Source organism: Girardinichthys multiradiatus, chromosome 18 (assembly GCF_021462225.1).
Source record: "Girardinichthys multiradiatus isolate DD_20200921_A chromosome 18, DD_fGirMul_XY1, whole genome shotgun sequence".
Classification (NCBI taxonomy): Eukaryota; Metazoa; Chordata; class Actinopteri; order Cyprinodontiformes; family Goodeidae; genus Girardinichthys; species Girardinichthys multiradiatus.
The window spans coordinates 46,571,116-46,643,204 of NC_061810.1; the positions used below are offsets into that span (position 1 = coordinate 46,571,116).

Below are 72,089 nucleotides of genomic sequence, written 5' to 3' on the forward strand. Positions count from 1 at the left end.
TGCAACAAAGGGAACCCAGTTTAGTTGGATGTTCTTGGATTAATGAGATGCATGAAATGTCCACCTTTAGTAGGCCAAGCAAGAACTTTGCATAAAAATGTATCATAATTTTCTCCTGGACCTGATTCCTCTGTACCCTGATTGTTATAATTTTCATTCAATCAATCAATTCATTTCAATCAAACACCAAATTACAGAAAAACTGATCCACAAACATGATAGGAAAATAAATACCTGGTTGGGAAGGATCTAAACTTCAGATCTGACCTAGAAAAAATATGACTTTGTCACATTTATCTAATTTGTATCTTATCATGAAGGAGGATTTGGAGAGAGTGAAGCAAGTCTGTTGTCACCTGAACTGAAACAGTGACTCTGTATGCTCTGTTAAACACACGATGACAGCTGCCCTGAGGCTGTTCTGTGGGTGACAGCAAAGCCAGCTTGGAGCTGCCAGCATGCACACCTGCACAGAGAACGTCCGAGCTGCAAAATAACCTGACTTCTGTGCAGAATAAAGGACAATATTCTGCTGCTGAGGGTCCAGTTTCTACTCTGTGATGAATTACTTTCATCAAAAAACAAGGAAGAAGACTGGAGAAGAGTAGGGAATCAAAAGTGCAAGAAAGAAAGGAGGAAAGACAAAGAGAAAGAGGGTGGCGTGTTTTAAGGAGTGCAATGCAAATGAGGCATCCAGCGCATCCTGGATCCTGTTAGGTGGAGGTACTGTTTATACTTGTTATTGCCTGGGGAGAGATAGAGTGAAGGGAGGGAGAGTAGGAAAGCCCTTACAGTTTAGGCCTCAGGACAAACTCTCTTTTTTTTTGTCAAAATAATTAGGTGTAATAAGAAACCGAAGGGTAAGTCAGTTATTGAGTCAGTTTGTTGAGCAGCAGGGCAGTCGATAATCTAAGCCTGATCTTACTAATGAATGTGAACTCATCTATGTGACCTATTCAAATTATTTACAGATAATCCTGAGAAACCTTGAAACTCATGCAAAACATTTCCTGTAGACTCTGGTAAAATAAGAAAATGTGCACCAATTATAGATATTTCAGCAAAAAAAGTCTTTATTGCTTGAAACACAAATTCTATTTCTACTCTGCAATGAGAGCTGTGAGAATCATAAGTAGAAATCAGTACCGAGATCTAATAAATCACCTAGTGCTGAATTTAAAATTGATAAAACTCTTTAATTTGGTGGACTACCATATTTGGCAAGTTATGTTTAAAATACATAACAACATATTATGAGCAAATTTGCAAAAATATTTATTTAAAGAAACTGTATTTATAATTTGGGAAACCTAAAGTCAGAACTAGTCTAATGGAACATTGTATTTCTGTTTATGAAAGTATTCTGTGGAATAATCTGTAGAGATAAACCAAAGACAGTCGAAAAAAAATATATATAGGTATATGTATGGTTGGTTGGCCCCTGTTTAGTTGATCATGTGTTAGTAAGTAGATTTTTTGAGACAAGGTGGTAGATTTGTAAGATTTTTCTTCTTTCTATTCCTTTGTATTCCTTTTTTGTCTTTATTGTTCATATTAAAATGTGTTATGTTTATTTGATTTGTTATTGAATGAAATAAATGTAATAATGAAGTAATTAAATTAATACATTTTAACATTAAATGACATGAATTTAATAATTTAACGAAATTAGGTACAATTATGTTATGTCTTGCAAAGTATTTATACCCCTGGAACTTTTTTTATGTATTTTCACTTTGCAACCACACCGTTTTAATAAATGTGGCGTCATGTGTATTCAAAACCCCTGAGTCAATACTTTGCAGAACCTCCTTTCACTGCAGTTTCTACCAGCTTTGCATATTTAGACACTGAAATACTGACTTGAGTTCAACAAAGAGAGCATCTATGAACAGTAGTTTATTGGATTTAGATCTGGACTTTGACTAGGCCACTATAACACATTAATATGTTTTGTCTGAAACATTTTATTGTAGCTCTGGCTGCATGTTTGGGGTCATTGTGATGCTGGAAGATAAACCTCTGCCCCAGCCTAAAGTTGTTTGGCTAATTCTGACCAGCTTCTCTGTCCCTGCTGAAAAAGAGCATCCACTCCGCATGATGCTGCCACCACCATGTTTAACAGTGGGATTGGTGTATTTAGGGTGATGTGCAGTATTGGTTTACTGCCACTCATAGCTTTTTGCATGCAGGCCTCCTCTGACCAGAGTACCTTCAACATTTTGCTGTGCCCCCACAGCGCACAAGTGATCTCTATTTACTAAATAAGAGACTTCTGAAGGCAGATGGTTGCACTGGATTCTAGGACTATAAGGGTACTGGGGGCAAATACAAAAGCACACCACACTTTTCAGATTTTATTTGTAAAAAAAAAAAAAGTTCCTTATCATTATAATTTTCCTTCCATTTCAAAGTTATGCCGCGCTTTGTGTTGGTCCATCACATTGTCAGGATCTGTGTTGTCTTGTTGTTGTTGCACTGTGCTTGGCCTCTAGGTGGCTCTGGGTTCATGAGGAGTGGTGGCAGGTGCCCCATATTCCCTAATCATCCCTGGAGGGTACTTAAGATGGAGGCCGCCAGCAATTCAGCGCCAGAGTGTTGCCCTCAGTGGTACCTTGCAGTTGTCTTCCGGTTCCGGTTCCAGCTCCACTTCCCTTTACCTGCTCACTGTAAAATAAAACCTCTTGTAAAACTTCATCGGCCTCCCGATTGCTTTCTGCATGTGGGTCAAAACAATCCATAAAACTATGAAAGAACACTCTGGCCAGTCTGACCCAACAGAAGCTTTCAGGAGGTCTATTTCACTCTTGTGACGTCACTTCCCCCAACCCCGAAAAATATTCTGGTGAGTCAGGAGATTGCAGAGGTTTTTTGTTACAATGTACACTTGCATTCAACCGATCTCCACAATCCTTCCCTCATGATCATGCTAAGATTTCTTTTATTTTGGGATTGTTATCGGGCAAGGCGTTAAAATGGGCAGAGGCCCTCTTTAACAATTGCTGCGATTTTGGCTGTACTTTCTCTGATTTTGAGAATGAATTTAATGAAGTAGATCAGACTGCAACAGCCTGAAGACTTTGGTCTTTAAAACAGAGAGGCCAATCTGTTTCTGAGTTCTCTATTGACTTTAGAACTTTATCCGCAGCTTCTGGGTGGGATGACTGTGCTCTCAAGACAGCGTTTTTTCAGGTTCTAAACAAACCTCTTAAGGATGAGTTAGCTGTAATTGATTAATCTAAGACTCTTAACGGGTTAATAAATTTAGCCACCAGACTTGATAACCACATGAGAGAGAGGAAGAGGTCCCGACAGGATTTTTGTGCCAGCAAAACACAAACCCTCAACCAGGTTCGCTTAGCTGTCCACTCACCTGTTCCAACCCAAAACATAGAGTCAGAGCCTATGCAGATTGGGCGAACTCACCTCTCGGCTGAGGAGAAACAGAGACGCTGCCAGTCTAATCTTTGTTTTTACTGCGGTTCTTCCGAGCATCTTCTTGCCAGCTGCCCTGTCTGTCCTACTGGACCAAAAGGGTGGGTCCGCCAGTAGACGAGGGGAAACTGGCGGACCGTTTAAACAATCCTACTGCCCCCAGACTTAGTTTGCCTGCGTCCTTAATTCTTGAACGTCATATTCAGAATCTCTCGGCTTTAATTGATTCCGGGAGTGAGCAGAATCTTATTGATCAGAGTTCGGTTTCGGAAGCTCAGATTGAGACAGAACCACTCCCTTCTGTCATGATGTAGGGTTGTTTGGTTTTTGGTTTCTGGTTTCTTCTTATGTTTTTCACAGTTAAGGTTTTGACTCGTTCTTTTGTTATTATTATTATTAGATTTTGAATCATGCTTCTGTTATTTTGCTGGTTATGCTTTAGCTTCATTTTTTTCTAGTTTGTTTATTAGAGTCTCTGTTTTTGCCGCAGCCACGTTTTGTTCTGTCTGTCAATTAAGTTTATTCGGCTCACCTGTTCAAGTTAATCTGTCTCCTTACTCCACCTGGTTTTCACGCCATATATTCACACCTGTTCTGTTAGTCTTGGCGGAAACATCTTTCACTCTCATGCTCATGTCTAGCTCTTATGTCTAGTTCTCTAACCAAGTCTTGTTTTTGTTTGATCATGCCATGCCTGTCTTGCCTGCCCGTTTGTTTTGTTCCTGCCTCCAGCTGAGTGTCAGTTCTTGTCATTAAACCATTTTTTTTCACTTACCTTCACGCTGTCTGCTCGTCTGCATTCTGGGGTCCAATTCCAAGTAAACCGTGACAGAACCGTGACACTTTCACCTCAGTTGGTATCAGCTTTGGATGGGCACAGATTACAACAGGTTACCCATCGTACCAAGCCATTAACCCTGTTGTTATCAGGAAACCATAGAGAAGAAATATCCTTCTTCGTTTTCCCTATCGCTCTGAACTCCATGGTTTTAGGTTCTCCATGGCTACAGAAACATAACCCTCATATAAATTGGTCTGAGTGCTGAGTAGAGTCCTGGTCTACAAGCTGTCTTTCTTCGTGACTTCAGTCAGCTGTACCCCCTCAACCTACCAACGTCATTTTTGATGAGAGTAAGATTACTGATCTTTCTCTTGTCCCCAATAAATACCATGACCTAAAAAAGGTATTTAGTAAAGTTAAAGAATTAACTTTGCCTCCACAAAGACCATATGACTGTTCCATTGAGTTACTTCCCGGAGCCCCCTTACTGACTAGTAGATTATACATCTCTGAACCAGAACGTAAGACTATGGAAAACTATATTAATGAGTCCTTTATGGCTGGAATCATTCGCCCATCTTCTTCTCCCCTAGGGGCCACGTTTTTCTTTGTGGGTAAGAAAGATGGTACCCTTCGCCCATGTATTGATTTTAAGGGATTAAATCAGATAACTGTAAAGAATAAATACCCACTTCCACTCCTTTCTTCAGCTTTTGAGCCAGTTCATGGTGCCAGAGTTTTCACTAAACTTGACCTAAGAAATGATTACGATTTAGTTAGGATCCGCCAGGGGACGAATGGAAAACTGCGTTTAAAACACCCCTGGGACACTTTGAGTATTTTGTGATGCCATTTGGACTTTGCAATGCACCTGCTGTTTTCCAGTCACTCATCAATGATGTGCTCAGAGATTTCTTTTACGTTTTTGTCTATCTTGACGACATTGTGATTTATTCGAAGGACATTGAGGAACAGCGTTTAGTTCTTCAGAGACTGTTGGAGAATCATTTATTTGTAAAGGCTGAGAAGTGTGGCTTTCATAAAGACTGTAACCTTTTTGGGGTTATTTTGGAGGGTGGACAGGTTCGCTCAGACCCAGAAAAGATTAAGGCAGTCCTCAAGTGGCCTGTCCCGGACTCCCACAAACAGCTCCAGCGCATCCAAGGGTTTGCGAACTTCTATCGCAGATTTATTAAGAACTTTAGCTTGTTGGCTGCCCCGCTCACTGCTCTCACCTCTACTAAGACTGTGTTCTCCTGGTCTCAGGAGGCATACAGAGCCTTTGCGGCATTAAAGGAGAGATTCTCACAGACTCCCATTTTGATTCATCCTGTACTAGTTTGGACAGATCATAAAAACTTGGCTTATTTACAGTCGGCAAAAAGACTGAATCCACGCCAGTCACGTTGGTCTCTTTTCTTTTCTCGGTTCGACCTTTCTATCTCCTATAGACCTGGTTCTAAGAACCTGAAGCCAGACGCCTTGTCCCATCAGTCTTCCCCGGAGAGCTTAGTTATGGAGGCTGAGCCAATTATTCCTTCCCACTGGACTGTTGGAGCCTTGTCTTGGGAGATAGAGAACCTTGTAAATCAGGTCAAGCATCATGAACCTGATCCTGGCACTGGTCCTCCTAATAGGGTTTATGTTCCTTCTTCTGTCCGGTTCCGGCTGATCCGTTGGTTTCACATTGCCAAATTCTCAGCACACCCTGGGGTCAGCCGGACCATTTCCCTCATTTCCAGAAGATTTTGGTGGCCGTCTCTACATAGTGACATTAAAGAGTATGTTCAAGCTTTTTCCGTCTGTGCTAAACAAAAGACTGGAAATCAACCACCTTCTGGTTTACTTCAACCACTCAGTGTCCCTAAATGCCCCTAGTCTCACATTGCCTTAGACTTTGTTACCAGTTTGCCCATCTCCAGAGGTATGTTAACTATTCTTACTATTGTAGATCGTTTTTCTAAGACTTGTCTTCTTATCCTTTCAAAGAAACTTCCGTCAGCTTTCCAAACAGCTCAGCCTTTAGTGCAGCATGTTTTTCGCCTTCATGGCATACCACAGGAGATCTTATCTGACAGAGGGCCTCAGTTCACCTCCCGAGTGTGGAAACAGTTCTGTTCAGCTCTGGGGGCCAAGCCTACTTTAACCTCGGGTTATCATCCACAATCCAACGGACAATCTGAGCGCATGAACCAACAGATGGAATTCGTTCTGAGGTGTTCATCTGCTTCAGATCACTTAGACTGGAGCACTTACCTGCCTTGGGCCGAGTACGCCATTAACTCTCATGTTTCTTCAGCTACTGGACTGTCACCTTTCGAGGCATCTGTTGGGTATCAGCCACCTTTGTTTCAGGCAGATGAAAAGGACATTGCAGTTGCCTCTGTTCGCCTCCATATCCGTCGTTGCAAAAGATTCTTGTCCACGGCTTCCCAGGCTCTCCTTTGTACAGTGGATCAGAACAAGAAGTATGCCGACCATAAACGGAGGCCGGCCCCAGCTTATCAGCCAGGCCAAAAGGTCAGGCTGTCTTCTAAGGACATGCCTTTAAAAGTGGTCTCCCCGGTCTCCCCGCTTTATTGGTCCTTATACCATTGAGTCCATCATCAGTCCTTCTGCCCTTCGCCTTCGTCTACCTCCTAGCCTGCGTGTGCACCCCGTTTTTCATGTCTCCCAGGTTAAACCTGTCTATTCCAGTGCTTCCTGCCCTCCGGCCGAGCCCACACCGCCCACCCTGGACCAGCTTGGTCATCCTGTCTGGACGGTCTGCGGGGTCGTGGATGGCAGTATCTAGTGGACTGGGAAGGGTATGGACCAGAGGACCGTTCTTGGGTTCCCTGTTCTTTTATTTGTGACCCTACATTGATATCTGATTATGTCTCCTCTCGACCTTCCACTTCTTCTCGGTCGCCGGTTGACAATTATTGAGGGGGGGTTGATGTCAGGATCTGTGTGTTGTCTTGTTGTTGTTGCACTGTGCTTGGCCTCTAGGTGGCTCTGGGTTTGTGAGCAGTGGTGGCAGGTGTCCCATATTCCCTAATCATCCCTGCAGGGTACTTAAGATGGAGGCCGCAGGCAGTTCAGCGCCAGAGTGTTGCCCTCAGTGGTATTGACTCAAGTCACAGTTTGCCTAAGCTTGTCTTTGTCCTTTTGGATAATTTTGTATTTGCTCTTTGCAGTCTGGATTCCTATGCCTGACCTTGTCTTTGAAGAACCCTCATAAACTTGGATGTTTTTGTCACTGGAGAAGGATTTCCTAGCCACGTGGATTATACCCGTTTTGCCAACACTTTGCTTCCTAAGTTACTGGCTGCCGGCTATTGCGACGGTGCCTTTCCTGGAACAACTACGGACCACCACAAGCGAACCCTGTCCACCCTCCCACACAATAACATCATTAGCCAAACCTTAGAGTTACCTCAAAGTGAGTCCAAGTACCTACCAGCTCCGTTCATCTCAGTGTGCAGTTCCATTGTTGTCTCACCCCCTCCTGGCGGATCAAACTCCACTCCCTAGTAAGACAGATTTTGTTATTTTGTTACATTCACCATCTTGGATTTTATATATTCTTACCGTGTCTACTTACCTTGCAGTTGTCTTCCGGTTCCAGCTCCACTTCCCTTTACCTGCTCACTGTAAAATAAAACCTCTTGTAAAACTTCATCGGCCTCCTGATTGCTTTCTGCAAGTGGGTCAAAACAATCCATAAAACTATGACACACATGAGGTTCTGGTTGGACTGTGAAAACTGTGAAGAACCTTAGTGGGAGTGAAGACTTCTGCAAAGCTGTGAATTTTATTTTCAAAAATAATCTAGCAATCCAGAACTTTTTTCAGGCAGGGTTTTGAAGGTATTAAGCCAGTACAGAGGAAGACTGAGTTGTTGGTAATGAAGAAAGCTAAGTGAAAAAAATGGTCACTATAGTGCAGGGTATGGAAGGTGCAAAATAACCATCAGACAGACAGACAGGCAAGGGTGCAGCAAGACTGAGATAAAGCTGCAGCTCATTAAGCTCTGAGAGAGACAGTTCATAAGACATAAAACCAGTCAAAAAGAGTCACTCAGACCTGTTAATACAGGGTGCATGCAAAGGTTATATTATAGCTTTCAAAATGCATCCCTAAGCATTTTATTTCTTTTATAATTATAACCTACAAAGGATTTGCTGTTTCAAACTCATACAATATGTTGTGTCAGTTCTGATCCTCTGGGTAAATCATCATATCATTAAAACACAATTAAACATAAACATTAAAGATGCACATGCATCAAAACATGTTAAAGCTGAAAGAGTTGTCCATTAAGCATGATCTATAAAATGTGATCTAGAATGTATCTAATGAAGATCAGGCTGCAGCTTATAAACTAAAAAAGATGAGCTGGATGTTCATTTGGATTCAGAGGAACATTCAGAGCAGAGCATTAGACGGCCTATGAGTACCTAATTCAGACAGAAAGACAGACAGACAGATGGAGGGACGGACCGAGCGCCACTGAGGCACAGATAAGCAGCTGGACTTTGCACCGTCACCCGTGGGTGTTGCAAAGAGGCCCGAGATAAACTGCTGGCCTGAGAGACGAACACAGAAAAGGAGGCTGATTATGTTTAACCTGCTGCTGTCCATGCTTGTGCATTTGTGTCAGTGTGTGTTTGCATGTGCGTGAGTGGAAGGATGGACTGTATCGATCCAAACTGCACCATTGGCTCAAAAAAAGAAAATAAGACAGGAGCCTCATCGAGGTTAAGCAAAGCAGCAGTTTAAACGTCAGGGAGGAGGGTTGGCTGCTGGTTCTAATCCTTGATTTCATCAGGGTCCTCGACAACTGACAGCTTGGGTGGAAATATACGCCAAACGATCACAGTGGAAATCATTCCTTCACTTATGAAAATTCATTATTTTTAATTATGCTTCCAACCAACACAATTTATTTTAATCTCGTCTTTTATTCTGAGTAACATTGTTTGTATCATAATAACACCTTGAGGCTTTCTCAAGTCAATTCTGCAACATGATTCTGAGTTTATCTGAAAATAAATATTTATGTCATCCAAAAAAATACACTTGTTGTCCCAAGGCTGCTGAGAATAAATGGAGATAAGAATCCAACTGTCATGTTGCAGATTAATATGCAACACCTGCGCCTCCTCCTGTTTCAAGATGACTGGATATGCACAGGAGGAAATGCAAGGTGTAATAGCCCGGAGACCTCAGGTGACTGTGTCCTTGCAGCACACCCGCTGATAACCTCGGGTTATATTTCTATGTATATGATGAGAAAAGGAACTGAAAGGGAAAACCCTGTGTCTGTGGCTGTTTGTTTCACCAAATAATCCATGAAATCGCCTCCTCTTCCTGGACTGGCTGGGTATCACACAAAGCATCACAATGGGAAATTCACTCAATCATTCAAAAGCAAACAACTGTCCTGTTTCGCCCTGAGGGAGTCTTTTTGGCACAGACAGTTTAGTGTAAATGATCAGTATTATCAACGACACAATCTTTAACTGCTCCACTACATTATAATGACAAAAAAAGCCAAATAAGAAGGAAACAAATGGTTTGGTTTACTTTGTTCAGCTGAATATGGATTTATAAAACAGTTGTCCAGTCAAATAATCCACTGTCTCTTAGATATTTGATGATAGCGCTCTAACTGTGGAAATGTTAAGTATAATATCATGCAGCTTTGGCTCTCCGACTGCAGTACAAGTACCACTGATGGTATTTAGTGTGTCTTTAATGGTGGGATGTCCACTTCCAGTCCTCAGGAGCTAAGGTCCTGGTACAACACAGCTGAACTAAATGGCTAAATTACCACCTGAGCAAGGAAGAGACAGGTCAAATTCTGCAGGAGTCTACTAATGACCCATTTATTTGATTCAGGTGGGAAACATTTAAAACATCCAGGAAACCAAGCCTTGAGTTGAGGGCTGACTTTGGACACCACTGCTTTGGTGGAAGAAATCTTGTCCTTATTTTTGCTACAAACTAACAGTGATTTAGAGCTAATAGGCAGAGACACAACAAGGAAGAAGATACACAAAAGAGCAGTGCAGTGGAGAAGTGAAAAGGAATGCCATTAAATCAGGGCTCTCAAGCTCCAGTCCTTAATGGACGGTGTCCAGCAACTTTTAGATGTGACTGTTCTTCAACACACTGGAATAATCACTGGAATTATCAGGTCATCAGGTCCTCTGTAGAACTTGATTTTATGCTGAGGATTATATGCTAAACTGGGTTTAGGTGTTTAGAACCAGGAACATATCTAAAAGTTTCAGTGCACTGATGCTTAAAACCCGTCTTAGCCATGTTCCAGTTCCACATTCAAAAACCAGTGGGATATGTTAATCAGTTAATCACTAACCGTTGTTAGTCACATAAAAGAAGGTGTTGTTTCTCAGCATTTTGTACTTTTAAACATTATAAACACATGCTAACTAAAGTAGGTAAGTTTTACTGTGTAGATAGATAACAGGTTTCTTTACATTGTTGTAGCTGCAGTGCAGGTTGAGGTTGGTAGAAAAACCTCCACTTTTCCCACATGGAATTCTGACTGTTAGGAACATTTCTGCCAGGTTTTCCCATTTTAACTGGGAAATTTCACCATTTGAGTATAGTGTGTAAGCAGCTTCTCCCAGTAGATGTATTTAGTATACCAAGCCCAGCTCCAATTGATTTACATATGATGGATGTTAGATTCAGTCCATTTTAAATCAACTAAATCCATTTGTGTCAAATAAATATAAATATGATACAACTGGGCTCTTCCCTCCTGCACCTGGAAGGAGAATCTACTGAAACGTTGAAATCTTCACTGTAACATTGCCCACCACTTCTCAAGCTTTCAGATCAGGAAACACGGAGTTAGTGCTTCACCACTTCGCTAGAGGTGACCCGGTTCTTCATATCTGCTTTATAATTTGAACTAACTGACAAGTGGACTGTGACAATACCAGGAGGGTGTGAGGAGGCATAAAAAGTCTTCAAGTGTGATGAGACCTTCAGGAATGTCAGCCAACATCTGGTGAGCATGTGCCGGGTCGGACACTCTGTGAAAGTGTCTGTGTGTGCTACTGGCTAGACTTTAGGACAACACTAGTTGAATTGACATGACAGCCAGCACCGTCCACTGCTGTAAATCTCAGACCCTCAAACACATATCTGCACACACATAAAAGACACACAGAGCATTTCCAAAACTGTGTTTGTCTCCGGCTCAAAGGTGGATGAAGACAATGAACCTGAAAGAGTGACGAGTCAAACCATGCTGTGGAACCCGGCCCTGGTCTAAGCTCCAACCTGACTTTAAAACCAATGTTTGGGGCCCAAGTGGAGAACACCAAGATTTTCACCCAGTTTAAAAGCACTTTATTAATACCAGATTTTATATATTTTAAGCTGTTTTACAGTTTTATAAACTGCAACAATCCTGCATTGTACATTTACCTGCCACTTTGTTAGATATACCTTGCAAGAACTGGGTTGGACTCCCACTTGACTTCAGAATGGCTTTAATTCTTCGTAACATTATTCAACCATGTTTCTAAAACATTTCCTGGAGGTTTTGGTGAATATTGACACGATTACATCAGGCAAAAGATGTGTACACTGTGGTCATAAAGGAATAGACATGGTCAGCAGCAACACTCAGGTAGAGTACTGTGCATAGAAACCTCCCCTCACACCATTATATCACCAGCCTGACCCAGATTCTGACCCTACCATCTGATTGTCAGCACTGAAACCGAAACTTATCGGACCAGGCTACATTTTTTCAATCTGATCTTTTCCTGTCCAGTTTTGGTGAGCCTATGCAGCCTCAGTTTCCTGTTCTTAGCTGACAAACGTGGCTCCTGGTATGGTCTTCTGCTGCTGTAGCCCATCTGCCGTAAGAATCAGTGTGCACGGAGAAATGGCCAGTGATAAAGGGGCCGCTGAGTATATCCAGATATTTTCATTTTTTTAAGTTCGGAAGCTTTTCTTCAACACTGAAGAGAGAGAAATTAATTTTGTATCCATTAATCTTACAACGCTGGTTACTCACATTTGCGATAGTGATGGTTTATTGATTCAGATCCCAACAGTTTTATCTTCCAGTGCTATAGATGGAAACAATCAGCTGGTCTAACGACTCAATCCAAAGGAGGATAGGAAGAAAAAGAGTTTAAATAAATTCTCAATACAAGAGGAGAGCAGTTTTGGTGTTCTAGTCCAAATTCCTGGAATGGTTTATTTTTCATTTGAGTTCACATTTTAGCCCTTGCAATCAGAAAGTCTTGGGCTGAACAGATGGATGTAACAAATCTTTCTTGTCCTCTCTGGATTCTACATTGTTTTTAATTTCTGTATACATGTTTTTTTTTTTATTTTTTTATCCACATTCATTGTTTTTGGTCATTTGTGGTTGTTTTTCTCTTTATTTTTTTACATTGTTATTTAAAGTAAATTGAGTTTACGATTGTCGTCTAAAATGTGACTTTTTGGACTTGTACAGATGTCAACATTTACCTCATACCAATGTCACAGATGTTCGAGCAGCTCCTGCAGGACCATGAATCGGACCTTAGGAAGTTATGAGTTTGTTTTGTTTTATACGGCCAGTTTATGCAGCCAGTTCAGATGAAGAAAATAGGAAATATTTATCATACACAATTGTCAGATAAGCTACTCTAATCTGCAAAAAAAAAATCTTTAAAGCTAACTGGGTCTAATTTGAATTACTTGATCATGCACCAACCAGAAGCAATGAAATTAAGAACCAATAATGGTGTTAATACAGGAGCTTTGCTGCTCTGCTACCACTTTAATGACCTGCTTTAATGAAGGCTGACATTCATAAACAATCATCCCATATAGTGCAAATGAAAATACACACATCTGTATGGATGGTTGCATGTAATAAATCCATGTTTGAAAGTTTGTTGTAAGATTAAGTTAAATTAGCCAACCAGAGAAATGATCCCTACATTCACAGGAGCTGTAGGGAAATGTGTCCTTTTGGCATTATCGTACATTTGCCGTAACAAAAAATTGATTACTTTATTTCAGGGATTGGCTGTGAGTCAGAAGGCACCGACTGGAATGTGGAAGGTGTGATCTTTGCAGCTCCTTTAGTCTGTATGTCAAAGTGTCGTCAGGACCAGATACTGAGCCCAAGTTGTCCACAACGTGCTCATTGGTATTTCAGTGTGTGTGATATAGAAATGCATTCATTATTTTTCACCACCTCCTCCTGGACAATATCCTTCAAAACCCTAGTAAGAACCAATAATCTATCAGTTAGTCATCATCTCCTTTTATAATCCACTCCTCTTCCTCCCTGCACTCCTGAGAACCACCCGCAGACCGAGAAGACAGTATCAATTATTCTGTGTAACAATAAACCATTTTACCTGTGTCCGTAGTTGTCTCTGCACCAGAGTGTTTGTCAAACAAACATGACAGAGAGATCCTGTGGGCCCGTTTCTCTTCCGAAGGCAATGGAAAGCTTGTGAGAGTTCACCTGGACATTTGAAATATAAAAATCTGAGGAAATTGAGAAGGATGATCAAAACTAAATGATCAAATCAACACAGAAAAGTTTCACCAGACACAAAATTAACCCTCATCCTTGAGGTCCTCAGGCATAAAGTGAGCCACGAGAAGAGAAACTTGCTTCTTTGTGAAATGATTTGTGTTTTGTATTTTTAGTTTCCACAGACTTTTTTAAGGTCATCTGTTTAATGCACATGCTGCAGAGTTACCAGTCTGTTCCACATGTTGGCTGCAAAAAAGGACTTTTGCTTTTATGTGACGGTGCAAAATGTCCGCTGCTGGTTTTTAAATATTCTATAGTGTAATGTGTAAATCATCTGATTCCTACCAGGTTTTAAAATTATATTGAATTTTCTGGAAAATTTAGTACACCCTATAGAACCTTGAGATATGTGCATAATATTTTCTGTTAGCTACAGAAAATATTAACAAATAACAAAAACTTATTCGCCTTTGTTTACAACTCCTAAGTTGTTCGGCTCAGTGTAGCAATACACAAAGTATTCAGTAAAACATTCAGGCTCCTAAAAGTTTTGTACCAAATTTAAAGCAAACACAAAATGATAAAGAAATGACGATGGATCATTCAGACAGGTGTCTTTGGGGAAATCTAATCACAAAATAATACTTAAATAAAACATCAAATATTAGTACAACGACTAAGTTTGCAGTGGAAAAGTACCAGTCAATACTTGTTGAAGTATCTGCATCACTCTGATTATTTGCCTCAAATATTTACAGTGAATCAGGTCTGATCTTTGAGTGCAGAACAGAGAATATCTGACCGTTTAATATCCACACAGGCTTCAAGTCAAATTTGATCTCCACCCACAAAGTGAAGAGAGTAATGTCAAAGTAAAAACTGAAAACATCTTTCTATTCCAAAGGTCTGTTAATCAGAATGTATAAAGCATCGTCCAGACCTGACTGTGATTTTGGTTTTTCAAGCCCTCTCTAACAGATTCTTTCCTATGGTTATTGGGCTGCAGTGAGCATCAGTAAAGATCCAACAGGACGGCTGACTGGATCCTCTTACTCTGCACAGGTTCAGGTACACCATGCAATCGCTGCTTTTTAACATAGGCCCAGGTAACGGTTTGGATAGCATTTTTCCCCCAATAACTAAAAACATCACATAAAAACTGGATTTGGTATTTTCTCAGGTTATTTCTGCTTATTTATAAAATTTGTTTCATGATTTGAATCATTGAGGAGGGAAAAAAGCAATAACAGATGAAATCTGCAGGGGAGCCAATACTTTTTCACAGCCTTGTATCTTGATCTTGTTTTGGTTCTTGGTTTAAGTATAAATATATTTTTGTTTTTGGCCTGGTGCGCACTGAACCTCTTAATGCTTCTCATCTGTCAGTTGAATGTTGCATTTTGTCAGGACATTCTAAGTATTTAACAGAAACTGCCAGGAAACTTACAATGTTGATATTAGCTGATTTAAAAAGCGTTATAAACATTTTATCAAATAACTTTCTAACATAAGATATCAAGTATTTACAAGTCAAAAGGCTCAAGTCCAAATGAAGTAATGAGTCACTGGAGGTAAAGTAGGTTTTATCTAGTCAAGCCTAAAGTCATGTGAAGTCAGTCCACCACTGTAATATACTGATTGCTTCTCTACAGAACCCCATCTCTAAAAAAAAACATAAAGTATTTTTAAATCCTCCAGCTTCTTATTTTCCCTCTGGTACTGTGCAGCCAGAACTCAGCTGGGTAAACTGGATTAAAATAAACATTTTTTTCTTTATGCTAATGAAGATCCTGTTGAAACACTGTATTTGTTCATTTTGCCACCAAAATAAATGCTATAACTACATACTTTAAAGATGAAGTAACTTTCTTTGGATATGCCGTCTTCAAAAGCTTCAAATAGGAAATCAGAATGAAACCAAAACCTCCCGAGGCCTTCGCCCAGAGTCGCTGAGTTGGTCACACCACTGTGAAAACTGCATCCAGGAACTTAGTTCATTAGCTGTGTGTGTACAGCTGGATCCACAAACACTCACATGCATGTAACCAGGGCCAATATAACAGCTGCAGTTGTGACCTGCAATAGAGAAGAGATAAAATTAACAGAGAGGTAAGAGAAGGTTTGAGTCTATAGAAAGGCAGTGAGAAAAGGACTTCCCAAACAACTGCTGCAATTGAGTGATAAACCTGAATCACATAAAAAGAAGGCTGTGACTTTAACTAGAGCTTCTTGTTTTGAGCACATACAGTGATCATACTATGAACATACAAATTGTTGGAATTAAAGTCTTAAATTCACCAAAAACAAAACAGAAGGTCAGAAATCTATTCTGAAGCTCATTTCTCTACAAGTGTGGAGCCCTTTTTCACCTGTCTGTGGGCGGGAGCAGGTGTACAGGTAATTTAAGAAGACTGCTCCCAAACGTGTCAGGGTGTGCAAATACAATATGTGATCGGCAGATCTGCTCTGAGTACTTCTCATTTCATAACAAATAGAAAATGTCAGCCTGGCGCTGTCAATACCAAATCCATGAGACTGGACCAAAAAACAAAACAATGCCAGCTCTACATTACTGTTTGGAAAGAACACTCAAGATGTCCCATCCTGTAACTACTCATATGATTATATATATAGAAATGTACATTTAAGTGCATTTAATTCAACCCTAGCTTTGTAGACCATGACTACTAAAGCAGTCCAGACTTGTGTTATTTGCAATAAATATATTTCTTTGTCAACATAAATTACATGCCAGGTTCCTCAAGGTTCCATCCTTTGACCACTTTTATTTAAATTCTACATGTTCTCTCTAGCTCCAATTATAGAGTATTACAACATCCCTTACCATACCTTATGGTCATGACAGAAAATTGGATGTGTTACCACATGGCTAATTCAGAAAAGACTTTGTCCCAAAAAACCCTATTAGCAAACTGATAACATTATACCTCTGTCCATTCTATGCATTTAAAACAACACAGAAACATGCTTGCACCAAGATATTGTACATTCCGGATGTTCCACTGGTGTAATGCGATACAAGCCATCTGAAAGGCAAACAGTTTACTCAAACAACTTTTAGATGGGAGGGAAGGTTTTGAATGTGCTGCAGCCATGTTGAATTTGAACTGATGGTTGGCCCTGACCTTCTGACTTCTGCTATGGCTTTTTACATAGAGCGGCATGGCCTGTGGCGGGCACTTTGTCAGCACTGCAGGAGAATATTACTGAACACTACAGGTGAAGCTGAAGTTGACTTACAGCTTATGTTAAAGGACTATTATTTTCTTTTTGTAAGGCTATGGACTGCATATGAAAATATCTAGTTCAGTCTTACACATTTACATTTACTTTTTATTGAATTCTTTTTTATTATTATTATTCCTGGCATTAGAACCACCTTAGATTGAGACAAGCATGAAAACTGGAAACTGGATCAAATGTTTCTGACAAGCAGCAATTCAACCTGGAAAGACTCACAAATGAAAGAAACACAGAGATGGCAATTAGAGGAGTTTATTAGCTGATGTTAGTTTTCTTTTGGCGCTCGGATCCTGGTGGAAGACATGGATGCTGATAAGGACATGAGCTTGAATAAAAATCTTAGGGTTAGAATTAGATTAGTCTTCCCCCCAGGATCCTGATACTGGTGATGGAGTGGAGGCCTGAGGCGATAATGGAGTCAGCAGGAGCTTGAAGCCTGATGGTGGAGATGGGGTGGAGGAAGGTCGAAGCTCAGCTGACGAGCAGGAGATTCTGCGTATGAAGGTCTTTTAAAGTGAAGCCTTGAGGGATGATTGGCTGAAGAGGAATGTGGATCAGGAGCTGATTGGTTGGAGCGAAGAACGTGGTGGAGTAGTTAGACGGAGCCAGAAGTGGACGTGAGTCTTCCACGTTGAATTTTTGTCAAAACTCGATAAAAAACAGGTTGTTTTCCCTTTGTTTGTGCAATATGGTAAATCCATGGAGCAGATGAGTGTTTGGTTGTGTGTGAGGTGCCAGAAGGAGGACCTTGCCCAGGAAGCCTGTCCAGCAAGAAGCTCCACATGTTTAATGCAGCTTTTTATGTAAAGATAAAAACACTTATTTTTACATTTTATTCTACCAGTTAATTAATAGCTTTGTATTAGCATTTTATTGATTTTTTAATGCATCATAGTTAGATTTTAAAATATTATTTTTGATGTCTTTGATGTCATTTTAATGCTTTTTCTTACTTCTGTAAAGAACATTAATTTACAAGCGAACTGGACCTGCCTTGTTTATAATTTCGCACAGCAACCATTGAAGAAATATACAAAATAAGATAATTTTATTTGAATAAAATTGGAAAAATGTAATAATATATTCAGGACATGGATGTGAGCATTTTCTATTTTCATTTGAGTCTAATTTTGAATTTTGTCAAAGATGATTTAGGGGGTTAGTAGTTAGTTAAAAGAAAAAACATTTTCAGCATAAAAATGTCGGTTTGCTGCATGAACACGTTGTTAGGTTGATAACTTATCTTAAAAAGTTAGTCGAAATAGAAACTACTTAAAAATGATCGGATTTTAAGTTAACAGGTTTGTTATAAATCAGCAACAAAAACGTTGTTGGTTGAGCTAAGTTTTCCTGATGTGTTAACTTAAAATGTTGGAAAAAGGAAGACTTGAATTTTCTTTGCAGTCAGACGAAAAGACGAAGGAATGAGACGCAGCAGTTACTGGGTTTCATTGGCAGCTGGAGACGATCATTTTTGATTGATCCAACTGATCGATCTGAAAAACAAAAGCCCAGGGAAGTATTTAATATATAAGAATAAAACTCTGCTGTGTCTATAGCTTTATCACATTTTTGCTTCATAGCGGAGATATTTGCTAAAAATAAGTTGGAACTTTATGGATAAAAGTGTTTTGTCAGAACAAGTGATTGTAAATGGACATTAAAGAGTCATGTTTTCAGCCAAGCATGTGATGATCCGCCTGTTTTAGGTGTTTGAGCTTTAGTTTTTTCACTATGTTTGGTTTTATGTTCTCCTCTTGATGCCGTTTTAGTTTAGACAACTTTGTATTCCTCTCTGCCTGCTCCAGTTCATGTTCTTCCCTCAGCTGCTCCTCATTTCTACCTGATTACCCTCACCTGCTTGCCCTGCGGACCCCTTCACTCTCTCCCTGCATATGAGCTGTTTGGTTTTTGCTGGTTTCTTCAGTTCTCCTGCCCAAAGTCTGTTATTCTGCTCCTTGGCTGCGGTTCAGTGCCTGATTCCCTGCCCATGCTCCATGTCCTGTTTCCCCAGTTGTCCAGTATAAGTTTGCTGTTTATTTTATTAATAACCATTCTACTCACCATGCTGTGTCCAAGCTCCTGCATGAGACGTCGGTCCTACAAACAAACCACATCTTATGACAAAGCAAAGAAAACCTCTTTGTTAAGTTCAGTTAATTTTACATCACTATTCTCATGAAAAATTGTTTGTTGTTTAATATGTAACAAGGTCTCTTTATATAAATTTCAGAGGACGAAAGCTGCACATTTTGTTAGCAAAGACAGGTCTGTTGTCTCAGCTTGTCTTTAAAAGTTTTTTGTTTAATTTTGTCTTTTACTTTGAAGTTCTGGTTCTCCGTAAAACTGTCGAGATTAATTTTGTTGATTAAATTTCACTCAAGCATGTGCTTTAATTTCTATTCATACTGATGCATACTAAGATGATTGACAGTTACATATATGTTAAAACCTCTAGAAGCAAATAAGATGATTACATTGGTCGGACTAGTTATCCTCTGAAGTGATGAAGACTATTTCTACAATAAAATACATTTTATTGACAGGAGGATTCGGAGAAAGGGAGGCTGCCCGGCCTTCATTAGTAAACAACACATTTAAAATGTGCTTAACTGTATTTTGTGACACGGCGCTTTTAAAAATAATCATGGAAACATTTTAGTCTATTTAGTGCAAAGAGTGTTGTACCAAAGATGTGATAAAGGCACCATGAAAACTAAGATTATTAATATTTATTTTGCTGCAACATTGCAACAGTCTAAGGAAAAACCTCAAATAGGTTGTATTTATTCTACCTCTAAACTGTTGGAGCTAAATAAAAACTGAATAATTAGCTAAGGAACTAAAACTCGAAAGTCACAAAACTTAAGTTAAAATTTAGTTGATTTCATTTAATTAAGCCTGTAGTCATTATTTTTCATTTCAGATTGTGGTGGTTTTACTTAAACAGAAATAAAATACAACTTTAACCGTTGCAAAGCTGGATCTACCTAAAAAGGGCCATGAAAAGTAGAGCCGGTGTATTTTTCAGAGTTTATTTAGCAGAGAGTGCATGGAAATCTAAAATCCAGTCACATTACTGCCAGCCAGTCCCACCATGATCAGCTTCTTAAGTCAGTGGATGACTGATGACCTTTGGTTAACATGTTACAGAGGAATGAAGGTCCTGCTCACTTTCACTAACTTGTTACTGTAGATCATTTGTTTTTCCACAACCTCCAATCACAGCCACCCCCCACCCAGCCAGGACCAATTAACAGCAACAAACACTCACATCCAGTAAAACACCTCAGCAGCACCCAGCAGGGGCAGATTAGTGGCCCTCCACCTACCCATTGTGCTGCTGAAACCATCAGGGAGTTTAAATTAACAGTCACACATGAGAAAAGACCACCCCCATTGCAGTTTCAGGTGTGACTGAAAACTTTTGTTTTCCTGGCGACATGCAAATCAGGGTCTTCCCTGCTTCAGTTTAAGGAGTGATGATAATGAACCTTAATTGAAATATACAGTTCATTCTTTAGTTTAAATTAAACAATAATTTTTAGGAAAGATTGAAACATTGATGAATCCAAAGCATCAAAATTAATTTATTACTAAACGTGAAGTGGGAGGGAAAAAAGTTCAGTTTTTTTGGGATTCTTTTTTAATCCCAAGCATCAAGCGCACATAAACATTACTTCCTCAAGGAAATCCTTGATTAGTTAAAAGAATTAGGACAACCCATGAAATATTCACATCTGTATATAGATGTGTTCACATATCCATGTCTAATCTATTTGTTTTATCTATAGAAATAAAGTGAGTTTAGTGCACAAACAACAGAATGTAAACTTGTTTTAGTTAGGACACCCTACTAACTAACTAATGGTGCCCCATTTGGCTGAAATAACTTCAGTGAGATGCTTTTTGTAGCCATCTAAACACTCTCTAAGAAAAAGACCAGGACTTTCAGAATAATGTTCTTTGCACAAATGAGTCCAAAATTTAATTATGTGGTCATCAGAAAAGAAGACATGATTGGCATGAACCCCATACAGCATTCCAGGAAAAGTGTTATGATTTGGGGTTGTTTGGTTTTTGGTTTCTGGTTTTTTCCTTATGTTTTTCACTGCTCCAGTCTTTAATCATGTCTCTGTTTATTATTTTCCTAGTCATGCTTTAGATTTTGTCTTCTAGTTCATGTGCGGTCAAGTTAAGTTTTTGGATCTGGTTATGCTTTCGTTTCATGTTTTTCTAGTTATGTTTCTATTAGTTTGTTTCCTTGGATTTGCGTTCTGTTCAAGCCATGTTTTGCTCCAGTCACGTTTTGTTCTGTCAATTAAGTTTATTCGGTTCACCTGCACCATGTTAATCAGTTTTGTGTTCCACCTGTATCATGCTCCATTTAAACACACCTTGTTCAGTTAGTCGGCGCGGAAACGTTTTTCATTTTCATGCTCATGTCCTGCTGTTCACACGAAGCCTGTCTTGCCAAGCCTGCCCATGTCTGTTTTTGCCGTCACCTCCTGTGAGTGAGTTTTTTTGTTATTAAATATTTTTCCATTTAACATCATGCTGCCTGCTAGTCTGCATTCTGGGTTCGTCCATTGCTCAAGTCGTGACAGAAAAGTACCTCATTCACACTGTTAAGCATAGAGGTGGAAGTGTCATGGTTTTGTGCAGCTGGGCCTGGTCAGCTTATGAATTATATTGTGTAACATAGGTTGCTTCAGAAAAATGTGAGACCATCTGTTAAAGGTTAAAGCTGAAGCAGAACTGGACCCTGCAATATAACAATGTTTCAAAAAGATTCAAGGGTCCAAAGGTTTCTGCCACAATTTGACCTACTTACAAGCTGCATGAAGAGGGACAAAGACTTCAGCAATACTAGCAGTACTAAGAAACAGACCAAGACATTCCTCTTGGTGTCCCACAACATGACAACATTGCTAGCTTTGCTGCAATTCAGTGTGACTGAAGTTGTTTCAATCAAATTGCAGAACACTACTATTCAGGATTAGGGTGATGAAGCTTTCTCCTCAGGTAGAAAACAACTTTGTTGATGTATTTTGTTTACTGCATCAAACAAGGGTATTTTTAGTGTTTACGTGTATTTATATGACTTTCTTTTCCTGGGATAAAAAAAGATCAAACATCAATATGTGAACATTTGTTTTCAACCAACTGATCATTGCATGGGCAGAGTAACCAAAAATAGAGGAGCACTACTTCAACATGTTTTTTTATTGAAGTAGAAGTAAAAAGTAATCATCCTAAAAATGTACTGAAGTAAGAGTTAAAAAGTATTTGGTAAAAAGACTGCTCACATACCAAGTTAGATTTGTTTTGTTTGGTAAAAGTTTTTTTAAATCACACAGATAAAAATATAAATTTATGTGTAAGTTCTGGTATTTTGAAGAAAAAAAAAATGCGTCGAAAGTACAAAAAAAAAAATGCCATTATAAAATAGACTGGCAGAGATGAGTTGGTAAAGACATTGGAACATCTCCCACATTTTTCATAACATAAAGCTTCTGAAATTGATATATATATATATGTATTTATAATATATACTATTTACTGGCTCAGCAAATAGAAAATGGAATCACAACAATGAAGCGTGTTTACTAACAAGAAGTGACCAGAGGTGGTAAATTAGCCAGAATTGTACTCAAGTTACACTAGTGTTACTTCAAAATAACTTTACTTAAGTAGAAATAAAACGTAAGTCAACTCCTAGAAGGATATTTAAAGTTTCTCAGCTAAATGTAACTGAGTAAATTCAACTAGTTACTACATATCTCTGTTAACAGGTCCAAAACGTTTTCTAAACTGTGTCTGAAAATTAAGCTCTAAGCTGTTTGTGTTGAATGAGATGTAAACATAGCATGAAGAGTGCTTGAGAACATGGCTAAAACGTGGTGCATTCATGATGAATGTATTTTGCTCTCTTCAGCCATTATGTTGAAGAAAATTAACAAACGTTGCATGTCTCGTGTTTTAAACATCCTCTCAGAGTCAATTCAAAGTAATGTGAACCAGTCTAGACAATAAAAGTGATTGAGTATCACAATACTCTGAAGACACGACGCATCCGTAGTCCTGGTGAAGTCCAGGAACGTGTCCTTCCCACTGGAAACAAGAAAAAACCAGGTCAGGTCTGTGGCGACAGATTGGACACAGATTATGATGGTTTGGCCTTTACTGGTGTGTCTCTGGGCAAATTGGTGTTATGAGTACACATCCAACCCAGGGTGTTTTTATACCTTCCCAGAACCTGAAATGGACATGGTGGGAAGGTGGAGGGATGAAAAAGGTTTGAAGACCAGAGGCAGAAGGATGGAGGGGGAGGCAGCTGCAGCCAGAGGATGAATGACTGCTACTATGTCCTTTGGCTCCAGACTCAGTTCACGTGTGTGTGTGTGGGGGGGGTGTATGGCTGAACGGGGCTCCTTGAGGAGAGGCCGACAACCTCTCACGCTCATGCACACAAGCAGCGATTATTTTAGCATGAGCCTGTAAACACACTGCTGCACAGTTTGGTCCAGTGCAGATACCGTAGGGAGAAAAAAGGGCTTTGAAGAGTTCATTTCCATTTGTTGGATTTGAAGATTTTCATTTTACATAAAGATCTAGGACATGACAAATGTGATCATGAGTAATTTGCCAAAGTCATGCCTAAACATACTATGTCCTGATTAAAAAAGATGAAACATGATTCATCTTTAAAATATTAAACCCCACATATATAATCTACCTATTTATGCTCCTAATTTTCCTTGTAATGTTTTATATACTGTTTCATAGCAAGTTGCACCTCATCCACTTACTTTCTGAAGCCACCAGTAAGCTTCTGGCATCATTCTGGTTAGACATTTGAGCTCTCTTCTTGGCAGAACAAGTAAATTTAATTTAAATTGGCTGGTTTCCTGTCACAGATCTGGCTTTTAAACATGGTTCCCAAATTTTTAACAAGGTTAGGGTCAGAGCTTCACCAGGGCCTCTCCAGCATATTAAAGCTGTCCTGGTTTATTCATTGCAAAACCAGTTTTGAAGTGATTGGGAATATTGCCTTTTCGGAATATCAGTTATGTCCAAGTTTTAAGCTGTTGATTTGAGATAAAGTTGAAGAATGTGAGGGTATTCTTTCTTAATTATTCTACCTACTTTTGGCAGCAAAACAGTCCCACAGCATGATGCATCCACCAACATGCTTGTTGGCTGGTATGGTGTTCCTAGGTTTAAAGGCCGCACCATAACTCTGCCAGCAGACTGCTTGTCACTGCGGCCAAATAGCTTAATCTTGTCTGACTCTTAAACATTTCTCCAGTAGGCAATGGGCTTGTCTATTGAAAATTTCAGTCAAACTTCAAGGCATCGATTTTGGAGCGGACTTCTTTCTTCTAGGTTTCAGTGACACCAGAACCAGTTTGAGCCTTGACGATTCCTATGTTGTTCTTGTACATCCTAACCTAAATTTCTTTTCATCTGTAGGGCACAGTTCAAGCCTTCTTCCAGATGTCCAGATCACTGCAATATATTTGTAAGCATATACATGTTTACTTGGAATTAATCTTCTAACCTGACCCCTGGTGTAAAAAAACAAATCATATGTATTGGTTCCTTCTAATGCTTGGATTTTGATAACTACGTCTTTTTGCAGTGGATAGTTTCAGATGTAAGCAGCTTCTCTGGGCTGGAAAGTTCTGCAACAACAGCCATAGCCTTCAGAACATACTACAGATTAGCTAGGTAGAAGGCATTTTACACATCCTCCTTCTCTTCCAAATGTCCAACTCTTCTGAGTTACACACAAGATCCACCTTGAAGCATTCATCACCTCACAGCCAGATGAGTGTTCTTTTCTTCCTAGCTAGTTCAAATCTCCTGAAAAATAAAGAAGGAAAAGCGATTTGTCAGCCCAGACTGGCACTTTGTTTTTGAACGCGGAGGAATGTCCGAACCTGAAATATCTTCTCCTCTCATGGTCTTTCTTCTTTTCCTTCTTATTTCTTCATTTCTGTGTCCCTCTGTAGACCTCCCACCCCTCCTACTTCGCTCCCCCCTGTCAAAATAAACACACAGAGAGCTGGCCTTCTTTTAATTCAGGCGCTCCAGGTCGACAAGCCTAATTTCAGTCTCTACTGTCCTCTGATGTGTGTTTGTCGTTCAGTGTGTGCTGGACTGTCTGTCTGTAGTATTTATAACACTCATTAAAAGACTCTTTTTTAAATCCCACCATTGCTCTTCCTCCTCCTCCTCCTGTACCATCATGGTATCTGACATAACCGGCCCTCCGTTCCTGGCAGATAGAGGGGCCGTCGACCGCTGCTGGGGGAACTTTCCTGGCTCGTGGAAGCTGTTGGACAATCACACCTTTCATGGGCCAGAGAGAACGCCGCCCATGTGCAGGCATATAGGCCGGGGCCAGGGAATTTCTCTCCTTTTCTAGACTCACTCTTGCACCATTTTCAGTTTCTGTTGCAATTTGTTGAATTCTTAAATCCTGTTAGGGTTTTTGAAGACATTTATGGCAACAGGCTGAGAACAAAGGAAGATATCCTGAAGGATCACAAACCAGGCAGATAAAAATTACATAAAAGATCAGACACAGCGATAAATACGTTTTAGCTGCTGATTCAGGATAACTACATGAAATTGAACTGGAAATGTCTACTTTTGTATGTGTTAGAAATGCAAAAAGTTTGTTATAGGTGAAAAAGGAAAGACAACCTAATTTCCTAATACTCTTTCCGTGTTTTCCTTCTTTAATCTGCAAATTTCCTCACCCCCATCTTTCCCCTTAACTCTCTCTGAAGCCACCTCTGGACTGACAAAGCCACCTTTTCACAGGTTAAAATTAGCATCAACTTTGCCGGACAACGGCTTGTATTAGAGGCCGTCCTAAGGAGAGAGAGGGAGGGAGAGAGAGATTTTCTAAACTCGACCCTGAATTAGAAGGTTCTGTGAGGACCGATTTGGAAAGGCTCGGTTTGGAAGCATGAGAGAAGCAGTTGTGATGCTGAGCTGTGTGCTTCCCGTAAGCATGCTGAGTAGCTTTATTCAATGAGTGCTTGTAAAAAGGCCAAAAAGAGATCAAATCAGCGTAGAGGAAGCTTAGAAGGACGACTGGGGTCCTGTGCAGTGGTGAGGGCAACCTGGGACATGGAAAACATTAAACACCAGTTCAAACATTCAGAGAGTTTATGAGTGTCCTAAGTGAACATCACAGAGCAAGTCTTCAAAGTGAAAACTGTCTAAAAATGGTAAAATATGTGAAAGTAAACAAATATTAAGGATAGCTTCAGAGTAGAAATCTGTTTGATGCTGAGGTCTGATTTCAACATGACATGCAGCAAAAATGCAAAACAGCCACAGTTCAATAACACTGTTGTGCATGAACACGATCAGTCAGTCAGTCAGTCATTTTCTACCTCTTATTCCATAGTGGGTCGCAGGGGAGCTGGTGCCTATCTCCAGCACTCTATGGGCAAGAGGCGGGTCCACCCTGGACAGGTCGCCAGTCCATCACAGATGAACACGATCAACCTTGCTAATTATTTGGAAAACTTTGAACATCCCTGTTTTTTTAAATTATGAACTTGAACTCACTGACAAGTACATAGCTGACCCTGGTGACAATAAACAAGAGTAAACCCAGCTGTAGTCTAAGAGATTTCCAGGACACATGTCAGGTGCCTCATCGAGAAAGGAGAAGCGACACTATTCCTCAAAGGTAAGTGCCTGATGACTGCTGTGTGTCTGTTAGGCACACATGCACTATACTGCCAAATGAATTGGGACACCCTTTCAAATCATTGATATAAGGTGTTCCAATCACTCCCATAAATCTCCATGGGTGTATAAATTAAGCACCAAGTCATGCAGACAAGCCTTGGTGAAAGAAATGTGCCTATAAGCATTTGTGATACGATGGGTCAGTGTTCGGATCTCAGTGAATTCAAGAGGAGGACAGTGATAAGATACCATCTGTTCAATAATTAATCTTTTCAACTTGGATATTAACAGTTTAACATGTAGTTTACTAAACATTCAGTGCTAATAGATAAGCACTCTTTTGTTTATTTGCATATTTGTTTTTTTTCTGACAAAACACAAAAGATTGAAAAAGTCCAAGTTTAAAATGCCTCAAATTTACAGAGGTAGTCTTGTCATATGAAGTTTGAAAACAACTGACTGAAAGCCTTCAATTTAGTCTGCTTTAAATGAATGTGACTGAAAATCTCGTTAAAAAGCTTCACGGCTTGATTTAAGGAGGATGCTGCTGTGTAAATCAAAGTGTCATCAGCATAAACACGTATTTTATCTGCTGGTAGTCCCTGTCGCAACTCATTTAAAAAAAAAAGAGAATAAACCTTTCAATCCAATTGCAAACCCATTTAGTAGGTTTAGATTTAGTTACTTTTTTTTATTATAAACGCTTTCAAATGACAGTTAGTTAAACCAAATATGTCAATTAAAGGCTAGATGCAAAGGTTAAAAAAACATATGCAGACAGTGTATTGAGTTTTAGTTCTATATTATGTCCAGTGCAGGTGGAATATAAAGACTCTTCTCCAAGTTGAGCTGGTCATGAAGAAGTGTTGCACATCAGCTAGATGAAAACATACACACACTGATCTGGACAAGTGGTTGGGTGGGGCCAGCCCTGCAGAGCAGTCTTGCATCCTGGTGTCACGTCAGCTTTTTTAATACCTTCCTGGAACCTGCGAGGATTTTAATTGATGTTCGCAAGGTGTGCTCATGCATGAGTCATACAAACCTCAACACAATAAAACCTCTTCTTCCTCTTCCTCTCTTTTTCCTCTTTTTCTGTGCTTCTGTAGAAGTCTCAAAGTTTCTCCTATTTTAATAATGGAAATCCATTCTTTTTTTTTTTTTTTTATGTAGATTAATATTCTTGCAGCATGTTTATATACCCGCTCTGCATGCAAGGATGCAGATGTTGTCTCTTTAGCATGGTCTGCTGGTTTTTAGTTACTTTGCCTGTCTTCTATCTGAACCTTTAGCCAAACTGAAGCAGTCTCTACTTTCTGTCCAAACTTCATCCTCTCTTCAAGTCACATGCAAAAGTATTTATTTCATGAATGCTGCTTTTTGCTAAATCCTAGTTGCTTCACAGCCTCGGTTTGGATCAGCAAGGTCATTCAGAATGAAGCTTGCAGTTGATGAGCATATCTCTGCAACCAAGCTAAAATCAGGGATATCCAGGATTGTGAATGCCAGCATTTTAAACATTACCAATGAGCATTTTGACAAAAGCTACCTACACAAAAAATAGATAGATGATAGATATTCAGTTCTTTCATTAAAATATTATCTTTGTTTTATTTATCTCTGAAGAAGAAAGTGATGTAACTACAGTTAAACAAACATTTACCATTTTATAATCGTTACCGAAGAGATATCAACAAGCTGAGGAAAAAATGTAGAACCACCTACCCTGTAATAGTTAGTTTGACCCCATTTGACTGAATTAACATCAGTGAAAAACGTTTTAATGCCATCTACCTGTCTTGGACATCAGTCTGAGAAAGGTTTGCTCCACTCCTCATTCTGTTTCTAGCCACCCTACAACATCTCAATGAGATAAAGAACTGGGCTTTAACTCTGCCAGGAACTGTCCATCTTTTTCATTTTCAGCAAGTCCTTGGTGGGATTTTTGATATATTGTTGGATTATTTGAGGAAAATACTTCAGCAACATTGAAACAAACTTTAGACCAACTCATTTTGGCTTGTGAATGACCCAGATGAAGGCCACCAGCCACAACATCTTTGTCTGTCAATAAAATTTGTTTCTCAGTACGTTTCAGGAGTGTTACTAAAGTCTTGACCTCACCAGATCTTTGTCCCTCTTCATGCACCTTGGAAGTAAGTGAAGTTGTACCAGAAACCTTTGGATCTCCATGTTTTAGGTCAATGTTATGTAGCAGGGTCCAGTTGTGCCTCAGCTTTAACTTATTTATAGATAGTCTCACATTTTATGCTTCACAAGAATTTATTTTCTTTAAATGCAGATTTGATTTGATACATAAATGACCAAACCAATTTTATTTTAGACTCATCTGTCCAGAGAACATTATTTCCAGAAGTCCTGACCTTTGACTATGTTCTCTCCACCAAATTTCAGTCTGGCCTTCATGTTTCTTAATAAGCAAATGTTTTTACTTTATGCACTGCTCATGAAAGTTAAACATGTGCAGTCTCCGTCTGACTGCAGAGGTGTGCAGTTTCACAACAACAGTAGCAACAGCCAGCTGAAGGTCTTATGATGATATTTTGGAGACTTCTTTTAGCATCTTCCAGTCTGCTCTCAGGGTGAACTTGCTTGGACAGCCTCTGCATATTGGCAGTTGTTTTCAATGTCCTCCACTTGCAGACTCTTTTCCGTATGGAATGGCTCATTTCAAATTCTTGTGAGACCTCTTTGAATCCTCTAGATTCACAGGTTACCACAATCTTTTTTCTGAAGGTCTCGGACAGCTCTTTGGATCTTACTACCTCCTTCAAAACATTGCACAATTTGCACCTGATATGATTTCAGCCATTTTCAATAGTGACACATTTCTGCACAAATTCAATTTTCTCTTTATTAAATTTTACAAAAACAATTTAAAGGTATTTTGTTCACTTTCAATTGATTGATTATATTACTGTTTTTATAAATATATACTGTCAGATTTGATATGAAATATCCAGATATAATACATTTGTTATCAAAAACTTCATTTAGTCTTAGAAAGAGGACATCAGTTGCCTTGTATTAGTGTAGAATGGTTACATGTGCACTCACCGGCCACTTTATTAGGTACACCTGTCCAACTGCTTGTTAACACAAATTTCTAATCAGCCAATCACATGGCAGCAACTCAATGCATTTAGGCATGTAGACATGGTCAAGATGATCTGCTGAATTTCAAACCGAGCATCAGAATGGGGAAGAAAGGTGATTTAAGTGACTTTGAATGTGGCATGGTTGTTGCTGCCAGACAGGCTGGTCTGAGTATTTCAGAAACTGCTGTTCTTTTTTATAGCATTCGTTTTGTGTCTCACTATGGAGAACACCTCCTGCGTGGCCTCGACAGAAGCTTAAATGTCATTATGCCAGCCCTGAATGGCTGACATCAGTGACGTCTATGTTGGGAGGGGCCCTGACCCTCACCCTATAAATAGGGTAGACATAGTGTCATTCGTCATTCAAAAACCTCTTCTCGCTTCTCCCAGAAGCTGTTTAACGGCTGTACTACTGGGTGCTAAGCTACACTGTCCATAGACCGGGTGAACAACTCGGTCACCGGGCTCTTGTTCCCAGCTATACGGTTGTTCGCTAGCCTGCGAAAAGTAGAAATACTTCTCGTGGTTAGTACAAGCGCGAAGTAGCAAAATTTTTCACGCTTATCCACCAAGTAGCAATACTTGAGGGTAGCAATACAGTACCGGTAGTAATATCGTACAGCAAGCTAGCTTATACTTATTAGCTGCGCAAGCTTTTGAGAGAGCCCCGCAGGCATAAACGCCCAGTTAGCTAACCATGGCTACCGCAGTGAACGTCGGTGTAGTCGAGGAAGGCCCCAAGCTCTGCCCCTGCGGTAACAAAATGTCCTCGTGGGACACTCTATGTGCAGCATGTCTGGGTGTGGTCCATGCAAGAACGGCCTTAACCTCCACAGAGGAGTGTATTCACTGTGCGGGTTTCCCCCGTAAGCTGCCCCGCCACAGGCTAGCTTGTATGGTTGGTGTTAAAAGTAAAGCATTTATGAGAGGCCCCTGCTGGATTGGGGGCCCTAAGCAGCTGCTTGGCTCAGTGATGTCTAGGGCCGGCTCCCAGAAAACAAGGAGCACAAAAACATTTCTAACTTACCTCAGTAGAAACTGATCAAACCCAAATCTAAAGACAAAGTGAACATTAACAGGTTCACTAAAGCAGCTGTTGGAAAAAACACAGTAAGCAGTGCCAGGATCGCTGGTTCAGAGCAAACAGAGCAGAACCAGGATGTAACTGGTCAGACTGGTTTGTTTGAAAGACCGGTGATGCTTCAGGAAGGCTGAGATACAGCTGGAAATTTTATATCTATGAATTAGTTTTTTTCAGACATACATTGTGCTTGTTGGAGGTAATGCGAGACAAACATCTACAGTAATAGAATATTTGATTATAATGACTATCAATATAATTGTCTAAATAATTGAAATAATAGTTTAAAAATCTATTAGATTTTGTCAATACAGTAAGAGAGTAAGAAAAGCAAGCACCAAAGTGTCTTTACTCTCGTCGTTTATTACACGAAAAGACCAAATAAAATCCCTGTGACTATCAGTCAGCCTCTTCCAAATCAACCATTTATCTTTTCAGAGACAGCTGCCTTCTTTTTCCTCCATCTGGGTTTTGTTTGAAGTTGAATGAGGCCTACTAAAGTAAATAAAACGTCTTATGGATTGTTTGCTTGTAAAGACGGTTAATTAAAACTTGACGTCTACTAAAAACAATTGAAGAACATGAGAAGGTGGAGTGCAGGCTGAAGGAGGGCTGTCAAAAATGACGGATTATCTACATCAAATATGGAATAACTGTTTATTGCTGAGTGAGACTGTGTGGTGCTAAAATTCAGGTAATTAGAAATCTGGGAAAATTAGCAATGAAGAAAGAAATGATGACCAGTGAGCCCTGACAGCACCAACTTGCGGTGTAGAAGTTGTTACTGATGGAAGAAGATTGGAAGTTAGCTATTTTCAGCATTGGTGAGTGCTGCACTTTGAGCAAGTTAAAAGGTTATAAATACAAATACTGTTTCATTCTCCCTGATTTCTGTCAGTCAACCTTATTAAAAGGTAAACACTCGGCTTCTTCTGAGCTGCATGCATGCCATCTTAGAGTACAGCAGGTCTGCTCTGAGACCAGAGAGTTTACACGTGGCTGCTGAAATTCTGCTACACATACACACACTTCCCCACAAACATGCCATAAATAGATAATACACACAAATCCCTCATTTACACAAGGTTTCTTACACTTTTCACACAAACACAAACACATGCTCCTTCTTGGGGTCTGCTACTCCCACAGGTAGCAGCAGACGGGACAAAATTAGTGACGTGGCGGGTAATTTCTTAGTCAACCAAAACCAAATAAATAACACCATCATTCATTCACTTTGCTTTCCATTGCTAGTTTCCCTTTCCCTTCTTAGCTATGGTGAGAAATCAGAGAAAACAACCAACTCCTGAAGCAGTGGTACAAAAATCCAGGTTTAAATAGATCTGGTGGTGGTAAGAAAAGATCTGAGAAAAACAGGCCTGAGAAGAGACTGACACCTTGAACAAAACAAAGGTTTGTCCTGCTGTTTCAGTTTTTGGTTATAAAAAATAAAGTATATTATCCGGTTAGGTATTTTCTAGGGATTTAAAATGTGTCATATAAATTCAGTTCTTTTCATTTTATTTACACAGCACCAGTTCACAACAAATGTCTCAAGGGACTCTACCAAAAAATGTAAATTCAAACCAATAATACAGACAAATTCAAAGTCAATTACAGACACTCCATATATCTTGCGTCACTTTGTTTGATTCCTACACAGAAAAGTCTAGAATCTGAATTAATCTATTTTTAGGTCAGAAAAATAAGGAAAAAGAAAATAAGAGTGTGGAAAAATATTCGTATTTCCCATCCCACTGTCTAACTATCCTTCCATTGTCAATCCTTCCTTCCTTTCTTCTGTCCACACTACCTCATGTATATTCTTCTATCCCTCCTTCCTTTCTTCAGGTCCTTACTAAGTTCCTTCCCCGTACTTTTCCTTCTGTCTTTACTTGATTGTGTCCTTCCTCTCTCCCGCCCTCACTTATGGCCATATTCTTTCCTTTTTCCGTTTGTCCTTGTATCCTTCCTCTCCTCGAGTTCTTTCTTACTTCCTTGTGTCCTTCTTTCTTTACCTCCTCTGTCCCTCCCTTGTTCATTCTGCTTTTCTGTGCTGTTATTTGTTCCCCTCCTTGTGTCTTTTATTCCTTTGTTGGCCCAGCCTGCTTCTGTCTTATCTACCTTCTCTCTGTCCTTCCTTTTTGTGTCCTTGCTTTATTTTCCTTACCTCCATTCTTTGTGTCCTTCATTCCCACTGCCATTGTTTTGTTTGTTAATTTTTTTCCATTGCTGTGTCCTTCCCCTCCTTCTTCCTTCTGTCCTTCCTTGTGTTCTGCGTTCATTTCTCTCTTGTGTCCTTCCAACCTTCTTTCCTTCCTCCTGTTTTTTCTTCCTCCCTTCTTTGCTCATTTTCTTGCCTATTTTTTCCACCTGTGTCCATCTTCCTTCCCCTCCATTCTTGTGTATCATCTCTTTCTTTCCCTTGTGTCCACCTTCCTTCTTTGTCTTCTTTTTATCCACCCTCTCCTCCTACCTTCGTTGTGTTGTGTCCTTCCTTCCTTTCCTCCTTCCTTCTTTCCTCTTTTCCTTCCTTCCTTTGTTCCTTCCTTCCTTCCTTTCCTCCTTCCTTCTTTCCTCCTTTCCTACCTTCCTTCCTTACTTACTTCATTTATTGCTTCCCGGTGTAATTTTAAAGCATTCATGCTGTCTAAATATTTGCCAATGCTTTCTATTTGAATTTCAAATTTAACATAAAAGACTGAGAACTCTGGAATGATATTTCAGGTATAAATGTTGAGAAAATTGGTAAACATTTTTGGGGAAAATATATATATTTTTTAAATATATCCAGATTAGTGTATTTATGGCTTTAATGTGACTGTATCAAGCTGCTAACATCCAGAAACACCCAAGGTGATAACTGAGATTCAAAACCTTGCCTCATCTTTCACTTTTCAGTGATATTTTGGCTAAACAGTAACAAGACTTGTCCACAGCTCTGCACCCGCAGGCGGGTAGGAGAGAGCAGTATGTGCCCAGATTTTGGGCAGCTCTGCCAGCGAGGTTTTCAGGGAGACAGAAGGAAAACTAGCTGCATCAATGGAGAAAGTGTGCTGCTCCAGATACAGGTGAGGGTCCAGTGCAAGGCAAACAGAACAGGTCCAGTTCACTTCACTTCCTCCCTGAAAACAGAGAGGGAATGGCCCAAAGTCAGTGCAGCTACATCCTCAGTCTGTTTCCGTCAAAACATCCGCTGAATGAATCAAACATCTTATTTACCAAGTGCTCCCTACAACCCTTTCCCTCTGCTCCACCATTCGCCGTCTGGTCACTGCGCCGCCCGTCTCCCACCTCTCCTGCATGTCTCCTCCCACGTCTCCCCTCATACATGAGTGGGTAGAAGTCTCTAAAGAGTTTTGGTTACCATGGCGGATCACTATAAAACCACTGGGACTCAAAATGCCCTCTGATTTTTCAACAGGGAAAAACTGCAGCCTAGAAAAAATAAACAACCAGGGTTCTTAAAATTTATTTTTAGTTTGACTGACTGAAAGGTCTTACAGAATGATCATAAACAAAATGTAATATATTCATCATCAACATTATTTTAACCCTAACCAACCAGTTAAATAAAAATCCAATTTGCTCAGAACTAAATTCAGATCAATCCAGTTTATTTCTGTACGATCCAATCATCTAGCCAAGTTCAGATTCAATAAGATGCAAACCAATTTAATTCAATTAATCCAAATCCGCTCCTGTTTTTAACATGATTTTCAAGCTAAATTGGATCCTAATAAAACATTACTCCACAGATATAGCTTGATCATTTTATTGGTAGATAGAATTATTATTATTATTATTATTATTATTATTATTATTATTATTATTATTATTATTATTATAAATACCAGCAAATTCTAGAAGAAGCAAAACTCATGAGAAATATGAAACTTATTTGAGATCTGGCTTTACAACATGATAATGGACTGAAACCGGCTGTAAGACAGAAAACAGATTCCCTTAAGTTTTTTTCCTTTATAACAATTGTTGCCAAAAAATCAACATTTATTCCATTAAAAATTCAAATATCACTGATTTTACACATTTTACATTTAAAACATTGTGAGGCTCATAGACCACAGTAATAGTATTCACTTTTATGCCTGAAGTGAAAATCCTTCTTAAAAAAGCCCATAGCAAACCAACCAAACTCAGAAGAACTTCAGTCACTTCTGCTGTGCGTGAATGCAAAGCAGACAACCTTTTAATGAGTACCAGTTAGCCACACTATGCATTCATCTTATCTTCAGTTCAGTCCATTCACACCATCACCATCATCCCAGTCAACACCACATTATTTACCAACATGTGCAGAAACCAATCAAATAGAACAATTCAGGAATGGATTTGTTCTAAAAAGTTCTGAAGACAATCATCATCCATTGTTATCATTTGCTTCAGCATCTGGATTATCTGAGTTAAACTCTGTTAGAGTAACTCAAATTCACATTATGTCTGATCCTCATTGCTTTGTTTTTCATTTGAGTTTGTGATCTGCAGAATACATTTATGCCTGACATGCCCAGCTCTGGCTGTCCAAGAAAGTTCACCATGAAAGTCGACCACGAGATAATAAAAGAAGTCTCCAAACTCCTTAAAATGCTAAAATGTCACAGCACCCACAGAAGGGTTTTGATACAGGTTAATGTGAGACTTCATGCCTGTACGGTGAGAAAGAGAGTGGGACAGACCTGGACCTAGTCAAAGCCCAGATTGTGATCTCACTGAGATGCTGTGGGGTGACATCAGACAGCTGAAAGTGAGGAGGGGGGCGAACGTTCCTCAGATTGATGCCAGAGACTAGCAGATGGCTACAAGAACTGTTTCGCTGATGTTATTTAATTCACTAGCAGCTGGGAGTAGAGTCCTAAATTTTTTCTTAGCTAGAAAAAACGTTTTTGTTTTTGTATTTAACTTTCATTTCATGAATAAAACTGTTTTTCTCTTTTGGCTCACTTAAACACATACATAAAAAATTACATTTGACATCAGTATGTGAACATTTCTTAATAAGGAACTAAATATTTAATAAGGTCTTAATTTTTTCATGACTGTAAATTTTCATTTTAAATGGAGAAACACCTACAGCCATTAGCTTAAAAATAGCTAGCTACAAATGCTACTAGCGAGTAGTGTGTAAATATTAAAGGCATAGTTCAGATTTTTGGAAGTAAGGTTCTGTGAAGATATTATCACCGATGAATCCCGTTCTTGTTGTAAAGGATGAAAACCTTACAGCTAGTCAGAAAGAGGTTCCTACATGCAGTCTACATGCTCACAACAGACAGTTGAGGTTTCTGCTGCTTTTACAGCCAAACAAAGATTGTCCCATTACCTGAAAATTTCGTTGGGGGACCCTGCAGCTCGTTAAAAAAATCTTAAGTTTCTTTAACTTTTTTCTTTTAGTCTTTTCAAAAAGAATAAAATTTGCCTCCAAACGTTTAGAAGATTCCTGGAAATAAACTATAAAAAAAGACTTGCTTTGTCAGTCACATTACTGATCACACCAGTCAGAAATTCAGCTGATTTTAGCAGAAAGCTTCCATATTTATAGAAAAATGTGCTTTTACTGTTACATCCCTTAGATTGAAGTGAGCAGCTACACCCAGAGGAAACTTTTGCACAATATTCATCAATGTTTCAAATAAAAAGATAAAGTGTTTTCTTTTTCTATCCTCCATCTACCTTCTCTCTTTTCCCTGTTTTTGTCCATTGTTAAGGTTCAGGTACCGTGCCGGCTGGTTAATGGTTAATCTCGGGCTCGGCGCTGGCGGGGAGCGAGGGGAGGAGGCTGCCGCCATGAAGAAATGGTGACATTTCCCTGCCATTATTCATCCGGGCTTTGTTCCCGCAGCACAGAGAAGTGTTTGCACTGGGATGGAGCACAGGGCGGAGGGATGACAAGATGGAGGGATGAATGGGGTAGGGTGTGGAAGCGAAGAGGGGGTGGGGGTTGATTGGGGGCTTGAGAGGTGAAGAAGTCATGGGGTTAAAGTGTGAGACACCTATAAAGTGAGGATAAGACAGACAAAGGCCTCTGTGTTTCTTACCTATCATCTTTACCTCTAAATCTTGACTTTTCCTTCCTTGTTTTTTATTTTTGCCTTAATGGTTTTTCTTCCTGTCTTTCTTGTTCTAAATTCACACAGAGACACACATGCGCATGCTCTTCTCTGCTGTTTACATGCCGTGTTTGAACAATATGGTGGACGGGAGGAGGGAGAACAGCTAAGGAGGAGCAGGGATGTTAACCTCAACCAGAGTTTGAGCTGTCTAAACTCTCTGTTTAGACAGCTACAAACAAGAAAAAAACTCTTCAGTCGCTAAAGTTTTATTGTTTTATTATCCCGAGCCTTGAAAAAATTAAACGACGCAGAGTTTTTGTGTAATATGGACATGTAAAAAAGAAGCTAAAGGGAATGAGCAGGAAATAAGGAAGCTTGACGTCAAATATTTGTTTACATAAATAGAAAAAGTCTGATATTTATGTAATTAAGAATATTACTGTATAAATAAAGCTAGCATATAAAAAAAACATAATATTTTGTGTACACAAAAATCTTGTTTAAGGTCGAATTTCCACATAAGTTGTAAAAAGAAAATCAAAAAATTCTGAAATATTTCCAGAATAAATAACATTCAGCTTTTCCGTGTTTTTAAAAGTAAATAAGTTATCTTAATATGCACTTTCTGCACTTTCTGCACTTTCACAATAAGAGCATCTGGAGCTGCATCCTTTAAAATGGAAACACCATTACCATAATATAGATGATGAAACATGTGTAACAGCTGCCAGTTAAATACACTGTTTTTTTGGCAAACAGTAATATGTTAATAAATGTGTTTCTGCTTAGTATCAACACAGAAAAAAGTGACCGCTGTTATTTCACAAGCAGAAAACCTGACATTTTGTAATTTCTACGTTTTTTTTTGTGTCCTCTTTTGAGTCTACTGCTCCCTGTTGGCTCTTTGTTTACTATCATCTGCAGGCTTCTGTTTTATCCTAATTTAGCATTATGAATTGTGTGTGTGCTGGTAAGCTACTTTTTATTCGGTACAAAAATATTATTACTAAATTAAATTACTACTGTTTAATATTTCAGAACCTTTTAATTTTTCTTTACTTTCCCAGCGTGCATGCATTTAAATATGCCTCTTCCTTCTACATTAATGTATGTTTTTCAAAGCCAAACTTGACTTGGTATACAGGAAGAATGATTTAAATCTATTTGATAAGTCCTTCAAATTAGTTAAAGTTTTCATCACTTCATAAAATGATTTAAGGGTTTTCTTTCCTGCCCCATTGACTTGTTTTTCTTTCAGTTTTACCTAAGTTTTGTTTTTTAATTTACAGGCTGCAGTGTTGCAGTGTTCAACTTGTGCTATTATTTGAACATATCCATTTTATATAACTATATCCATTCAAACATCAATCAGAAAATTTAATTGTACTGGGCCTGCACTGCTGCACTTCCAGTCTTCAGAGGACCCTGGTGTTTGCATGTAATTGGCTGCATGGCATGCCCATCAAAATAAAGTTACCTCCCTCCCTGTATGTATTCTCAGCAATGCATTAGCAGTTAAAGACTCTCCCTGTTGGGAGTCGGGTCTTCTTGATCACTTCGAAGAAGAATTGCCTCCCAGAGTCGGATCATCCAGGATAACATTTAGCTAGTCAGCACAAAATTAAACAAATAAATAACTGCTCTCTGTAAAGGTTCTTCCTACATGTTTATCCATAAAAACATAACTGCAGCAGTGACTCATTTGTTTCTTAGTGTCGGATTCGAATGAACAAGAGACTGAATATGAGTATTTTGGCTTAATCTCCAACCACCTCGTATGTAGAATGAGCATGAAACTGCGTTTTAGGGACCCGCTTCATGGTGTTGTGAGTATAATAACCGTAAATGCACCTGTGTGAATGGATATGTGGATGTTTCAGCTGCTTCCATTCACTGTTTCTATTAATTCTACAACCACGGTACATCACCCTAATTAAAGCATTCTGTGATAGCTGTTTGAAGAAAAGGGAGGGAAATTATATGCAGACCGGGTCGGCAACAGAGCTCTTTCAGGTCTCCAAGCTACTGCTTCTCAGAAAACATTTCCCCTGACTGCTTCTCCTCACTGGACACATCACCACATAAATCTTTGCGTTATAAACAAACATTCCAGCTGGAAATGGTGATATCACTATTTTTGTCTTGGTAGGTCATTATGTTATGCTCTGGTGTCCCAGTTTGATATGTTACATGTAATACTAACACTGTTCTGCAACATCCTGCAGCATGTCCAGCTTCCAACAACTCACTGTCTTCCTTTCAGCAATCAGAACTAATACAACCATTGAGATACAAGCCCAAACACAAATAAAAAAGAAATGTTGCAAAAATCAGCATATATAGTTTGTGAAAAATACCTACTTTATTTCATTTTTGTGTGATACCAACATATGAAGGGTTTGGCTTTGTCATTAAAATAATAATAATTATTGCCACATTTTAAAGCATTAGAATATAATTTAAAAATAATCATAATAGTTAATACTTGTAATAAAATACAACCCTAGATGAATTATGAGTCATGACATAATACTCACTAATCCACACAAAAAATGCCTAACTGTTAAATGAGCGTAAAAAAAAAAACTCAGCCCACCCTTAACGCTTCTGTCAGTCAGCTGCTGCTAATTAAGTGCATTTATTAACCGACCCTCCACAATTAAGCAAAGGTTTAGCATTAATGATCTCTCAGAATTACCTACTGTCCATCAATCAAAGCGATTATATTAAGGACATTTCCAAACAATTGCATTTTTATCTAAGGTTCTAAGATTCAGTAGCAGAATAAATACAAAAAATGCCTCCAATCTTAAAAAAAGTGACAAAAATGTTCACCTTGAGGTCAGACATTGGATAAAATGCAAACAAAGTTTGGCTCTTTTAGAAACGTTGCCAGAAGAAACCACTAGACTGCATCAATGTTGAAACAAAAGTGGAGATATGTGGACCAAGAACTCCTCAGCACTCAATTAGTACTCAGTCAAATGGTCCTGTGTCTGAAAGGCAAAACTTAAATCTAACCGAATTGTACATTTATCTCAAATGTAGCTGCAAAACTACAACAGAATGGCCAAAAAACTGTGGTGCAATAGGCGAAAGTCCAGAACCCAACACGAAATACTGGGTTGGGACCTGAGCAGGGCAGTGCATGAATACGTATCTGCAAATTTCCACAAACTGCAACATAATTGCAGTTAAAGTCTGTATCACAAGAGTTGTGTGTCACAATGTGTTGCATTTAGCAAGTGTTCTTAATCAACACAGTCATAAAAGTTACAAGATGGGTGCAGCTGTGTTTGTCGGTCAGAACCACAGATCTGGATACTCCCACAGGGGCAAATTCTGAATATTGATCGGAGCTACTAATGTGCTGGGTAGTGAATCTAGGCCAGTGTCTATCATCTACAGGAGTGCTACACAGCCTTGTTAAAATGGCAGGTTTTTGTGACATAAAAAATAAGGCTTTGATAAATCATTTCAAAAATGTTGTGACATTAAATCTGACATATAATCTCAATAATTTAAATGAAAAAACAAATCTGTTAGGGTGGAAATGTTAAATATTAAAAACTACCTTAACCTGGTTGCACAAGTATGTTCATCTTTGCTGCACCGTGTGGTTCAGAGCCTGTTCCGTTGTTGCATGTTTCCACCAAAAAAGAGATCCCAGAGCACCAACTATGGTTCAACTTGGGCACCGCAGAATACTTAATTTTTCTGCGCGAACCTTGATGTCACCCGTGGACGGGTCAAAGTTGGGGATGATAGAAACAACAAGTAATGCGGTGAAGATAAAGAACGTACTGTGCTTCTGTGCTTTCCTTTGTTGTATAACGCCCACTGTTGATGATGCATTCTTGGTTCCCAAAACTGGTGGAAATGTGCGTTGATACACAACAAATCATCAAAATTCAAAGTCACCTGAACCTACCAGGTTCAAGAGTTCTTACAGTGAAAAAACACCCACTACGTTTTCAGGGACCTAACAAAGGATCAGAGGGGTCTCCTTGTAAAAAGGTATCAATCAGGAGAAGAGTACAAATAGTTATAGCATTATTTATAGACCATGGTGCAGTGAAGACAAGTACTGGAGAACAGGGACATTCTAAGAACAAGACATTTTGCCAACATTAAAGACAAGCTAGAAACTGGCAGCCTAGTTTACTCAAATGATGCTGAACAATAACTGCACCTGAATACATGTCTCAAAGGTGCTTGTATTGTAGATGTTGTGTTGCGTCTCTACCTGTATACAGTGGGGTTATCTTCTCATTGAGATTACACACACACACGCAGACACACATGCACAGTGTGTGAGCAGAACAATGGCTGGCTTTGAGAGAGCTGGGCTGACAGGAGGAGATGGGCTGCAGCTATTGTTTGCTCTGTTTGCTCACAGACTCACCTGGCACTGAGCTAATATCAGCAGCTCTATATGTCATTGGAGAGGACGAGGGTCTCGGCCCACACACGCAGCCACAGGACACGCACACCCGGATGCAGTTCTGCATGAATCTGCACAAGCGTTCGCACTAGCACACAAAAAAAGCCAATGCTTTGAGACCAACTGACATGTTGAATGCCTTATTTTATGTTTTATAGTTTCACTGGAGAGATTCTGTGGAAAACAGAAAGGGTTTATGGTGGAGAATCAGGGGTGGGACAAAGGGGGTGGGGTTCTTTTAGGTTTTTACTACTGTGCAAACAGACAGACACACCAGCCACAGTTGATGGGTTTTGGTGGGATCAGCTAGAAGCCTCACAGCGACCCTCCCAGACCCTCCCATGTTTGATCGACAGAGTTAGGAGAAGAGGGGTCTGAGTTTATTTGATGCATTGTTTTGTTGAATAGGCCACAAATGTGCTGTGATAGGTTGAACACAGGTGTCCACAACTATGTTCCTTTGTCCTTTTATTCTTATCCTCTTTTCTTGCTGGGGACATCAGCATGTTAACAATGAATAAGAGCCACACATATTTATAACAACCCCCAAATTAAATTGGCAAAGTTGCATGAAAAGCTTTAAAATAATCTAAATCAATCTATTTTTGCAATAGCATCATATCAGACTCACAATTTTAGAAAACCTTGACCTAAAAAACAAGGTGTACCAGTGGCATAGTTATTGGAACCCCTTGCGTTTCCTATAACCTGAAACATTATTTTTACCTCCTCTGTCTGTATGCAAAATATCTCAAAACGTTAAAAACGGATGATGATTAAATTTTCAGACAAGGTTCGTATTAGGACAAGCAACAGATAATTAGAGTTCGGTGTTGATGCAGAGCACAATCTGGATCCAGTATTTTTTTAAGGATTCTTTCTCACTGCCAGACCACGGTGCGACAACTTGGAGTTCCCACATGGTTCCTCACCCTGTCAGCAGATGACATGCAGTGTCCTTGGCGGAGGTCTGCACTCCCTGAGTGTCTTTCTAGTTTTATTAATATAAGTTTAAGCAGAGTATGTAGGAACATTTGGTGTGTAATCCATGAATTCTGTTCTCCACAGGTTATAAATGTGAAGGAAGGACAGTCTTTATCAGGTAAGACAGAAATATGTTGTTCTTCGTAAGTCAGGAAACTGCTAGAAACAACTAGCTATTTGCCTAAACTTGCCCATATCTACAGTCAGACCAGTAATTAATAAGTTTAAAACAATTGAAGCTGTGACAAACAAGGCTGGACAAGGAGTCATGTTTGCCTTGCCATTAAGCCCAGTTCAGACGATGGAGGGGGGTGTGAAAAAATATCCAAAGCTCACTGTTTAACTGTTCCACAGAGAAACATCTAAGGGTAATAAGTAAACATAAATATTATTAGACATGTTCTACATGCCACCAGGTTTTTGGGGAGGGATACCACAAAAAATGTAAATGCATAGTTAGCGCAACTCATCTGGGACTTTAATTGGAACAGTGTGATTTGGTGAGATGAGACTCCTAAGAAGGAGTTTTTCAGCGTCGACGACTCAAGACGGGTCCAATGTAAAAATGTACTTGTGAAAAAACATCTTATACCCTTTGTTAGGTATGGTGTTGGACCTGTGATACTGTGGACCTGTTTCTCTTTATAAAGGCTTTGATAGCCTCGATAGAGGCCATGACATCTTGAATTCTTTAAGATACTGGGACATTTTAAATAAAAAGCTGGAATATTCTGCCAGAAAACTGAAAATGTGTCACTATTGGGTCTTATAGCAGGAAAATTATCCTGAAACCTCAATCAACACGGAAATGGTTAAATGGACACAAAAATCATCCTTCTTCCATGGTTAGTTCTGTCCCCAGACCAAACTCCCATAGAAAACCTGTATGGTGAAATGAGGAGAACAGAGCAAAATAGAAGACCCTGGATTCTGGTTCATTTAGAGAAATTGTGCAATTGGGTTTCTTGTTTTTGTGAGTAAAGTAAGAAGGAGTTGTTCTTATCATAGCCAGGCTTGTTGTATATACCTCCTTCTGCTCATGCTTTTAAGAATTTGTCTGGTAAGAAAATGCCAGACAAGCTCCTCCACAGCTAAGCTGAAACTGATGGTAGAGTTCCAGAAACCTCTGGAATATATAAAAATGACCTGATTGTGACAAGGTCAAGTAAACAACAAAGCACAGACATAATGGCCATGGAGGCAGCGTTGTACTATCTGTTGGATTTGCGTCAGAAATATGGCGGTCTTTGTTTACCAGTAACATTCAGTTAGAGCTCTCTTGGTTCGCTCTTGGGTCTTAGTTTGAATAGGTTATATGGGTGTGCATATTGTTTTTCAGCTTGGGACCTGGCTGTCTGCCAGTCGATAACAGAGTGGGGCATGCTTGCTGCATTAATGATTGGTCAGCCCTGCCCTCAGCCAGGTTCAGGTTCTTTATTTTATCATTTTTCTTTATCAGTCAAGCATTGCTTACAAACAGGAACGTAACAAGAGGAGGGATGAGTTTCATGCTTGCTTTCATCCCACAGAACTGCATGTACATATAAACAGAGCAGGAAGAAACAATGTTTGCTTTTCTTCCTTTTGTGAACCAGTTGAAAACTTTATAGCTTATAACTGCATATCTGGTATAAACTGTCCTGCAGCTATGCTGAAACAAGGGTGAGGAGTTGGAAGCCATACCTGGTGAGGCCAAGCGTGTTCTCATTGGGATCAAAAAGAGTTCAGTCGACAGTGACAGTGGCAGGCAGTAATAGAGAAAAGGTCTTTATCCTCGGTGGCATCTGTCCACAGCATGTTGCACATCACTGCACACCTAACTACCTTCATTTGCAGTTGTGGTCTTTCATGCGACACAGTGCAAGCGCACGCCGTCTCAGCTGCAGGCGACCTCCTCGTGTCTCATACCTCGGTGAGTTAGAACTGCTCAGAGTCCGTGTATATACCAGACACAAAGGTGGTTTGTCACCTTTTTAGATGACAGAACTGTACATTGATTTCTTGTAATTGCTACTAATTTTGCAGTTATGTTTACTGATTAAACTGCGAAAAAGTTTAAATGTTCAAGATGGACAAACATTCTGAACCTTAAGCTAAGGACGTCTTTAATGCTGCTTAGATTTAGACGTAGCTCTGCTGGTTAACAGATGAAACTGCACTGATGGCTTCAGTTTAATATACATATATACATTTTTTCATCTGTTAAATTTCACTGAAAATATTGTGAATGCCATGCAAAGAAAAAATACGCATCCAAACTCAGAGCAAAGCAACTAAATCTACTAATTTATACTTAGCAACCATTTTTGCTTAATACATATGAAAATACACTCCCCTAACATAACAGTTAGACACTACTTTACTTGCACAGAAACATGGGTCTGACTTAGATGTTTTTTGTCTATGTGTAGATTAGTGTCTGACATTTTAATGTAAATACTAAAATTAGTGTTGATATGATGCTCTTATTTATTGAGCCGAAAACTAATTCAAAACCAGTTTGACCCCATGTGAAAATATAATTGCTCCATTGCTAAACCACAAATTATCTGCAAATTAACTGACTGGTAAAATTAGGAAATCACTTAAAAATACCCAGTCGGATGACATCAGGTAGGCAAAAATAACTCAAAAGCAACACATCATTCCCCAAACATTCAGGACCCAAGTTGCTGACACCTAGCAGTGTGGAAAGACCATTTATAAGGCTTTGGGCCTCCAGTGAACCACAGGAAGAACCATTATCCATAGAGGGAGAAAAGTTGGAACAGTGGTGGACCTTCTCAGGAGTGGGCAGGCTACCAAAATTACTCCAAGAGAGCAACAAGAACTCAAGAGGACCAAAAAGAACCCAGGACAACATCTAGAGCTCTACAGGTCTTACTTGCTCCAGATGAGGTCAGGGTTCATGATTCAATATTAGGAAAGTGGCTGGACAGAAAATGGTAACTGTGGAAGACTGCTGACTAAAAATAACATAAAGGTCCACCTTTATCAAAAACGTTTCATCAAAAACATCTTGATGATAAAAGTAAAACAATTTGGAAGGCGTGTGTCCGTTAAATCTGGCATCATACTACCTCAGAGGAACATCATGCCTACAGTAAATCTTGAAGGTGGTAGTGTGATGGTGTGGGGTTGCTTTACTGCTTTAGCATCTGAACAACGTGCCATAACTGATGTACCCATGACTTCTGAGTTATAGCAAAAAGACCTAAAAGAGGGTATGAGGCCATCAGCTCCGGATATTAAGCTCAGGCTCACTTGGAAGAAAAATAATCCAAAGCAAAGCAGAAACTCCAACTCTGAAAGGCCAACAAAAATAAAGGTTTTAGAGTGGCCTAGTCAAAGTCTGGACTTAAAACCAAATGAGATCCTGTGACATGACTTCAAACAGCCTGTTCGTGGTTGACAACTTTTCACTGTGGCAGAATTAAAACAATTCAGGAAAGAGTGGGCCAAAATTCCTCCGCCTGTTGTCACAAGCATTTGAAGTTTTGAGCCGTTGTAGGTGGCAAAAAGCAAAAATAAAAAAAAGAAATCTGTAACAATGTGTCTACTCTTAGACCCCCCCCCCCCCCTTTTTTTTTGTATGGTGTTTTAATGACTCTCTCACTGAGACTTTCACAGAACACAATTTATTATCTTAATTACCTTCAAATAAGGCTTTTTCAGATTGCATTAAACAATGGCTTGAGATAAATAAGGTGTGGTAACCTATTGGTCTCATACACTGTTGTAAAATAACTATAAATACAACTAGTCAATAAATGTCACCGAGATTGTAATGAATAAAAACTATTTATTTATAAAGAAACAGCCAGAAATGGCTTTTTGTGAATAAAACCAGCAGGTCGATTGTGGAGCAGCACCTGAAACAGAACGCCATGGGTCGGGCAGTGACCTCGGGGTTGTTTGGCCTGGATAAAAGGAAGTCCTGGTTAATGAGTAACCGTGGCGATGTGGCCTGGCGCTACAGGTGGGGCAGGTGGGGGTTGGCAGGAACGTACACTGATAAGAGAAGGTGAGTTTTAGTGGGTGGGGGCAGCAGAAAGGCAGAGACTGGAGCTTTGTTTTATATACCTTCATACATTTAGAGCATTTCAGCTTTTGTTAATGAACTGAAGCAGAGAAACCAGTAAGAGTGGGAAGATATAACTCTGTGATTTAGAGACAACTAGGTGACACACGCTCGCTAACTGGAGTAAATTAGTCTGGGAGCAAACCAGAAAGCCTCGTCTCTGCAAGCCTCCTCCCTTCAGCAAACAGTGAAGTTTATTTGATAAATAAACACCTACTTTCAGTTTTTAGTTGAGGTTCATACAGACTTGTTTGTCGTTTCATAAGTCTCTACACACAACCAAAGAAACAGTCAATTTATGCATTTCGCCCAGTAACAAGGTTACAGAAAACTTCATGTAGTGAAATTTACTCTAATTTCTTCCGACGTCCTGCTGTGGTTTTACCGTTCACTTCATTCATGATGCCAGTTTGCAGATTTAATTGGTAGAAATTAGTTTAATGTTTTTGTAAACAAGATAATAAATAACCCAAAGTGAAGTGTTCTTTAGGAGTAAGTCAAAGTTTTTGACTTTGCTTTGCCTTGTATTTGCAGCACCATCCACACCTATTGGCATCCCTAGTAAATATGTGTAGAAGGCCTAAAAATCAAATTCATCTTTTGTTGCAGTAGAATAATATCGCACCATAAATGTTAACATTTAAATACATTTATTTCAAAGATAAATCCCACATTAAACATAAAAGAGGTGATTCTTGCAACAGGGCAAAAAATAACATGTCAAATGTAATGGCACCCCTAATATCTGTTACAGAATAAAAATAGCTGAAGCATTTTGTTATTTTGTTTAATAATTAACATCTTTCAGTTGATCAGACTGTGAAGGGACTTTTATGTAGTAATCCATGACTTCCTGTTTTCATATGGTATAAATACGAAGTGACATGGAGGCCCATTTCTTTTGGACCCTATTCAAAACAGGAAAGACAACGGAACATAACATTTAAAAAAACAAGATCTTTATAAGTCCAGAAAAGGCTACAAAAAATAGCCACTCACCTAAACTTGCCTATATCTGCAGTAAGAGCAATTAGTAAGATAAATTTTATACAGTTTTACAAGACAAACTTGTGTCTTTGTCCGACCTGGTCGACCAGGTTGGACAAAGACACAAGTTTATCTTGACACCCCTCAAAGTGAGGAGAACGGTGAGTATAAAACATCTCCAAAGTTCAACGTTAGAGCACTGCAGCAATGAGGGTCTCCCTGGGGTCACCAAGTCTCCATAAAAACCTTTAGATAAAACCAACATGCCAGAAAAAGCTTCTTCTGTCCCACCATCACAAATGTAAACATGAGGTTAAGTTGTTAGATGCTACTGGAACTTTAACTGATACTTCTCACTACAGATGAGACCTGTGAGGGTGTAGGCTTGCCTCTCTTCCAAAAGCATAAAGGGTTCAAAAGCTCTGGCAGGAAACCTGTAGAGTGGGCTAAAGAGATTAAATGAGAGGGCCCAGCACTCTGGACAATAGTACAAACAGAAATGGTCAAAGATCTCTGTATGCTCAAGCCTGGAGAACCTTGTGGAAGAAGACTAATCCATTTGCTTTTGCAATTGTGGCCCCTAAATCATGGAACGAGTTTCTGTATCTCTACATATTGAACAGGTTCCTTCACAGTCTTCCTTCAAATACTTAATGAAGACTCATCCTTTTACCCTGAAGTTCAACGCAGCATGAGTTGTTCTTTACGTGACTTGTTGTGATGTCTACCATTGTTTTATGTCTGTTTCTGCTAATTACCTCCGCCAAGGATGTAATGTTTTTGTCTGCGTTTGTCCGTCCCTCTTTTTGCAAAACATAGTTTGCTATTTTTATTTAAGATCTTTAACCATTTGTTGTTTTTAAATGTGTTTTATAAACACACTGGATTGAATTGGATAAACCCTGCACTGGGAAAAGCATGTTGAACAAAGGATTAATAGTAGGAGTTGGAGGCTAAGATAAGTTTCCATTTGTGACAATAAACGGTATTTTATCTTTATGTTCTTCGTGGAAGATGAAGTCGTCCTGCTATTTGATGATGGTATACTCCACTTAATTTAGGAGGGATGCAGGTAAAAGTGTGGGAAATAACAGCCCAGTTATGATTCATCCTGTTAGACAAAACAGAATTAAAAACAAAAAACAAATACATATAAAAAAGTAAAACATTTGGTTTCAGCTTCTGCCGTCAAGTTCTAGATTGATGACCAGACTTTCCTATTTTCAATTTTAAAATAATGTGCCTTTGTTTTCCCTAAATTGTGTTTCCTTCATGGTGCAATGCAGCTATTGGTCAAATTTTAGGCTTCATTTGGAGATAGTACATGATTATTACACACTGGGCCGGTCCAAGATTCTATGAGCCCCTGAGTGGAGACCCACTTTGAGCCAAGCTCATGGCAATATTTATGGACCTAGGAGAGTCAGGAAGGTGGAGCAAAGTTTAATGTTTTGTCAACAAGTAACCACGGTAACAAAAAATGTTTCACTTGTTTTTTTTTACACAAATAATTAATATACAGATATTTAAATTACTATTTAAGACAGACCATGCTGCTTTGAGTTTCTCCAAGGTACAAATGTTCATTTGTCCCTGTTAGCCTCATTAATAATTTGACCTGATAGGTCCAAATAGGGACTCTAGGAGCCCATGTTTGTATACTGGTTGTATTATGAATGTTATGGTTATTTTTTTTATTTCTGTCAATTTTATTCATATTTTTCTATTTGTTCTCTGCTGGCTGCAAAACAAATTCTCCCTAGAGGAGAATAATATTTATCTTGGTCTTGATCAACAACGAACGTTTGTAGACACAAGCAACAGAAAGGAATTAATTAGCATTAAAACATGATTCTGTTGATATAACTTTACAAGGTTTTTTCTTGAGTCTCTGTGAAACTGAGGCCGTTGTAAACCTTTCCTTTGGAAATTCAGGTCCCGCTGGGTTCCCCAAGAAAGCAGGGGGCCTCAAGCAGTTGCAAGGCTTGCTTATGCCTTGGAACTGCTCTGATTACATGTTTGGTTAAATAACAATGAACATGGCAGTTGTTTTTGTAGTGGAAGGAAGTTTTTTTCTTTTTTATGATTAACAGCAGAAGTAGTGAGGTTGTATTTGTGAGTGCGGTTCCAGCTGTAACATTGCAAGCAGCTGCGGTTGTCAGGTTGTTTTATTGATCTGAAAATGGGAAATTCCTTCCTGTGCTGAAATACTGTCACCAACATAACAGAGACACGGCACAGTAGCAGGAAATCTCAGTTCAACACCTGAGTATGATCACTGCAGCTGTCGGATGAACATATTTAACCAACTAAACGACAGTTTTTCCCGTTTTACCCGAAGGCATCTGATATTTCAATCAGGGATCTGAATGAATAGATAGAGCTGGAATGTGAGATTGATTCGCATTGATCTCTTTCAGGCAGAGAAGTTTAGCGAGTGCTGATAAGGCCCCCCGATACTGACCTAACAGAGGTTGACATGACAACAAAGGTCACCTTTAACCTCAGCACTTTAGCCTCACTTCCTCATTCTAGGCAGCAAGATGGGAACACGGAGGGAGGTGGAGCTAGAAACAGGTATTCAGAGATTAGTTTGTAGCTGACATATATATCATATATAGACACGTATAGACACTATATCAGTTTCCTGGAAAATGTTGCCTAAGGTCAACTTTGTTCTAAAGTTTGTTTCCTCCGTAAATAATAAGAGACACAATTAAAAATTGAACTTTAATTTACTTTGTCTTCTCAAGCGGTCATTTGTGGTTGTTTGCATCTCAGACAACGGTTTAAATTAATGATTTATTTTTGGCTTGGCAATTTTGAAGCACACTGTTATTTGAGACCTCTTGTGGTCCTGAATGCAGAATATACCCCCTTTTAAAGAGCTTGACTCCAGGAGTCTGTTTTTCTTGAGTCTTAGCTGAACAAAAGGCGGCTCTAGTCCCAACAATGCATAGAAAATCCCTGGTATTCATGGTAAGGGTGTAAAGTTTGGGGATGAACACTTCAGGAGCCAGACTTATGAGGATAGAAAGCTATACCTCCCTCATTCGGTCCCCTCCTCTTCCCGCACGCAGATCTGGTTCGACCGGACTGGGTAATCAGTTACCTGCTCTGACCTGTGCTGCCCACAGAGCGTGGCCCAGGCTCACAAGCACACTAGCAACCCTTCAGAGGCAAATCAAGGCCGTACTGAATGGCATGATGGCTGTTTCTACATTCTGATTATACTCCTATTAATATTCTGACATTTCTTACCTGTCTGCAGATTCTCTGTCCCAGAGTAATGAAAGATGTTGTGTCCTCTTATAAGTGTTTTACTTAATGCTTTTAATTTACATAACCATCCTCGCAAAAGCATTAAATCTTTTAATCTGCTTGAATAACAGCAACCAAAAAATGTTTATAAAATTAATTTGATTACATTCTTCTGTGTGGCTCTTATATAATGGAGCCATTGGTTTTAATAAAATCAGTGTTTTTATTATAATTCCCTACCTTATTGTAATTTAATTTAGACCTTTTGCATTTTTCAGTTAAAGTGTCTAGAATCTTTTTAGCAATAGTATGTAACTCCCTCTTTCAGTAAAGTATATAGGGCCAAAATACATTTTTACATTTGTCACTTTAAATCACAAACATCAGTGTATTTTATTAGGATTCAGCTTTATTGCCCTGTTTGTACAAACAAACAAGGAATTTGACTCTGGTACACTTTTCTCTCAGTAATAAATAATCTAGAATATCTTTTTAAAAGTACATAAAAATTGACTTTTCAATGGAATATCCCTTGTTTTTTATTTTTATTTATGTTTTGGCAAATAAAAATCAGAAAAGTGTCGCATGCATTTGTATTCAGTCTCCCTGAGTGAATTCTTTGTAGGACCACCTTTCGCTCCAGGTCTTTAAGGGTATATCTCAACCACCTTTGGATCGTTGCCCTGCTGGAAGGTAGACCTCCACCCCAGATTCAAGTCTTTTGCAGTGTCCTTTAAGGTATGTCTTGGGTTCACCTCCATCCATCTTTGCACCAACCCTGACCAGCTTTACCGTCCCTCCCCACAGCATGATGCTGCCACTTCCATGTTTTGCGATGGGGATGGAATGTTCCGGGTGATTTTGCATGGAGGGCAAGAGGTTATAAAAGATTATTGATGTGATACAAACCCATGATTAGTCACTCAGAGCAGTTTGTGTTTTAAACATGAAGAAATCTTTAAGGTGTCCACAGATAAAAAAAAAATTGCAACACTGATTCCCTCATGTCTTTATAAGACATAATAAGACATGTGTGCACACAGCAGAAGTTGTTTTTTTTCATACAATGCACACGTTATAAGCCCCAACAACAGTTTAAATTAATTTACTATTTTCTAATTATACCCCAGTTTGCACAGAAGACCTACAGCTCACCTACAGCTCACTCTGTCTTTATCTGGACTTTGGCTCAGCAGTTCATCTGTGGGTGAACAGCTTGTTCTTGTGCCCTTTACATCATCCCCCACACACACTCTGACTGGAAATGCCCACTCTACCCCCACACCTGGTCATGGAGTCCAGTTCAAAGGGATCTGGGTGAAAAGGGAACAGAATGAACTGGCCCTCTGTCAAAATCAATTTGTTGTCATCGTATCTATCTGGGCTGATTTATCTGTTGTGCTGCAGAATTCAAGCCCTGCAGCTGGAATATGTACATTACACCTCCAACATATACAATGCTTTATTTTGTACCTGTATTTATCCAGGTTAGTCAATTGAGAAACAATTCTTGTCTACAATGAGGATCATGAGACAGCAACAAAACAATTATACACCATTTTATGCCACAGAAGAGCAGCAATATTAAAAGGGAAAACAATTTCACACTCTTCAGAAAAGACTGAAGTGCACCTTAAATATAGTGGTATATTAAAAAATAAGTGCCTAAACGTGAGTGCAGATTTCTCTGGATGTTGTTTATAATGAATTTTTTTTAAGCTTAGCTTTACTGGTGTGTTGCAAATTATTCCAATCACTTACAGAAGAGAATTGAAAGGATGAACAACCAAAGGAGATATGAGCTCTGGGGATCAGGGGATTAATAAAGGTGCTAAAACATAAACTTCAACTATCATCCATCCATCAATTTTCTGCACCCTCTTATCCTTGCAAAGGATAAGAAGGGATTGGCAAACCCCGCACAGACGGCCTGTAGACCAATTTACCTAACATGCTTGTTTTCTTTTAACTGTGGAAGGACTTTCAGTGGTTACTTGGCATTTGGATTCTTCAGCCACATTGTACTTTAATCCTCATCTGCTGGTAACCAATGGAAAATTAATGTCAGATCGCAAGAATTATCCATTTTTAATACACACCAGCTGAAGTCACAGGTTAAGCTTCGTCTGAAAAAAGGGGCAGCCACAAAAAGCGCTTTAAGCATGTATGTTAGAACAAGTCTAAGCTTCAGCAGGGCATGTCTGTATGTGTGTGATTAACATAACAGACAAAAAAAATTATCTAAACCGCTAACCACTTTACTTCCGAAATACAGCTTGCTCCATACTGAAGCAAACCATTTTGCTGGAGCTGCTACTATGCTACCAGACGCTGCTAACCTAATCAGTCCTCTAGCATCATTGTCAGGAATAAAGTAGATAAAAAGAAACCAGCAGGTTTGTTCTTGACAATGAAGCAAAGTGCATCCAGGTGACCGTGGTAAATGTTAAAAAGCAGATGATGAAGAATATCAAGGTGGTGAAGGACAGTTTTTGAAGCAGACCTTTTAACTTGACCACACATTACAAATGTAAACAGATGCCGTGCAGAGGCACACCTGAATGTCGTCTCTGACAATCAGTTGGGCAGCGAATGATGTATAGCAGCCGCTCTACTTCCTTCTCTGCATCCTTTAACTGTACAGGTGAGCAGCTATCCGGAGATCCTGGAAGCTGCGTGTTTGCCTCAGAGACAGCGAGAGAGCACGAAAGGAAACGGATCAGTGGTAAATGACAAGCAGGAATACATGAGTCAGTCTGTTACATGATGTGGGTGTGAACCCATATTGCTTTAAGAGGCTTATCATGCAAGCTGTTGTTTAGTTAACAGCAGAGGTACTGAACGGGTTAACTGATCCTGGACAATAGTGCATTTGCATAACGGGACTTAAATGTCATTTTAACCTAGAAGTGTTGTGATTATTAATCTGGGAATATGATTTAATATTAATATTTTATCAAATAATATTTCAGTCTGTTAAGGGTTGTCCTGTGAATACCAGCCCAGTAAGGCTGGTATTTCTATTTCTATTAGGACAAAATAGAAAGGTGTGAGACGAGCTCTGACATTATTGAACAGCATAAACTCTGCACATATATGGAATGAATTCACACAATTTATTAACAAAAATAAGTCAACTCAAAGTCAAACATATTTCAATCAACAAACTCTTTACTATGCTAAAACAATCCAACTAACTACCAAGCAGAATTAAAGAATAACGAAGACTAATGGGCTATGTACAATATAAAAAAGTTGATTAAAGATGATTGGAAACCATGATCAAAAGAGTGATGCAACATTACCATGCAATGTTTATGTTTGAGAACCAAGGATTATCTTGAAGAATCTGGAAGTGAAGTTAAGTTAGTCTTGGAACAAAAGTTACATATGTAACTACGGTTCTATGAATCCTGGATGACTGCCAGAGGCGGTGCTTCAAGCACTGAATGATCATTCTTGCGCATGCGCAGGTCGAGAAATTAATAACAACATGGTCACATGTGACCTACCGGTGGCTCACGTGAGTCTATGTAGTCACATGACACCGGGAGTCCAGTCCCGACAATCTTCTCGCGAGCACGCAGAGACCGAGGGACCGAGCGCTCTGGCGGTCATCCGGGATTCATAGAACCGTAGTTACATACGTAACTTTCGTTCTATTTCATCCCTACTGACCGCCAGAGGCGGTGCTTCAAGCACTGGATGACGCATACCAACAGGGTCCCGAGGGATCCTACAGAGGCGCCAAGGAACACAGCAACACCACTAACCTCAGCGGGACGCAGAAGGCGGTTGCTCCAGTACTCCCTGCAGGGGATGCGGCGTGGCGACGTTCACCCTGTAAAACCTGGCAAAGGTGCTTGGCGCTGTCCAGGAAGCAGCTTCACAAATGGCCTCCAGAGGTACCCCGGTCATGGCAGCCCATGAGGTGGAAAGGCTCTTAGTGGAGAGACATTGCACGCCGCCCGGCAGGGGCTGATCCTGCAAGGAGTAAGCCGCAGAGATCATCTCCACAATCCAACGTGCCAACCGCTGTCTAGAAATGGCCTGACCCTTCCGAGAGCCAGCATAACAAACGAAGAGACAGTCAGTCCGACGAATGGGTGCTGTGGAGCGGACATACGCCTCAAGCGCTCGGACAGGGCAAAGAGGCTCGGAGGGGGCACCAGGATTAAATCGTGAAAGCCGGAGCGGCAGCACACTGCCAGCCACTGCAGGCACCTTTGGCACAAAGGAAGCATTAGTCCACAGCGTAACACCGGAGCCATCCGGGTTCCAACATGGTTCAGACACAGACAGAGCATGCAATTCCCCCACCCGTTTGGCAGAAACTATGGCTAACAGGAAGGCGGTTTTCTGGGAGAGCCACTTGAGGTCCGCCCTTGTAACGGGCTCAAAAGGGGGGGACTGAAGAGCCGCAAGCACTAGCGACAAATCCCACGTAGGGGCCACAGGGCGCCTGGGCGGACACAAGCGCCTGGCACCCTTCAGGAACAGCGCGACATCCCCATGCCGGCCAACAGAGCAACCACCAAACCCAACATGCCAATGGGAAATGGCTGCTACATACACCTTCAAGGTGGAAGGGGATCGCCCTAGATCCAGCAACTCCTGAAGGAAGGACAGCAAATGGGAAATAGTCCCTTACCACGGCACCAGCCGGCAAAGACCGCCCATTTAGCACCATAGGCGGCCCACGTGGACGGTGCCCATGCACCAGTCTTGGTCTGTCCAACCCTGCCTCCATAATGGGAGAAGGCAGAGCCTGCACCTGTAGAGGCCAAAGCCAGAGTTTCAGGCGGCCTGAATCGGGATGGAGAATCCGGCCTCCCATCTGGGAGAGGAGGTCTCTCCTGAATGGGAGGCGCATCGGCAAGCTGGAGCAGAGTCAACCAGGTCCTCCCTGGCCAAAAGGGGGCTACCAGCAGAAACTCGTGCCTGTCCTGAAGAACCCTCAGAAGCGTCTGGGGGATCAGGGGAAACGGGGGAAAGGCGTAGAGAAGGGTCCGGGGCCACTCGTGCGCCAACGCGTCGTAGCCCAGAGGACTGGCGTTGTCCATCAGGGAAAACCAGAGGGGACAGTGAACTGCATCTCTGGAGGCAAACAGGTCCACCTCCGCCCTGCCGAAGGTGGCCCAAATGCGATCCACCACCTCTGGGTGAAGCCGCCACTCCCCCGGAAGTGGCACCTGCCGAGACAGAAAGTCTGCGGAGACATTCTGCGGACCCGGAATATAGGCTGCCCTGAGGCTGGCAAGGCGTGGCGCCGCCCAGACCAGGAGCCGCCGGGCCAGGGACAGTAGTCTCAGAGACCTGGACCCCCCTTGGTGATTTATATGGAAGACAACCGTGGTGTTGTCCGGCCGGACCAACACATGTCGTCCTAGCAGCCCCGGAAGGAAAGCACGGAGCGCCAGGAACACAGCCATCAGCTCCAGAACATTGATATGGAACCCGCACTGTCACGGGGACCACAACCCCTGAGCCGCACGGTCTTGCCAGGTTGCTCCTTGGAGGAAGCATCCGTATGGACGACTTCCCTCCGACACGGAAGGGGGCCGAGCGGGACACCCGCCATGATGTAGGACCCGTTCTGCCACTGGGACAGAGACTGTAGGCACCGAGGCACAACCCGAAGCCGTCGGAGCCGGTGAGTACGCCGGGAGGGGTCCAGGCCGACCCCGTTCAACCACATCTGCAGGGGCCGCAATGAAAGAAGCTCCAGAGGCACCACGCTGGACACAGCAGTGAGCATGCCCAGAAGACGCAGCCACTCCACAAACCGTGGAGCCCTGCCAAGGCGGAAGCTCAGAAGCACGGCCAGGATATCGCCGACGCGCCGAGGAGAAGGACAGGTGTTCATGGAACCAGAATCTAGAACCATGCCTAAGAAAATAGTCACCTGGGAGGGTGTCAGGCTGCTCTTCTCCAGGTTCACCCTCAAACCCAGCTGACGTATGTGGGCGAGCACCGTCTGGGTGTCTCGGATCGCCTGATCGCGGGTTGCAGCACAAATGAGCCAGTCATCCAAATAGGGCAGGATCCGCAGTCCCCGTGCCTGCAGGGGGGAAAGGGCCGCTGCCACACACCGGGGGAACACCTGAGGAGAAAGGGAAAGACCAAAGGGAAGGACCCGGAACTGGAAGTGCCTCCCGTGAAAGGCAAAGCGGAGAAAACGCCAATGGTCCGGAGCAATGGGGACATGAAAATAGGCGTCCTTCAGGTCGATAGCCATGAACCAGTCTCCCGGGGAGATCGCCTGCAGGACCTCCCGGGTGGTCAACATATGGAAAGGCAGAACCTTGAGAAAAGTGTTCAGACCCCGGAAGTCCAGAATTGGACGAAGACCGCCGGTCTTCTTGGGAACCAGAAAATAAACTGAATAAAAAACCCCAGGATCCCGCAGGGGGTCCACCGGAACAATCGCACCCTTGACCAGCAAGATCCAGAGCTCCCGGTCCAGGGCACGAGCCTTCATCGGGTCGCAGATGACCATCATCTTGGCCCGGCTGGGGGTAGGAGGCCGGCGGCGGAACTGAAGACGGTATCCCCGGGACAGAGTGGACAACACCCATGAGTCTGGGGCGTGAACAGCCCAATAACTGAGCTGGCCCGGGGAGAAAAACCCCACCGCCGGCTCCGGAACATCACCAGCGGGTCCCCTGGCTCCGGGAGGGCCTGGGGAAACGCCGACCGGGATAAGCAGACCAAACCGGGCGCAAACCCTGGGCCCCACCATGGTCCCCTTGGGCCCTAGTCAGTCTCGGTCTAGGAGCCGTGCTTGTGGACCCCAAGAAAGGGAAAGGAGGGGGGAGGGAACCCCGGAACGAGTCCCTAGCTGCCCCAGCAGCAGCTGGCCAGCGGGGAGGTCTATGGAGACCCGCCAGCTGCTGCCGTGTTCTTGAGGCAGCAGGTGTTTAAGAGTATTTTGGAAAAGAGCCAAATCTTTCTGGAGAAATGGGGCTTGATGGTGTTTACTTAGTTATCAAATTTAGTAAAATGATGTTCAGGAACTATTATTCACTAGCTTGAAAACTAACAACCTTTCTGTTAAATACTCTTTAGTAGCAAGCACGTGTTCTTACCGGTTAGCATTTCAGCTAACAAGAAGCTAATAGCTTAGCACCAGAATCAAACACATACCTTTAAACTACCTCGGTTAATATAAGGGTTAAAATGCATAAGCGCGGACGGCGTGTTATGATCAATGTTCTGTTTAAAATCACCCTTTAAATAAAGTGTGTCTTAACTTTAAAAACACACAAAGAACACAACCTGAACACGTGTGCTGCAGATAGCCTGCTAGCACCAAGATAGCTGAGTTCAACACAAACAAAACTTCATAAAATGAAAAACGTTTAGATCATTTCAATCTAAATCTGTCTCTGCCCAAAACACCCAACCTCATAAACCGTGGTGAGGTTTGAAGAAGGTATCCACAGTGAACAAAGGTTAGCCACAGCTGACCTCCTTAGCTGTGGGGGGGTTGAAGGTGCTCTGTGAACAAAGGGTTAGCTTCCCGCTAACCTCCAGCTGTGGATGAAGAACGGATCGTTGTCCGCCAACCACACTGCACGGTGATGGGGTATCTGCTGTCTTCCTTCCAGACTGGGAGACCGCTCCGCTCGGCTTCATAGAGACCGCTTCTCTGTAGGGAACTTCTCTGGGACAATTTGCTTCTGCAGGCCTCAGAGGAAAACGTAAGCAACTCTTACACCTTAATTTCCCAGTATTTCATTCGTACTTATCTTTGCATACAATCGATGATCCTATGGCTTCAGCGTGCTGGCCTCCCCTGACCGGTCCCACTAGAGGCCATGTGGAAAGAGATCGGCTTGTTGGAGAGATGGTGCTCTTATTCAGACAGAGGCATCATGGGAAGTCCGCTGTTACCCCCGATTCCTAAGTTGTGCCGGAAGTAGGTTAATGCAATTTATTTTGAAAAGTTCCAGAAGAGTTTGTACCAGAGTTTAATGTTGAAATCCATGGCTGTGGGTCCCAACAATCGTGTGATCTTATGACACTCTTGGATCCAGTTTGAAGAGTTTATGTCTTTTTGCCAGCAAAAGACATTAGTGCGCTGGGCCTCTCCTGACCGGTCCCTTTCGAAGGCCGTGTGGAAAGAGGGCGTATGTAGCAACAGCTGTGCTTTTATTTGGGTAGTGGCGTCACAGGAAGTCCGCAGTTATCCTGTTTCCTGTCTGTGCCGGAAGAAGGTTAATGCACTTTATTTTGAAAGTTCCAGAAAAGTCCGTACAGGAGTTTAATGTTGTATCCATGGCTGTGGGTCCCAACAGAAGTGAAAAATAAACTTGGTCTAAATCTGTTATCATAATTATGATGCAACTGCATTTCATGCATATGATACTTTTCTGATTATCTGTTTTTGCATTATGTTCTCAAACTTAATCCTACCTCAAAATGAGCTTTCATCTAAACCTCAAGCTTTCTACAACCATGCAAATGTTGCAAAAATGTTCTGACTATGAAAGAAAAACATTAAAAATTGTAAACAAAGGCTGAGGTGGTTAAAATGAGTGGGTTTGAGTTTGAGTTTATTTAAAAAAGAGGGAACAATGCATATTAATGGACATGTACATGTAAATATGCCAGATTATAGCCAACAGCTAATTTCCCTCTGTAGTCCCTTCGGTAGGTTGAATCAACGACATAAAGTAATAAAATCAATAAAACAACAGTAACCACAATTAGAATATTAAGACATCATGGCTGTGAGCAATTTAAGCAGGTAGAGTAAGTACACAGAGAGATAAAAGTTCCTTAAAAACAATAGGATAAAAAATATAAAGAGAAGCAAGAACGATGAAAAATATAGTGGATCATAACATACAGGCCAAGTGTGTCAGGGGACCATACATATTTTACTCAAGAGTTAGATTGTGCCTAATAAACCTAAAGTTGGACAAGTTAAACTTAATTCTGTTCACAATATTTTTTTTCTGTCGTTTAAAAAGACATTGTGAGTCAAGAGTGATTCCTAAGTATTTAAACTCTTGTACGACATCAATTGTTTTACCTTGCACAAAAACGTTAGGATCACTGTCAGTATTTGCTCTTTTTGAGAAGTACATACACAGTCTTGGATATGTTCAAGCATAGTTGGGATTTCTCAAGCCAGTTATACACATTTATTATAGCATCTGTCAACTCTAGCGCAGCATGTTTTTTATCCTTTGCATGGACATACAGAACAGCATCATCAGCATACATTTGTCAGATTACATTCAACGGACAACAACTTGGCAGATCATTTACAAACAAACTGAAAAGCAGTGGACCTAGCACTGACCCCTGCGGTACCCCAAGTTTGTTGTTGCGTGATGTTGACTTCATGTTCTGTATCCTAACACACTGTGATCTTGCAGATATATATGATTTAATCCAGTTCAGAGTACTTGGGGAAAAGTTAAAACTAGACAATTTAGTAAGCAGTATCTGGTGATTGATGGTGTCAAACGCTTTTCTGAGATCTATGAAAACAGCACCAATGACACCACCTGCATCCAATTTTGATTTTATGTTTTCTAAAAAGAAACAAACCGCCGTCTCAGTAGAATGATGTTTTCTAAAGCCAAACTGCATCCTGTTCAAGGTATGGACTATTGTTAAGATGATCTACAATTTTCTCCACTACTATTTTTTCCAAGACTTTTGAGACTGCTGGAAGTATGCTTATCGGTCTGTGATTGCTGGTTATTGCAGGGTTACCTGACTCAAAGACTGGTGTAATGACAGGGCACTTCCAGGGTTTCCGGGTCCCATGATCAATGTTTAAGTTGTATTAATCCTATAATATCCGTTAGTACTCGCAAAACCTTTTTTCTAGAAGTGGAAACAGTTGATTGCGATGTTTTTGAAAATTAGGGCATTTAAATATTTAAAATTAATATTCAGCAATTTTAACATTTGTGTTTATTTTTGGATTTATTTTCTAATAGGACGCGCCATATATTTATTGTGCAGATATGTATAAATCCTGAGCAGGTGGCCGGGGGAACACATTGTGAAATTGTGCTACAAGAGTTGAAGCATTTTCACCAATTACACCAGCATAAAGCCACGTTTTATTCGGGGGATTTCATGGAAATCACTGGAGGTAGGAGCTTTGCCACACTTAGAAATACCACTGACAAGAAATCACTAAATGGATAAAATAACTGGTTCAAAAAATAAAGGTCTGTTATGAAAGACATCCTTCACAGTGTCCTGGAGATACCCTGGCGTAGAAGAAGGTAATTTGCACCATTTCAGCTTTCACTGGAATTCATAGACCTTCAGAGGTTCGTGTCTTATTCTTATTCTATTCTGTGAAATGTAAAAAACATCTCTTCCTGTACTCATGTCTTTAAGTTGTGATGTCCCTCAAGGATTCATCTGGGGGCCAAATTAATTCACATTTTCCATTTTTCCTTTGGGTCAAATCTTTTATTTCATTGTCAGGTAAAAAACACAGAAGTAAAAGTTATTGAGTCCTGATGAACCCCTTTACTGTAAAATCTATTCAGAACTGGGTCAAAGAGATGAAATGCTGAATAGCTAATAAGTTTCTACAGTTAAAGGCTCATAAATCAGAGATGGTCATTTTTGATTCAGAACCATTGTCATTAATTCTTCAGGCCCAAACCAGAATGTTAGGAGTTATTTTTGACAGCCATTTAAAATTTGCAAACACAACTGTCTTTACATTGGTTTTGATCAGCTCCAGCTGCAGATTCCAAATTCTGCAGCTGGACCAGAAAAAACCATGAAAGAAATCCCCTTGTATTCCTGTCACTCCACTCCTGATTTGTGTGTTTTTAAAGCTTTGCATAGACAACTGAAACATATTTCAGAATCCTTTCAAATTATTCGATGCTAGAACTGATTTTAAGTCATTTTTAGTTTATTTTTGAGTTATGTTTTTCACATCCTTTATGATGTTTGTCTTTTTTTAAATGTGTTCTTTTAATGTTTTTGTTTGTTTCTTTGTACAACACTTTGGTCATTTCTGTTGTTTTAAATGTGCTTTATAAATATAGTTGATTTGATTCGATCTTCTGCTACCACATCCAAAAAAACATGAAAAACAGTTGGAGGGAACGATCGCTTATGGAAAACTGCCTAAACATTTCAAATAGGATTTTTGATAGGCTGTAAACAGCATGCATGCAATCACTTTTCTATAACTTAAGTGGAAAAACTTTCTCGCTTTCTGTGCTTGGCCTTAACAATACAGCTCAGATCTTTTGCTTATGGAAAATCCTGGGGGTTATTTTAAAAGAAAAGATCAAAAAATAAATGAAAAAACAATAAAAAACAAGTAAATATATTTTCTCAGCCTTGTCTGCTTTCAGTGAAGTCATAGTTTCCACATTTGTGCTCTTTTCCACTATGGAAACTGTCACCTAACATTTAACCAGATCAGTACTGTTTACTTTAACAGGACCATTTTAGGTTTAAGCTTTGTAGTCCTTAGCAGTTCTAAAACAAGGGAGAGAAAATGACCTGCTGAGGAAAACAAAGCAGTGACCTAAAATAGTATGTTCATATATTTCCATGTGCACCATCACCAGCCTGCTGTAGTGATGTCACTGGTTTTATGGCCATCTCAGCCATAAACAGCCAGTCCTCACACAATAGAAATAAAACAGTAATGGCTGACATTCATTTATTAAACAGAGATCCGCGGACTTTTGGTCCTGCGCACAATCTCGTTTTATTGTCTCATTTTAGCTCTGGTTGTTTTCAGATAATAATTGTCACCTGCAAAAGCAAACTTGGATTCCAAAAACTGACCACCAGAGAGTGAAGGTTATTAAAGCAGGACTGCATTGTAAAAACAGAAAAAAACAGGAAGTTGTGTAAGTAATAAAAGTTGAGCCACAGTTGAGTTCATGTGTAGCTGCGATGAGTCACCAGGATCGATCCTGTGGCAGAGTCACAGGGACACAAACACACCTACTCTGGAAAAACGGCCATCCAAAATGGAAAAATAAAACTTGAAAGCACAGCAGTCTGTCATTAACCAGCTTCTGGCAACCAAGCATCAAGATTGGGGAAACGAGGAAAAAGGCTCCTGTGGTTCACTGTCAACATGTTGCCTTCAAAGTTGGAGCAGGTTAGAAAGTAACAGTTTGGGTCACAATGCAGAGTAATGCTATTTTATTTCACCTAACATGGGAATCTTGGGAATAAATGTTACACAATAATAATAATTTTAATAATAAATTCAAAAATGATTTCTTGCTGCAGAAGAGAAGTCTGCCAGTTTTTTATTGCCTCACTATAAGTCTGTCCTTGTTGCTGTAAAATAATAAACTGTCTAGGTTTTTCTAGCCTGGTTTCTGTGGTTACACACCAGAGCAATTTTCCACCTGCAGGAAGAAGCACACCTACGTTCTGATATCAGTGTTTTGGGATACAGAAATGTTGCAAGAAATGTTGCAGTGACTAACCCGAAGAAACAGGTGTGTTTGCCTTTGTGACCAACCTGGAATTTCTCTGTTTCTTTCTTTCTTATCGGTCTGCAGGTTTCACCGCTAACAAAGGGAAACTGGGCCCATTCATCACGTCTTTAAATAAAGGCACATTCCACCGTTTTACATGGATATAGCTGCTCCCTGTGCTGTGAGCTGCTGGTGGGAGAGACCAGGAGCTCGCCATACCTAACCATCACACCTGCCTGCATGTACGGTCTATTCTTGCGCTCTGCTGCCCTCTGCTGGATTTCAAGCCACTATCTTTAATTTTAGCTTTTAGATAACTGCCGTAAGATGAGAAATGGTGATGTATTTCTATAGTTTCACCTGCATTTGTGCAAACATTTAACAAATCTTAAAGTAGCTCTATACCGTTCATAGTCAGACATTATAGTTCATTTTCTTCTTATCACAAAGTAAATATTTCCTCCACTGCTGAGAAAAGTTCTTAAAACACTTTTTTCTCATTTTTTTCTAAATCAGCACTAAAATGTTTAAGAGCTCTTTTCTAAAGGAGACTGCTGGTTGTAGATACAACTGTAAATAAATGAAACAAACTAAATAGGCCAATCAGTTTCATCTAAACTGTATACAGATTGCTGTGGCTTATTATTCTGATGAACGTGTACGGTGTCATCATAAAAGCTGAACACCTTTCGCAAAACATCTAGATAAACATACAAATTACTACAAAAAAATGATAAACATTAGAAACACATTTTTTACAGAACAACAAAGCAAAATAATCTCCCACTTTAGGTCTTTGGTTGGAGGGACGTTGCCTCCCCTTTCATGCCTTCATGCATCCAAGGGACATTGCCTCACTCTCCAAGTCTTCCGGGGTCCAAGAGTTGCCATCAGCTCCCCCTCCAAGTCTTCCGAGGTCTGAGGGCCACAGTTGCCTTACCCCTCATGTCGTCTGGGGTCCATGGGATGCCAATGCCTCCCCCTTCAAGTCTCTGAGCTTTTAGTTCATAGACCCTTCCACAGGGTGTCAGGTATCAAGTCATGCACAAATTCAATTCCAAGGGATGGAGGATGGTCCATCTCCTGCAGCAAGATCCTGTTCCTGCAGAGAGGGTCCATCCATCAGGTGGGTTCCTCTGTGTTGTTTATTCAGCTCTTTTGTTCAGATAGACGTTTGTCTCAAAATATTTATTTACCATGTCTCTGTTATTTGAAGCCCTAATTTATGGTCATTATAGCAGTTAGATATTGCTCCTTCCTGTGTCCATGCATTCAAACACTCCAGGCCAAATAGTTTTCATTGTTCCGATGTCAGATTCACTATTTATGTTGTTTACAGGATGGTCTTGCAGTTTGTGTTTTATGATTCTTGCCTCTAATTCTGTAAAGTCCTGCACTTGAGAAGCAGTTTTGAATCCACCTCAGTGTCTCATCCTTTCTCCTATCCATTGCCTTCCATTTATCTGAGATTGGGTGACAGGGGTAATAGGTCCAGGAGAGAATCCCAGCTACCCTTCTCCCTGGGGACACCTTCCAAAAGCAATCTCTAGCTCTTCCCAAAGGTCTCTTCGCAGCAGGATGTGCCAGGAAAACCTCCAAAGGGAGGCATCCAGATCAGATGCTCGAAGCAGAACTCCCCAGGATGACAGAGCACCTCACCCTATCTCTAAGGCTGAGTCGAGCCACCCTACAGTGGAAGCTAATTTTGGCCCCTCGTTTCGGGGGTCCTGCTCTTTTGGTCATGGTCCGTATCTAATGACCATAGGTGAGGGTCGGAATGAAGACAGACCTGTAACTTAGAGTTTTATTTTCTGTAATGCACATATTGTTACCAGTTTTTTTTTTCTATATTTTTAAAATATATTAAATCTATGAGTTTATCTAAATATTTCTATTTTAATTGTTGTATTTCATCTTTAACAAAGCCAGCAACCATTTACACGTTAGTTTTATTTATAGTCTTTTATGATTCTTGGAGAATCATCTAGATTTGAGCTATTTTCTGTCCACCACATTTATGAGCACTAAATATAATGTTGGATTCCTAATTCTTTACCCTTTTTCTTTAGGGTGTATTAGAGATATTCTCAAAACAGTATTATTTTCTTCTTCCTTTTACACTTTTAGATCAGTTTCTACTACAGTTACAGAGATTTTAATAGTATGACTAGAAATATATATATTCGTTTCTCTGTATAGATTCAATACCAGCCCTAATTTTACCATCAATAGCTACGTTTCTGTGGTTCAGCGTTAGCATGAACAGGATTGTGTTTAAAAAGTGCAATTCTGTTCGAGTCAAGTGAAACAGCGTCCTCGTGTGGTAAAACGTGATACTGTAAATTCCTGCGTTACGTCAACGCAACAGATGAGTTCTGATTGGCTGGCTCGCAGGATCACATGACCAACTCCACAGTTTGCCGTTGTCGGTTCTGTGTGAAGCTAGTAACAGAGAAAGCGTTTAACTTGTCTTTTGAACGTATTTAAACGTTATGTTTAAAGGAGCACAGCTAGACGCGGGTATAGAAGGACGTTTAACAAACCTGGACGTATGATAACAGGCGAGTTTACAGTTTTTCTATTATTTTTAACTGAAAGTTACGTTTTTATATTGTTTGTTTTGCTTTGTCAGCGACTTTCTGTCTTCTTATCTCACTTGAAAACTGAAGTTGTTTCTCTCACTCTAAATCAGTTTATATTTTTACGGTAAACTGAATTATTTCTGCAAGGTTAAAGTGAGCTAACTTACTGACATGTGGTTGTTTTAGTTATTTAGCTGACCTCGACTCATTGTAAACAAAGTCTCAGTGATCTTAGCTGTTTAAAATCATTCTAATGCAGCAGAGAGAAACGCCCGAAGTTTTAGTTTTAAGTGATTTTATTTCATTATCAGTTTCTGAGAGTTTTAATGGTGCGTTTGATTCGGAAGCTGGGATTTCCTATTTCCAGGTCGTATAAAATGAGTTGTGACACTCCATATTGTTAGCAAGCACTAACATTAAACTGGATGGCAGGACTTAATCAAATCACCTTACTCTATGCAGGCCTGAACGTTTACTCAACAGCATTTGAATTATTTCTGTCATGTTTCTTCTGCTAAGTAGCTTCTGTGGTCTCCATCTGTGTTTTTGAAGGTTACCAGTAACGAGGTTTAGAGGTATTAAAAAGTTACAGTTTCAAAACTGCAAACATTTCCATCACATTGGTCTTAAAGTTTCCCCCTACCTGCATGGTGCACAACGTAAAGGGCTGCAGATATACTGCAAGAAGTTTGTGTTTGGACCCAAGTTTGAAGTTTGTTTGGTTAACGTGGAAAACTGGAACCACTGTTCCACTGAGAAGGACATCTGAGGAGTTCTGCACTCAAGATTCCCTGAAGTATGTAGTGTCCTGCACAGAGCAAACTTAGTTATTCCTCATGCCACCTCTTGCAGAGTAAATACAGACCTTAACGCTGCGCTGCCCCTCCCCTACATGTTGCTGTGCACTGCCAGTCAGTTGGAGAAAACATGGAGAGTCAAAGCTAACACTCCACCCATCACTTTTATTAAGGATATGCTATTTTAAAACTACAGCTGGCCAACTATGAGCAGCCTGTCTGTAAAGCAGCAGACTGCAGGCTGGCTACCTGAGCAGGTAGCCAAACTAATTGAAGACATAATGTCGGCTTGTTATATTTTCATTGTTTCTCTGTAAAGAGAAGAACAGAGAAACGGTGTAATATTCTGCAAAAAAATTATGTTTACTTGAAAACTACAACCTAATTTTGTGCTTTATTATAAGTTTGGTAAAGTCAGTATATCAAAATCAAGTAAATAATTGTTCTAGCTAACATTTACTATAACTAATATTTGACGTCCTGTTTTAGCAGGAGTTGGAATAATCGCAGCTTTTTAGTTTTAAACAAAAGCAGTTAGACCATATTCAATGTTTTTCTTTAAGTACCATAGCATGGTGGTATTTAAGGTCATCTAAAGTTCAAACTCTTCTTAAGAAATGCAAGAGAAAGGGTATGAGCCCTCCTGCCCCCAGCCCCCCACCTGGATGGTGCACAAAGTAAAGGCCTGTACGCACACCACAAGAATATATACTGCATACCGTGTTGCTGGTAACCTTAGGTCAGACGGTTGGAGACCATTTGTGGCAACATTCTTTCATTTCAGCGTGAAGAAGAAAGATTGTGAGGATCTCGTGACGTACCATGCCTACCTGTGATTTATCCAGATGCATTAGTTTGATTTTAAAGTTTAGGGACGGCCTAATTGATCTAACTGTTGTGTTCATGTGCCAGCAGCAGAGATGGGTCACATGTTTCTCTTAAACACAAACTCTCGTGACTGCCACCTCAGGGATTTTACAGCGTTATTAGGCCACATTGTTGCTGTCAGCATCTGAACTTCCTTTCTTCTTTAATCACAGGTCTGTTTTTATCTGGGTTTTTTCACCCGTTTCATTGACTGAATACCCGTGTTTAGTTTGAGGCCAGCTCCTGACCTGCATGCGGAGCTGCGCGACTTTGTGCTGAAGTCGAGCCGTGCAGCTGATGGTCTTTACATTTCAAACGCCTGGAAGCTTCTCTTTGTCCAGTTTGTAAAGGATAGGTAGCGGTGAGTGTTTGCAGAGAAGACACGGCGCTGTTGTTCTCTAACCAAGCAGCTGAAGCCTTAATAGCTCTGAATACTGATAGTGAACACCAGCTTCTGTTGTCTTCAGTTAAACAGTCACCTCATCTGGTGTGAGTTTTACATCTTCAGTCTGATTAGCTGTTCTGTTCAGATGATGATATATTTTCTTCATGTTTAGAAATCTGACCTGAACCGAAAGATCTCACCTCGTCTGTCATCATGAAGACGGACATCCCCTATAACCAGGTAACTCTGTTCTTCATGCACTGGTAACCTACTACAATTTTGTTTAATATCTTTACATTGGACTAGGTCGACTTCTCTTAAAGTTTATCAAGTAAAAAAACAACCATCTGTAGGTTTTAATCCTTTGTAATGTTTCTTTGACTTTGCTTTGCCTCTGATATTGGTTTTGACAGGAGTTTGTCTCTTTTCCAAAGTGATTTTTAATATAAAATGAATCCTAATGAGTTGTTTTTGGTTAATGTCTTGATTTGTGCCAATAAATAATTTAAAATGCTAGAACATATTAATTAATCTGTGCATTTAAACTAAGCTTTTTTTTTTAAATCTTTTACTTCTTGTTTTTTTTAGTTTATCTCTTCCCTGGTTAAACAGTTTTGTTGGGTTGTTGTATCACTCAGAGTCATGAGATTATTCTGCAAAAAAACAGGAAGTTTTTGATTTGATAAAAGACAAGTAAAGAAACAGGAAGTGATATTCCAGTTTCACCCACATATTACAGTAACTGCTTTCACTTCTCAGAAACCGATCAAGTGTCACAGGTGACTGTAATTAGGTATTAAAATAGCTGTAGATTTTAGTTTAAGCATCCATACCCAGTATCAAATGAAAATCCACACAGAGTTGAGTAATAATTGTGATAATGTGATTGTAGTTGGTGGATGCAGAGGGGAGGAGGCAGGAATCCTGCCGGAGAGCCCAGATGGTAAGTTTCCCCTCATATTCAGTCTGTGGTTCTCAGTCAGGACTAAGTAATGAAATCCAACCATTTCTCTGCTGGGACTCCAAGTGTTTGATCGCTCTGGCCTGCGTGGCCTGTGTGCTTCTTGCTGCCATGAGCCTCTATAACATCGTGACCCTGCCATCCTCCTCCTACCATCACCATCCCACCTCCATCACCAGCTGCCTTCAGGAGAAGGTTGAGTCCTGCTCAGACCCCTGCAAGTACGGAAGCCTCTGCTTAACAGTTGAAGGGACATTTTGTTAGGGATGGGAAATAACAAATCCTGCTTGTCTGTTGTTTTCTTTCAGTATTTCTTTGTTTTACAACCCTCATACTAGAACCCTTTAACCTTTTCACCGTTTGTCATGTTACAACCACAAACCTCAATGTGATGAGCCAACAAGGTTCTGCAAGATATTTCCTCAGGTGGGCCGAATACAAATGCACGCCACACTTTTCTGAAATTTTCTGAAAACCATGTTGTCATTTTTCTTCCAGTTCATAATTATATGGCACTTTGTGTGTTTCTTAAAATCCTAGTAAGACACCTTGAGGTCTCTGGTTGTAACCTGGCAACCTGGGAAATAGTTGAACACTTTGGGAAGTCACCACATCTTCCTGCGTCTTCCTGTGTCTCTCTTGATTAGGAAAAAAATACAGTGGATGGTAAAAGCCTGTAAACTCTTGTTAAAATGCCAGGTTTTCCATGAGTAAAAACTGTGATCATGAAAATCTTTTTCCATCTTTAATGTAGCAGATATGATGTCCAATACATCTAAAAATCTGATCTGTCAAAGGAAAAAAACCAAAAACTCAATAATGACTGGGCTGTATAAGTATGCACGCCCTTAGATAAATACTTTTTGTTTGCACGCACCTAACATCATTTATTTATTTATTTGCTTGCAGCGCTAGTGGCCTATTTTTATTTTTTTCGAGGTAGTCAGACAGGAAGTGGGGTGGGGAGAGGGGCAAGACGAGCAGGAAAGCTCTCCAGGCTCGGGACGGCTGCGTCGAGGACTGAGGCCTCCCTATATCGGTCACAGGCTCTACTGCTGACATCAAACATTAATTATAGTGAATCCGATGAACCAGAAATAAACTTTATTTGCAATAGTAAGATTTTCTTGACGTTTGCTAATTTGCATTCCTGAGCTAAAGCCGTAATTTACAAAGATATCAGTCTAGAGGAGAGTATGTTATAAATATACAGGCAGAGTAAAACGAGCCCTCAGTAACTGGACTGAAATGGGTCAGTTTGGCTGATGGTTGCACTGAGGGAGCTTCTAGCCAGTGTTGGTTGGGTTCTACATGTGACGACATTCTCTTGTATTCGTTCCAAGTCTGGACTGAGAGGTTGGGTTAACAAACGCAGCCTTTTCATCTAAAGAAAATATTCAGGCTTGGTTTAAATATTCCTAAACCTTCTAGGAAAACGGGTTATGGTCCGATGCCAAACTTCAGTTTAAAGACACACCGCATCACAGACAGATAGATAGAGCTGCACAAAGAGCAAGTCATTAATGGTCATCACAATATCAGTGCATGCAATGTTGCAATCGCAAAGGACTGCTTGGATGCAATACTTGGTTGGAGGCATTCACTCTCTGCATGTCGATAACATGTTGACCAGTTAAATGGACTCTAACTGGCATTACCGCCCACAATCAATCCATGTTTTAAGTGGTTTAAAGGCTAAACCCCATGGATGATGATAGGGACACTGCAATGGAGATGAGAGAAAATTAGAGACAGGAGTCTTTGGGTTAATCATAATCGATTTTGTAAATGCAATTTTTAACACTACTTTGGTAATAAAATATCTTCCTGATATCGTTTAGCCCTACCCATAGATAGATAGATCCCCATCCCCACAGTAAAATATGGTGTTGGTAGCATCATGACCTGGGCTTGGTTTTTCTTTAGATGCATCTGAGGTTTTTCTCACAGTGAGTGAAATTATTAACAGTTTCAGATGCCAGTCAGTTTCCATCCAAACCTTTAGGTGTCTGCTAGGATACTGAACATGAAGAGGAACTTTATTTTTCAGCATCACAGTGAGTCCAGGCATAAATCTAAATTAACACAACAGATGATGTCCTCCCAAGCTGATTGGTTTGGAGGATGTTTGCAAAGCAGAGTGGGTAAATATCCAATCAAGATGCAGATGGACTCCAACCAAAGGAGACTAGATGATGACATTTATTCACAGGTTGGGTCAACAAGGTTTTAGTTTAAGGGTTTGCACACCTATGCAACCAGGTTATTGCAGCATTTTTATTTTTGTATTTATTCCACCAATAAATGTGGGTTTTTTACAGGATATAGGTCACGTTAAAGGTGGAAAAAGTTTAAAATGTTCTTGTATTTTTTATTTTATTTTTTTTACGTTACCAAACTTGGCATTTTACCAGGTTCTGTAAACTTGTGAGAGCTCTGTACAACCCCACTGTGATGTTAATGGCCACGCTGTTAATGGCTGGGCTGTGGTGATGGTTTCTGGGAAGTTTCCTGTCATCCAATCCCGTGCTTCCTTCTCATCTTCCCAATCAGGATTGTTCTGGTGGAAAGCATCCCCGAGGGGCTGGAGTTCAACTCCAGCACAACCAACCCCTCCATCTTCCAGGCGTGGATCAATCTGATGAGCGAGGCGCGCAGCAGCGTCGACATTGCCTCCTTCTATTGGACGCTCACTAACGAGGACACCGGCACTCAGGAACCCACAGCATCTCAGGTGATCAGGACCCTGGTTCCTTTATTGCCTCTCATAACTGATTCTGAAACTCAGTTTGACGTTTCAGGATATATGTGAACAGATGCGAGGTCAGATGGGTGATCATCTGGTGAAAACATGTTTAGGTTTTGAGGCTTTTTTATGGAATACCAACACTGAGGACCGTCAGGTCAGGTTTAAGCCTCTCTGAGTGTCTCAGCTGATGCACATTTTATTTAAGGGCTCCTAACATCTCCAGAATTACCAGCCTATTCTGTGTTTGTTGTAACAGCCATGTTTAATTGCGCTGCTTTTGTTGGCTTGCCTGGACTGCATCATGCAGCATAATACATGTGATTGTTGCTGTTTGCACAGGGGGAGGAAGTGTTGAAGAGGCTCGCTGAACTCTCCGGGAAGCTTCATGTTCGGATTGCGGTCGACACGCAGGAGGGTAAACCACAAGCTGACCTCAAACTGCTCAACGATTCAGGTGGCTGCTTTTTATTCATTCATCTGTGCATCAGCACCTGCAAGACTGATTTATCAATTTGTCTTTTTAATTTAGGTTCAACTCAAGAGGTAGGAAA

The 72,089-nt window shown here is 40.3% G+C and overlaps 1 protein-coding gene and 2 long non-coding RNA genes across 5 annotated transcripts in view; 2 read left to right on the forward strand and 1 right to left on the reverse strand.

Annotated features, from left to right (window-relative positions):
- Positions 1-17,450: 17,450 nt before the first annotated feature.
- On the reverse strand, positions 17,451-44,369 carry LOC124884495. Its single transcript, XR_007042450.1, has 3 exons — positions 44,103-44,369; positions 19,065-19,100; positions 17,451-18,496 (listed from the first exon to the last, which is right to left on the reverse strand). It is a non-coding gene; the product is annotated as an uncharacterized LOC124884495 (long non-coding RNA).
- Positions 44,370-62,737: 18,368 nt separating this feature from the next.
- LOC124883733 lies at positions 62,738-63,792 on the forward strand. Its single transcript, XR_007042301.1, has 2 exons — positions 62,738-62,869; positions 63,282-63,792. It is a non-coding gene; the product is annotated as an uncharacterized LOC124883733 (long non-coding RNA).
- Positions 63,793-65,621: 1,829 nt separating this feature from the next.
- Positions 65,622-72,089, forward strand: part of pld3 (phospholipase D family, member 3) — a 12,109-nt gene continuing 5,641 nt past the window's right edge. Inside the window, exons 1-6 of one of the 3 annotated variants that reach the window (XM_047390653.1) lie at positions 65,622-65,758; positions 68,001-68,068; positions 68,721-68,771; positions 68,856-69,010; positions 71,343-71,523; positions 71,878-71,992. In XM_047390653.1, the coding sequence (XP_047246609.1) occupies positions 68,042-68,068; positions 68,721-68,771; positions 68,856-69,010; positions 71,343-71,523; positions 71,878-71,992 (529 nt within the window). In that variant the 5' untranslated portion in view covers positions 65,622-65,758; positions 68,001-68,041. Of the gene's footprint in view, positions 65,759-67,616; positions 67,805-67,902; positions 67,933-68,000; positions 68,069-68,720; positions 68,772-68,855; positions 69,011-71,342; positions 71,524-71,877; positions 71,993-72,089 lie in introns of those variants that run through there. The other 2 variants (XM_047390652.1, XM_047390654.1) reach the window with 2 other exon arrangements.